Here is a 60,948-nt window from a genome sequence, read left to right on the forward strand (position 1 = left end):
GAGATGCTGCCTGACCAGCTGAGTTACTCCAGCATTTTGTGAATAAATACCCAAGATTGACTTTGTTACACAAGACAGAGGGTAGTGATAGAGGAGTATTTTTCTGACTGAGGTAGACACGCTAGTGGCGTTACGCAAGGATCAGTGTTTAGTTTAGAGATCAGTTAGTTAAGTTTAGTTTAGAGATACAGGGCGGAAACAGGCCTGTCTTCCCACCGAAGATGGACACAAAAAGCTGGAGTAACTCAGCGGGACAGGCAGCATCTCTGGAGAGAAGGAATGGGTGACGTCTCAGTTCGAGACCCAAAACGTCACCCATTCCTTCTCTCCAGATATGCTGCCTGTCCCACTGAGTTACTCCAGCTTTTTATGTCTATCTTTGGTTTAAAGGAATGGGTGACGTTTTAGGTCTCGACCCGAGACGCCACCCATTCCTTCTCCAGAGATGCTGCCTGTCCTGCTGTTACTCCAGCTTTTTGTGTCTGTCTTCGGTTTAAACCAGCATCTGCAGTTCCATCCTACATCCTTCTTCCCACCGAGTCTACGCCAACCAGAAATCCCTATATGCTGGTTCTATTCTACACACCAGGGACGATTTACAGAAGCCAATTAACAATAGACAATAGACAATAGGTGCAGGAGTAGGCCATCCGGCCCTTCGAGCCAGCACCGCCATTCAATGTGATCATGGCTGATCATTCTCAATCAGTTCCCCGTTCCTGCTTTCTCCCCATACCCCCTGACTCCGCTATCCTTAAGAGCTCTATCCAGCTCTCTCTTGAATGTATTCAGAGAATTGGCCTCCACTGCCCTCTGAGGCAGAGAATTCCACAGATTCACAACTCCCTGACTAAAAAAGTTTTTCCTGCACGTCTTTGGAATGTGGGAAGAAACTGGAGCACCCACGTGGTCACAGGGAGAACGTACAAATTCCATGCAGACAGCACCCATAGTTAGGATTGAACCCGGGTCTCTGGCGCCGTAAGGCAGCAACTCTACCACTGCCCCACTGTGCCGCCTGTGCTGGGACCTCTGCTTTTTGTAGTATGTATTAATGACGGATGAAAATGTGGGTGGTCTGATCAATAAGTCTGCAGATTATATAAAATTGGTGGAATTGTGGAGAGCAGGGAAGGTTGTCAAAGGATACAGCAGGATACTGATCAGTTGGAAATTTGGCCAGAGAAATGGCAGATGGAGTTTAATCTAGACAAGTGTGAGATGATGCATTTTGGAAGCTCAATTGCAAGAGAAAAGTTCACAGTAAATGATAGATCCTTAGACCCCTGTCCCACTTAGGCGATTGTTTAGGCGACTAGGCTGTCGCCACACGGTCTCCCGGGTGTCGCCTGTACGGTCGCGAGTCGTCTCCAAAGACTCATAACGTCTTTCTGGTTGCCGCTGGATTTTCAGAATGTTGAAATTTCTTTGGGGACAGTGGGTTTGACGCCAATGAGCGTAGCTTGACGTCTCCTGACGTAGGCGCTGTCGTAGGTTGTCATCAGGTGACGTAGGTTGTCGCCAGTGCTGACTTCGGTGAATTCCATTGGCGACTACCTATGTCAACCGGCGACATGTATCGGCGTCAAAACCGGAGGCCAAAATGACGTGAATTGTCTTAAATTGTCTTCAGTTTGTCGCCGACAGGGTCGTAGCTTATCGTAGTGTGTCGCGGGTGGACGTAGGTTAACTTCGGTTGTCGCCTGTGTGGTTGTAGGTTGTCGTAGGTGCGGTCGTAGGTGGACGTCCTACTCCCGACGATTGGGTCGCCGGTTGTCGTCGATTTGGGGAAAAAACTGCTTGACGTCGACTAGGTGGTAGGTTGTTGTAGCTTTTCGTAGACAATGTCGTAGGGGGTCCAGTCGCCGGTTTTTCGGCGACCTGCTACGACTATGACAGTCGCCGGCAGTCGCCTAAAAAATCACCTAAGTGGGACAGGCCCTTTAGGAACATTGATGTACGTAGGCTTCTTGGGTGCAAGTTCATCGCTCTCTGAAAGTGGGAACGCAAGTGGAAAGGGTGAGAAAGAAGGCACCTTTCAGAGCACTGAGTATCAAAGCTGGCAAATCATGCTGCTGCTATATAAAACTTTTGTGCAGCCACATTTGAAATACTCTGTTGGAAGGATGTGGCGGTGTTGGAAATGGTGCTGTAGAGATTTGCCAGGATGCTCCCTGGATTAGGTGGTATTAACAATAAGGAGAGTTGAACAAACTTGGATTGTTTTCTTTAGAGTCTGAAGGGTGACCAGATAGAAGTACAGTATATAACATTATGAGAGACGTAGACATAAAATGCTGGAGTAACTCAGCGGGACAGGCAGCATCTCTGGAGAGAAGGGATAGGTGATGTTTCAGATCGAGACCCTTCTTCAGACTCCTTCCTATACATTATGAGAGGCATGATAGCAGGAGTGGATTGTCAGCATCTTTTTTATAGTGTGGAAATGTCAGATGCCAGAGGGAAGAAACATTTAAAGGAACTGTGCGTGCGCAATGGTAGGTGCCTGGAGCAAGCAGGGAGGGGAGGTGATAGAAGCAATATCATAACATTCAAGAGGCATTTAGACAGACACATTTTTATTGGAGATATAGCGAGGAAATGGGCCTTTCAATCCAAGTCTACACTGACCATCAATCACCCATTCACACTAGTTCTATGTTATCCCACTAGCATCTGCTACCTACACACCAGGGGCAATTTACAGAGGCCAATTAACCAACAAACCTGCACATCTTTAGGATGTAGGAGGAAATTGGAGCAGCCGGAGGAGACCTGCATTCTCACAGGAAGAACATGCAAACTCCACATCGACAGCACCCAAGGTCAGGGTCGAACCCAGGTCTCTGACGCTGTGAGACAGCCGATCTACATGGTGCATCATGATGCCGCATAAACGGGCAAAGTCTACAGGGAGACGAGCCACGTGCAGGCAGATGGGAGGATTCTAATTTTGTGTTGTTGGCACGGTGAAGTTGAGCCCGATGGCTTGTCTCTGTTCTTTCCTGTGCTCTAACACACGAGACTTAACTGCCGAATGGCTGGTTTTACATGAGCTTTCATAGTGGCCGGTCCTGTGCTGTGCAAAAATAATTGGGATCATTTACGTCTTTTTCAGAAGAGATTTATTTATTTTGCGTCCGTCGCCGTGCCCGTCGGAAACCAGCACCACTGCGTCGCTGATGTCTTCAACGATTTTAATTAATTAATTAAATTGATTTAACAAGCATGAGGGTGTGCATTCGATTTCTATGAAAGGTTTCTCTGTCCCAACCTGTAATTAACTGCATACTTATCTTGTGTATTAGCGGTTCTGAGTCAGAACTTTGCTTTGTCTTGCGGCTTGCGTGGCTAGCATTTAATTTGAATGGAATTCTTACCAACTGCATTTCTCACGGTTTTCAAGAGAGTTAAATTTAGCTCTTCAGGCTAAGGGAATCAAGGGATACGGGGAAAAAGCTGGAACGGGGTACTGATTTTGGATGATCAGTCACGATCATATTGAATGGCCTACTCCTGCACCTATTTTCTATGCAACTTCTCCTTTGACTCCTCCCACTTCCTCCAAACCAGCATGGGCCCCAGCTACGCCTGCCTCTTTGTCGGGTACGTCGAATAATCCCCTGTTCCGGGCGTACACCGGCCCCATCCCCGAACTCTACCTCCGCTACATCGACGACTGCATTGGTGCTACCTCTTGTATTCATGCAGAACTCACTGACTTCATACACTTCACTTCCAATTTCCATCCTGCCCTTAAATATACCTGGACTATCTCCGACATCTCCCTCCCGTTTCTGGACCTCACCATCTCCATCACAGGAGACAGACTAGTGACGGACATTTACTATAAACCCACTGACTCGCACAGCTATCTGGACTACACTTCTTTCCACCCGGTCCCCTGCAAAAAGTCTATCCCCTACTCCCAATTTCTCCGTCTACGCCGCATCTGCGCCCGGGATGAGGTGTTTCACACTAGGGCGTCAGAGATGTCCTCATTCTTCAGGAAACGGGGCTTCCCCTCTTCCATTATAGATGAGGCTCTCACTAGGGTCTCTTCTACATCCCGCAGCTCCGCTCTTGCTCCCCCTCCCCCCACTCGCAACAAGGACAGAATCCCCCTCGTTCTCACCTTCCACCCCACCAGCAAGCGGATCCAACAAATCATCCGCCAACATTTCCGTCACCTACAACGGGACCCCACCACTGGCCACATCTCCCCATCCCTTCCCCTTTCTGCGTTTCACAGAGACCGTTCCCTCCGTAACTCCCTGGTCCACTCGTCCCTTCCTACCCAAACCACCCCATCCCCGGGCACATTCCCCTGCAACCGCAGGAGATGCAACACCTGTCCCTTTACCTCCCCCCTCAACTCCATCCAAGGACCCAAACAGTCTTTCCAGGTGAGACAGAGGTTCACCTGCACCTCCTCCAACCTCATCTATTGTATCCGCTGCTCTAGATGTCAACTTCTTTACATCGGCGAAACCAAACGCAGGCTCGGCAATCGTTTTGCTTAACACCTTCGCTCAATCCGCCTTAACCAACCTGATCTCCCGGTGGCTGAGCACTTCAACTCCCCCTGCCACTCCCAGTCTGACCTTTCTGTCATGGGCCTACTCCAGTGCCATAGTGAGGCCCACCGGAAATTGGAGGAACAGCACCTCATATTTGGCTTGGGCAGCTTGCAGCCCAGCGGTATGAACATTGACTTCTCCAACTTTAGATAGTTCCTCTGTCCCTCTCTTCCCCTCCCCCTTCCCAGTTCTCCCTCTATCTTCCTGTCTCCACCTATATCCTTCCTTTGTCCCGCCCCTGACATCAGTCTGAAGAAGGGTCTCGACCCTAAACATCACCCATTCCTTCTCTCCTGAGATGCTGCCTGACCTGCTGAGTTACTCCAGCATTTTTTGAAATGCAATGTATATACAGATCTTTTCAAATTATGTGTTATTCTTGTGATACTGCCTTGACAAATGTGAAAATACTTGTTCTACAAGTTACAGTGAGGTAGGATGAGTAGTATGTAGGATAGATTGTGAAAGAAATATGATGCCAGTTTAGTTTAGATATACAGCTCGGAAACAGGCCCTTCAGCCTACCGAGTCCGTGCCGACCGGCGATCCCCATACACTAACACTATCCTACACACTGGGGATAATTTACATTTTTTACCGAAGCCAATTAACCTACAAACCTGAAGGTAGACACAGAATGCTGGAGTAACTCAGTGGGTCGGGCAGCATCTTGGGAGAGAAGGAATGAGATGCTGAGATGCTCCCGAGATGCTGATGTCTGTCCCCTTCTCACTCTTTTGGGATGGAGATAATTAAATACTCAATCCCACCTGCACCCTCCGCTCTGCCGCTGCCAATCTCCTATCCCCCCACATCCGGACCAAACTCAGATCCTGGGAGGACAGGGCTTTCTCCATCGCTGCTCCCACCCTATGGAACTCACTCCCCAAACCGTTAGAGACTCCTCCACACTCACCACATTCAAAACATCGCTCAAGTCTCACCTGTTCAGTACTGCCTTCAACCACTGAAGGTCACCTCACCTTCTGTCTCCTTTCTCTGTGAAGGAGACCATCATCAGAGATTTCTTATTTGCTGATGACTGCGCCCTCAATGCCAGCACAGAGCAGAAGATGCAGCATGAAATGGACTGCTTCTCCAGGCCTGTGACAACTTTGGTCTCTCCATTAGCACCAAAAAGTCTGAAGTTATGTACCAGCCCGCGCCTGGAAAGCCCTACCAGGAACCACACATCATGGTGAAGGGGCAGAATCTACAGGCAGTCGACAGCTTTACCTATCTGGGCAGTACACTCTCGCGAGTGGTGAACATTGACGCTGAGGTCAACAACAGGATTGCCAATGCCAGCGCTGCCTTTGGGCGACTCTGTGAGAATGTTTGGGAGCGGAGAGGACTCAGCCTTACCACCAAGCTGAAGGTCTACCATGCAGTGGTACTCACCACTCTTCTCTATGCCAGTGAGACCTGGACTGTCCACAGCAGACATGCCAAATAGATCAACCACTTTCACTTGAGCTGCCTACACAGACTCCTTCACATCAGGTGGCAGGACAAAATTCCCGACACAGAGGTCTTGGAACGGGCCGGAATCCCCAGCGTCCACACCCTCCTACGGAAAGCCCAAGCCAGATGGGCAGGCCATGTCGTCAGTATGCCCGAGAGTCGACTGCCAAAACAGCTTCTGTATGGCGAACTGTGTCAGGGCAAGCGCTCAGTAGGAGGACAGAAGAAACGGTTTAAGGACTGCCTCAAAGTGTCCTTCAAAGACTTGGACATCAACCTCAGCACTTGGGAGTCTCTTGCTCTGGACCGTCCAACCTGGCGTAGCAAGCTCACCACTGGAGCCCGTGCAGCAGAGAACAGACGCACTGCAGAGGCCCAGAGGAAACGCACCGCGCGCAAGGCCCGGGCTACCCCCACTTCCACTGCAGCACCCATCCACTTGTGTCCTACGTGTGGGCGTGCCTTCCGGGCCCGGATTGGCCTCACCAGTCACTTCCGGACCCACAGTCACCAATCCTCCAACTGAAAGTGAAGTCATGGTCATCTTCGAACCTGAAGGACGAACAACAACAACATGTTTGTGTGCCATTGTATGTTCGTTCTTAGTACCTGAACTGATGTGCAGCACTTTGGTTGGGTGGGTTGTTTTTAAATGTGCTATACAAATAAAATTGACTTGACTTGACTTGACCCAGAGTGCTGGAGTAACTCAGAGGGTCAGGCAGCATCTTTGGAGAACATGAATAAGTTTTAGGTCGGAACGGTAGCGCAGCGGTAGAGTTGCTACTTTACAGCGAATGCAGCGCCAGAGACTCAGGTTCGATCCTGACTACGGGTGCTGCACTACGGGTGCTCCCACCCTATGGAACTCACTACCCCAAACCGTTAGAGACTCCTCCACACTCACCACATTCAAAACATCGCTGAAGTCTCACCTGTTCAGTACTGCCTTCAACCACTGAAGGTCACCTCACCTTCTGTCTCCTTTCTCTGTTCATTTATTTATTTACTTATTTATCTATTTATTCATTTCCCTATGTTCTCATAAATCTCTGTAAAGCGTCTTTGAGTATATGAAAAGCGCTATATAAATAAAATGCATTATTATTATAATGTATGATTTAATAGCATTTAATCTTTGCACTGGGATGTTCAGCTTTGTTACAAACTGCAACCTTCTCCAGGCAAATAGGCCGCGGGATTTTTCTCTGCTCGGCGGGGGCTTCAATGTCGGGAGCCACGACCGCCCCAACGTGCAGCAGCAGTGGCAGCGTCTTCACCCGCCCCGGATCGCGGGGCTTGGGTCGGCCCGATGCGGACCTTTCACCGTCCGGCGCGGCCTGGAACGTGGCAACTTCAACAGCCTGACCGCGGGAGAAGACGGCAGGGGAAGAGAAAATACATTCTGGCCTTCCATCACAGTGAGGAGGGGACTGGAGGAGACTCACTGTGATGGATGTTTCTTTTTTTTTGTTTTGTGTTGGTTGGGGTTGTGTAATTGCGTATTTTATTGCTCTTATTGTTGGACTGTGGGTGACGAAATCACGTCCAAAAGACTTGTTTTATGGATGACAAATAAAGGTAATTCTAATTCTAATTTTAATTCTGAGAACACCAGGAATCTCTATAATGCCAAAGAGTTCTGTCATTGTGAGATATCATGTTGCAATCTCCCATGTCAGAAAAGCCTTTGGCCTAACCGAAAAAAGTGCAGAGAGGATTTACAAGGATGTTGCCAGGGCTTAAAGGCCTGAGCTTTAGGGAGAGATTGGCCAAGCTCAGACTTTATTCTTTGGAGCGTGGAAGGCTAAGAGGTGATCTTATAGAGGTGTGTAAAATCATGAGGGGAATAGTGTAGGAAGGAACTGCAGATGGTGGTTTAAACCAAAAACGGGGCATAGGGTGAATGCGGGGAGCCTTTTTTTCCCAGGGTAGGGGAATCAAGAGCCATAGGACATAGGTTTAAGATGAGAGGGGAAAGATTTAATAGGAATTTGAGGGGTAACTTTTTCACACAGATGGTGGTATGTACTGTATATGGAACAAGCTGCTAGAAGAGGTAGTTGAGGCAGGTACAAGAACGCCTAAAAGTCATTTGGACAGGTACACGGACAGGAAAGGTTTGGAATTATATGGGCCAAATGTCAAGTTTAGGACGGCACGGTGGCACAGCAGTAGAGTTTCTGTCTTACAGTGCTTACACTGCCAGACCCAGGTTCGATCCTGGCTCCAGGTGCTTGTCTGTGTGGAGTTTGTTCGTTCTCCCCACGACCTGCGTGTTTTTTTTCAAAGAACTTCCGTTTCGTCTCGCATTCCAAAGATGTCCAGGTTAATTGGCTCAGTAAAGATTGTAAAAAATGTCTCTAGTTAATGTTGGGGGATCGCTGGTCGGTGCGGACTCAGTGGGCCGAAGGGCCTGTTTCCGTGCTGTATCTCTAAACCAAACGAGACTAGCTTATAATAATAATAATAATAATAATGTATTACATTTATATAGCGCTTTTCATACACTCAAAGACGCTTTACAGGGATTTAAAGAACATAGGGAAGTGAATAAATAGATAAATAAGTAAACGAACAGAGAAAGGAGACAGAAGGTGAGGTGACCTTCAGTGGTTGAAGGCAGTACTGAACAGGTGAGACTTCAGTGATGTTTTGAATGTGGTGAGGAGTGAGTGAATAGATAGGCTATCTTGGTTGGCAAGGCCTGGCTGAAGGGCCTGTTTCCATGCTGTATGACTATTTCTCACAAGGGACCTGTGCAGAAAGCACCTTCCAGCACAGAGTTCAAACACGTCCTGTTGCTTTTGTTCCTCTTGAATGATTTTGGCTGATTTAACTCCTTGGCAAATAAACCAATAAAGCAGGTTCTTTTCTTGCAATCACGTATAATTTATTTAGAGACCAAGGCAAATAATATTTTTATCAATCACAAGTTTCTTTTCAGTGAGCAATCATGGTTATGGGGCTTTGATCCTGTTACAGAGTATTTACTGCTTTGATTTGGTTTGACAACTCATCAATCAGGCGAAAGGTTGAATACCTCTTCCAAAGCCAGACTCCGTCTCTACCAGGATGCATCTTTTCAGCTCGTCATACACAAATGCCACTAATTAAACTTAACTTTAAGTGTCATTTTGTACATCTCATATATTCACATTGAGCTATTAACCACTTATGTACAGATATAGATTCTTGATTAGTACGGGTGTCAGGGTTATGGGGAGAAACGCAGGAGATGGGGTTAGGAGGAAGAGATAGATCAGCCGTGATTGAATGGCGGAGTAGACTTGATGGGCCGAATGGCCTAATTCTGCTCCTATCACTTATTAACCCAAATATTGTAAGTGGAGGGCACGAAAAAGCAGAAGGAAATTGACTGCCAGCTGTAAGGTTTCGTGCAGTAATATCACATTCTAAACATCTGAGTCAACTTCAAGAACCATCATTCCGGCATCAGGAAATCAAGATGAAAACAAAATGACCGCTTTTGTAGAAAGATCAGGAAATTAGATTAGATTCAACTAAGCACAGATCTGGACACTGCCTTTTTCCTGTTCAATCTTATCTTCATGGTCGGCAGCAAGTGGATAAACTGACATGTTCATTGCGATGTTCAGATGATTATGTCTGTCCATGGTAGGTAGAGCATGTCCACCTGAATTAGGTGTGCTCAAAGTGCTGAGTTGACTTGGAGCAAGGAGGGTGAGGGAATGGTCTTGGGATCTGGTGGGTTGCAGTGTTGATCAGCCACACTAGAGGGCGTGATCGGACTAGTTGTAGAATCAAAACTGCAGCCAATGCCAAAAATATAATCACCATGCAGATGTGGCAACGATCCACCACTGGATGCCAAGAAAGTGTAAACCATGTATTAGTAGTGACTTGCTCTTCTAAATTTGAGGCTTTGAACAGGCAGGAGTTGCAAAGAGCCACAGGTTCTACCTCAAAAGGATCAACTCGCAATATCACAAGGGGATTCTCCTGGAGGATGAAGAGGAAAACAGTAGAGGCTGTGGTGGAAACCTTCAAGTAGGAATGCAATCGGTCCTCCTCTCTGCCCGCTCTCCAGAATCCACCTAGTGCCAGGCTCAGGACCAAAGGGACCCAAGCATCAGAGGTCCAAGCATGGACCTTGATGATGTGATCTCATCTTTGAGAATGAATTCAGATCCAACAACTGGGGAACAAGGAAATGGCAGAAGAGTTGAACCGGTACTTTGGATCTGTCTTCACTAAGGAAGATACAAACAATCTCCCAGATGTTCTAGTGGCCAGACTTGGACAGGTTGTGTGAGTGGGCGGATGCATGGCAGATGCAGTTTAATGTGGATAAGTGTGAGGTTATCCACTTTGATGGTAAGAATAAGAAGGCAGATTATTATCTGAATGGTGTCAAGTTAGGAAAAGGGGACGGACAAAGAGATCTGGGTGTCCTCGTGCATCAGTCACTGAAAGGAAGCATGCAGGTACAGCAGGCAGTGAAGAAAGCCAATGGAATGCTGGCCTTGATAACAAGAGTTGAGTATGGGAGCAAAGAGGTCCTTCTGCAGTTGTATAGGGCCCTAGTGAGACTGCACCTGGAGTACTGTGTGCAGTTTTGGTCTCCAAATTTGAGGAAGGATATTCTTGCTCTTGAGGGCGTGCAGCATCGGTTCACAAGGTTAATTCCCGGAATGGCAGGACTGTTGTATGTTGAAAGACTGGAGCAACTGGAATTTAGAAGGATGAGAGGGGATCTTATTGAAACATATAAGATTATGAAGGGATTGGACGCGTTAGAGGCAGGAAACATGTTCCCAATGTTGGGGGAATCCAGAACCAGGGGCCACAGTTTAAGTATAAGGGGTAGGCCATTTAGAACGGAGATGAGGAAAAACCTTTTCAGTCAGAGAGTTGTAAATCTGTGGAATTCACTGCCTCAGAAGGCAGTGGAGGCCAAATCTCTGAATGCATTCAAGAGAGAGCTAGATAGAGCTCTTAAGGATAGTGGAGTCAGGGGGTATGGGGAGAAGGCAGGAATGGGGTACTGATTGGGAATGATCAGTACTTTGATCAGTCACATTGAATGGTGGTGCTGGCTCGAAGGGCCGAATGGCCTACTCTTGCACCTATTATCTATTGTCTAATGTCTAACTCCATATCCAGCTCAAAAAGGTGGTATCCCACACTGGGCCTATCACTATGAAACACGACTACTACTACTGGTGGGTGTAGGTCTGCTGTTGTTTAACGTTGAGGCACAATCCCGGAAGTGGCAGGTGGGTTATTGTATAGCACGCTGGGACAGTATTGTAGCACAGGTCTGAGAAGGTGGAAAGGAACCCAAGGACTTTAAGTAGCGGAGCAGCAGCTGGAAGAGTCAGCAGGATGGGAGCAAGGGGAGGCGGGGAGCACTGCGTTAAGAGGAGAGGCAAAAACAATAGCAATCATGTCTTGTAGCATCACCAAAAATCTAAGTGTCTGGTTACTCACAGTCAGACTAAAGCACAAGGAACTGCAGATGCTGGAATCTAGTGTAAAGATATTGCTGGAGTAACACAATGGGTCAGCGAGCATCTCTGGAAGTCATATGTGATAGGAGTAGAATTGGGCCATTCGGCCCATCAAGTCTACTCCGCCATTCAATCATGGGTGGTCTATCACTCCCTCCAAACCCCACATATGGGACATATGAGGACATGGATAGGCGATGTTCTGGGTAGGGACCCTTCCTCAGACTGATTTTCATGAAGTGGCCATCAGAAATGGTTTGGATTGCAATCACGGCCAGCCCTACAAAAGTGATGTGCATCATTGATTTACACCAACTTTGTTGAGGGCAGAAGGATCAGCGATTGAACATGGGACTGGTTTTCATCTTGTTATTACAGTCTGCCCTATCACCATGATTTCAAATCGACATTTACTGAAAATCCCTGGGATTAAAAGTAAAGCAGGTGACAGTTTTAACTTGGTACCATGATGATCCTAATGAGAATTGAAGACATTAAAACATTGTGAAAAATGACCAAGCAAATGAATCGGCAAACCGATGGAAAATATCCCAGGGTGATTGATGGAGGAGGGCCAGAGGACTGACTGGCACTAACAACACGACTTTTCTCAAGACCCATAATGAACGTGACAAACAGAAAGGTTTAGGAAGGAACTGCAGATGTTGGTTTAAACCGAAGATAGACACAAAAAGCTGGAGTAACTCTGCGGGACAAGCAGCATCTCTGGAGGGAAGGAATGGGTGACTTTTCCAGGTCGAGAAGATGTTCTTCAGAAGAAGGCTTTCGACCCGAAACGTCACCCATTCCTTCTCTCCAGAGATGCTGCCTGTCCCGATGAGTTACTCCAGCTTCGAACAGAAAGGTTTTCTTTGTTCTACAATTCTATGTTCACCTGGAATAGTACGAGGTAATTTTCATCCTTGTGTCTTCTCCACAATATTTGAACAGGTTTCCGTTGAATAGTTCTAAATTGGAAGACTTTTGAACATTCTTCTCCTCAATGGAATCTCTCATACTTCACGTAGAAACAAGGAAATGCAAATGCTGGTTTATACAAAAGGACCCTTGGCGTAATATTTGACTCTGCATTAAAGTTTGACAAGCAAGTCAACGCTGTGGTAAAAGCCAACTTCTTCCAGCTTCGTACCATAGCTAAAATCAAACCATTCCTCCAATTTGACGACACAGAAAAAAATCATCCACGCATTCATTTCCTCCCGCCTAGACTACTGCAACACCCTATTCTCTGGGATCAGCCAATCATCCCTGTTCCGCCTGCAATTGGTCCAAAACGCCGCAGCGAGACTCCTGATGGGTACCCGTAAAAGGGACCACATCACCCCGATTCTGGCCTCTCTCCACTGGCTCCCAGTACGGTACAGAATCAACTACAAGCTCCTCCTGTTCACATACAAAGCGCTATATCAAAAATCTTCTAACCCACCACTCTATCTCCAGGTCCCTCAGGTCGGCCGACTTGGGGCTACTCACTATCCCGCGGTCTAGGCTTAAGCTCAGGGGTGACCGCGCTTTTGCGGTTGCAGCTCCTAGACTGTGGAACAGCATCCCTCTCCCCATCAGAACTGCCCCCTCCATCGACTCCTTTAAGTCCAGGCTCAAAACCTATTTCTACTCCCTAGCGTTTGAGGCCCTCTGAGGGGACGCTGTGAACTGTTTATGTATGTGCTGTTATGTTTGTGTCTTGCGACAATCATCGAGGCATCTCCCTCCTGTCCATAGCTGGGAAGATCTTGGCTCGCATCCTGCTCAACCGTCTCATTCAACACCTTGAGCAGGGTCTCCTTCCAGAAAGCCAGTGTGGTTTCCGTGCTGGGCGTGGAACTGTCGACATATTTGCTGCACGCCAACTCCAGGAAAAATGCCAAGAGCAGCACAACGACCTGTTCGTGACCTTCGTCGATCTGACAAAGGCCTTCGACACTGTCAGCAGAGATGGCTTGTGGAAGATAATGCAGAAGTTTGGCTGTCCCAGCAAGTTCATCACGATTGTCCGGCAGTTCCATGACGGCATGATGGTGAAAGCGCTAGATGATGGAGACGAGTCGGAAGCCTTTCCAGTGACAAACGGCGTGAAGCAAGGTTGTGTTCTTGCCCCTACACTCTTCAGCATGGTCTTCTCTGCCATGCTGACTGATGCCTTCCGTGACTGCTAGGATGGAATACACATCAGGTACAGGACTGACAGCAGGCTGTTCAACCTCAGGCACCTGCAAGCTGTTACAAAGGTGAAGGAGACCATCATCAGAGATTTCTTATTTGCTGATGACTGCGCCCTCAATGCCAGCACAGAGCAGAAGATGCAGCATGAAATGGACTGCTTCTCCAGGCCTGTGACAACTTTGGTCTCTCCATTAGCACCAAAAAGTCTGAAGTTATGTACCAGGCCGCGCCTGGAAAGCCCTACCAGGAACCACACATCACAGTGAAGGGGCAGAATCTACAGGCAGTCGACAGCTTTACCTATCTGGGCAGTACACTCTCGCGAGTGGTGAACATTGACGCTGAGGTCAACAACAGGATTGCCAAGGCCAGCGCTGCCTTTGGGCGACTCTGTGAGAATGTTTAGGAGCGGAGAGGACTCAGCCTTACCACCAAGCTGAAGGTCTACCATGCAGTGGTACTCACCACTCTTCTCTATGCCAGTGAGACTTGGACTGTCCACAGCAGACATGCCAAACAGCTCAACCACTTTCACTTGAGCTGCCTACACAGACTCCTTCACATCAGGTGGCAGGACAAAATTCCCGACACAGAGGTCTTGGAACGGGCCGGAATCCCCAGCGTCCACACCCTCCTACGGAAAGCCCAAGCCAGATGGGCAGGCCATGTCGTCAGTATGCCCGAGAGTCGACTGCCAAAACAGCTTCTGTATGGAGACCTGTGTCATGGCAAGCGCTCAGTAGGAGGACAGAAGAAACGGTTTAAGGACTGCCTCAAAGTGTCCTTCAAAGACTTGGACATCAACCTCAGCACTTGGGAGTCTCTTGCTCTGGACCGTCCAACCTGGCGTAGCAAGCTCACCACAGGAGCTCATGCAGCAGAGAACAGACGCACTGCAGAGGCCCAGAGGAAACGCACCGCGCGCAAGGCCCGGGCTACCTCCACTTCCACTGCAGCACCCATCCACTTGTGTCCTACGTGTGGGCGTGCCTTCCGGGCCCGGATTGGCCTCACCAGTCACTTCCGGACCCACAGTCACCAATCCTCCAACTGAAAGTGAAGTCATGGTCATCTTCGAACCCGAAGGACGAACAACAACAACATGTTTGTGTGCCATTGTATGTTCGTTCTTAGTACCTGAACTGATGTGCAGCACTTTGGTTGGGTGGGTTGTTTTTAAATGTGCTATACAAATAAAATTGACTTGACTTGACTTGACCCAGAGGGCTGGAGTAACTCAGAGGGTCAGGCAGCATCTTTGGAAAACATGAATAAGTTTTAGGTCGGAACGGTAGCGCAGCGGTAGAGTTGCTGCTTTACAGCGAATGCAGCGCCAGAGACTCAGGTTCGATCCTGACTACGGGTGCTGCACTACGGGTGCTCCCACCCTATGGAACTCACTACCCCAAACCGTTAGAGACTCCTCCACACTCACCACATTCAAAACATCGCTGAAGTCTCACCTGTTCAGTACTGCCTTCAACCACTGAAGGTCACCTCACCTTCTGTCTCCTTTCTCTGTTCATTTATTTATTTACTTATTTATCTATTTATTCATTTCCCTATGTTCTCATAAATCTCTGTAAAGCGTCTTTGAGTATATGAAAAGCGCTATATAAATAAAATGCATTATTATTATAATGTATGATTTAATAGCATTTAATCTTTGCACTGGGATGTTCAGCTTTGTTACAAACTGCAACCTTCTCCAGGCAAATAGGCCGCGGGATTTTTCTCTGCTCGGCGGGGGCTTCAATGTCGGGAGCCACGACCGCCCCAACGTGCAGCAGCAGTGGCAGCGTCTTCACCCGCCCCGGATCGCGGGGCTTGGGTCGGCCCGATGCGGACCTTTCACCGTCCGGCGCGGCCTGGAACGTGGCAACTTCAACAGCCTGACCGCGGGAGAAGACGGCAGGGGAAGAGAAAATACATTCTGGCCTTCCATCACAGTGAGGAGGGGACTGGAGGAGACTCACTGTGATGGATGTTTCTTTTTTTTTGTTTTGTGTTGGTTGGGGTTGTGTAATTGCGTATTTTATTGCTCTTATTGTTGGACTGTGGGTGACGAAATCACGTCCAAAAGACTTGTTTTATGGATGACAAATAAAGGTAATTCTAATTCTAATTTTAATTCTGAGAACACCAGGAATCTCTATAATGCCAAAGAGTTCTGTCATTGTGAGATATCATGTTGCAATCTCCCATGTCAGAAAAGCCTTTGGCCTAACCGAAAAAAGTGCAGAGAGGATTTACAAGGATGTTGCCAGGGCTTAAAGGCCTGAGCTTTAGGGAGAGATTGGCCAAGCTCAGACTTTATTCTTTGGAGCGTGGAAGGCTAAGAGGTGATCTTATAGAGGTGTGTAAAATCATGAGGGGAATAGTGTAGGAAGGAACTGCAGATGGTGGTTTAAACCAAAAACGGGGCATAGGGTGAATGCGGGGAGCCTTTTTTTCCCAGGGTAGGGGAATCAAGAGCCATAGGACATAGGTTTAAGATGAGAGGGGAAAGATTTAATAGGAATTTGAGGGGTAACTTTTTCACACAGATGGTGGTATGTACTGTATATGGAACAAGCTGCTAGAAGAGGTAGTTGAGGCAGGTACAAGAACGCCTAAAAGTCATTTGGACAGGTACACGGACAGGAAAGGTTTGGAATTATATGGGCCAAATGTCAAGTTTAGGACGGCACGGTGGCACAGCAGTAGAGTTTCTGTCTTACAGTGCTTACACTGCCAGACCCAGGTTCGATCCTGGCTCCAGGTGCTTGTCTGTGTGGAGTTTGTTCGTTCTCCCCACGACCTGCGTGTTTTTTTTCAAAGAACTTCCGTTTCGTCTCGCATTCCAAAGATGTCCAGGTTAATTGGCTCAGTAAAGATTGTAAAAAATGTCTCTAGTTAATGTTGGGGGATCGCTGGTCGGTGCGGACTCAGTGGGCCGAAGGGCCTGTTTCCGTGCTGTATCTCTAAACCAAACGAGACTAGCTTATAATAATAATAATAATAATAATGTATTACATTTATATAGCGCTTTTCATACACTCAAAGACGCTTTACAGGGATTTAAAGAACATAGGGAAGTGAATAAATAGATAAATAAGTAAACGAACAGAGAAAGGAGACAGAAGGTGAGGTGACCTTCAGTGGTTGAAGGCAGTACTGAACAGGTGAGACTTCAGTGATGTTTTGAATGTGGTGAGGAGTGAGTGAATAGATAGGCTATCTTGGTTGGCAAGGCCTGGCTGAAGGGCCTGTTTCCATGCTGTATGACTATTTCTCACAAGGGACCTGTGCAGAAAGCACCTTCCAGCACAGAGTTCAAACACGTCCTGTTGCTTTTGTTCCTCTTGAATGATTTTGGCTGATTTAACTCCTTGGCAAATAAACCAATAAAGCAGGTTCTTTTCTTGCAATCACGTATAATTTATTTAGAGACCAAGGCAAATAATATTTTTATCAATCACAAGTTTCTTTTCAGTGAGCAATCATGGTTATGGGGCTTTGATCCTGTTACAGAGTATTTACTGCTTTGATTTGGTTTGACAACTCATCAATCAGGCGAAAGGTTGAATACCTCTTCCAAAGCCAGACTCCGTCTCTACCAGGATGCATCTTTTCAGCTCGTCATACACAAATGCCACTAATTAAACTTAACTTTAAGTGTCATTTTGTACATCTCATATATTCACATTGAGCTATTAACCACTTATGTACAGATATAGATTCTTGATTAGTACGGGTGTCAGGGGTTATGGGGAGAAACGCAGGAGATGGGGTTAGGAGGAAGAGATAGATCAGCCGTGATTGAATGGCGGAGTAGACTTGATGGGCCGAATGGCCTAATTCTGCTCCTATCACTTATTAACCCAAATATTGTAAGTGGAGGGCACGAAAAAGCAGAAGGAAATTGACTGCCAGCTGTAAGGTTTCGTGCAGTAATATCACATTCTAAACATCTGAGTCAACTTCAAGAACCATCATTCCGGCATCAGGAAATCAAGATGAAAACAAAATGACTGCTTTTGTAGAAAGATCAGGAAATTAGATTAGATTCAACTAAGCACAGATCTGGACACTGCCTTTTTCCTGTTCAATCTTATCTTCATGGTCGGCAGCAAGTGGATAAACTGACATGTTCACTGCGATGTTCAGATGATTATGTCTGTCCATGGTAGGTAGAGCATGTCCACCTGGATTAGGTGTGCTCAAAGTGCTGAGTTGACTTGGAGCAAGGAGGGTGAGGGAATGGTCTTGGGATCTGGTGGGTTGCAGTGTTGATCAGCCACACTAGAGGGCGTGATCGGACTAGTTGTAGAATCAAAACTGCAGCCAATGCCAAAAATATAATCACCATGCAGATGTGGCAACGATCCACCACTGGATGCCAAGAAAGTGTAAACCATGTATTAGTAGTGACTTGCTCTTCTAAATTTGAGGCTTTGAACAGGCAGGAGTTGCAAAGAGCCACAGGCTCTACCTCAAAAGGATCAACTCGCAATATCACAAGGGGATTCTCCTGGAGGATGAAGAGGAAAACAGTAGAGGCTGTGGTGGAAACCCTCAAGTAGGAATGCAATCAGTCCTCCTCTCTGCCCGCTCTCCAGAATCCATCTAGTGCCAGGCTCAGGACCAAAGGGACCCAAGCATCAGAGGTCCAAGCATGGACCTTGATGATGTGATCTCATCTTTGAGAATGAATTCAGATCCAACAACTGGGGAACAAGGAAATGGCAGAAGAGTTGAACCGGTACTTTGGATCTGTCTTCACTAAGGAAGATACAAACAATCTCCCAGATGTTCTAGTGGCCAGACTTGGACAGGTTGTGTGAGTGGGCGGATGCATGGCAGATGCAGTTTAATGTGGATAAGTGTGAGGTTATCCACTTTGATGGTAAGAATAAGAAGGCAGATTATTATCTGAATGGTGTCAAGTTAGGAAAAGGGGACGGACAAAGAGATCTGGGTGTCCTCGTGCATCAGTCACTGAAAGGAAGCATGCAGGTACAGCAGGCAGTGAAGAAAGCCAATGGAATGCTGGCCTTGATAACAAGAGGAGTTGAGTATAGGAGCAAAGAGGTCCTTCTGCAGTTGTATAGGGCCCTAGTGAGACCGCACCTGGAGTACTGTGTGCAGTTTTGGTCTCCAAATTTGAGGAAGGATATTCTTGCTATTGAGGGCGTGCAGCGTAGGTTCACTAGGTTAATTCCCGGAATGGCAGGACTGTTGTATGTTGAAAGACCGGAGCGACTGGGCTTGTATACACTGGAATTTAGAAGGATGAGAGGGGATCTTATTGAAACATATAAGATTATGAAGGGATTGGACGCGTTAGAGGCAGGAAACATGTTCCCAATGTTGGGGGAATCCAGAACCAAGGGTCACAGTTTAAGAATAAGGGGTAGGCCATTTAGAACGGAGATGAGGAAAAACCTTTTCAGTCATAGAGTTGTAAATCTGTGGAATTCACTGCTTCAGAAGGCAGTGGAGGCCAATTCTCTGAATGCATTCAAGAGAGAGCTAGATAGAGCTCTTAAGGATAGTGGAGTCAGGGGGTATGGGGAGAAGGCAGGAATGGGGTACTGATTGGGAATGATCAGCCATGATCACATTGAATGGTGGTGCTGGCTCGAAGGGCCGAATGGCCTACTCCTGCACCTTTTGTCTATTGTCTAATGTCTAACTCCATATCCAGCTCAAAAAGGTGGTATCCCACACTGGGCCTATCACTATGAAACACAACTACTACTACTGGTGGGTGTAGGTCTGCTGTTGTCTAACGTTGAGGCACAATCCCGGAAGTGGCAGGTGGGTTATTGTATAGCACGCTGGGACAGTATTGTAGCACAGGTCTGAGAAGGGGGAAAGGAACCCAAGGACTTTAAGTAGCGGAGCAGCAGCTGGAAGAGTCAGCAGGATGGGAGCAAGGGGAGGCGGGGAGCACTGCGTTAAGAGGAGAGGCAAAAACAATAGCAATCATGTCTTGTAGCATCACCAAAAATCTAAGTGTCTGGTTACTCACAGTCAGACTAAAGCACAAGGAACTGCAGATGCTGGAATCTAGTGTAAAGATATTGCTGGAGTAACACAATGGGTCAGCGAGCATCTCTGGAAGTCATATGTGATAGGAGTAGAATTGGGCCATTCGGCCCATCAAGTCTACTCCGCCATTCAATCATGGGTGGTCTATCACTCCCTCCAAACCCCACATATGGGACATATGAGGACATGGATAGGCGATGTTCTGGGTAGGGACCCTTCCTCAGACTGATTTTCATGAGAGTGGCCATCAGAAATGGTTTGGATTGCAATCACGGCCAGCCCTACAAAAGTGATGTGCATCATTGATTTACACCAACTTTGTTGAGGGCAGAAGGATCAACGATTGAACATGGGACTGGTTTTCATCTTGTTATTACAGTCTGCCCTATCACCATGATTTCAAATCGACATTTACTGAAAATCCCTGGGATTAAAAGTAAAGCAGGTGACAGTTTTAACTTGGTACCATGATGATCCTAATGAGAATTGAAGACATTAAAACATTGTGAAAAATGACCAAGCAAATGAATCGGCAAACCGATGGAAAATATCCCAGGGTGATTGATGGAGGAGGGCCAGAGGACTGACTGGCACTAACAACACGACTTTTCTCAAGACCCATAATGAACGTGACAAACAGAAAGGTTTAGGAAGGAACTGCAGATGTTGGTTTAAACCGAAGATAGACACAAAAAGCTGGAGTAACTCTGCGGGGCAAGCAGCATCTCTGGAGGGAAGGAATGGGTGACTTTTCCAGGTCGAGAAGATGTTCTTCAGAAGAAGGCTTTCGACCCGAAACGTCACCCATTCCTTCTCTCCAGAGATGCTGCCTGTCCCGATGAGTTACTCCAGCTTTGTACAGAAAGGTCTTCTTTGTTCTACAATTCTATGTTCACCTGGAATAGTACGAGGTAATTTTCATCCTTGTGTCTTCTCCACAATATTTGAACAGGTTTCAGTTGAATAGTTCTAAATTGGAAGACTTTTGAACATTCTTCTCCTCAATGGAATCTCTCATACTTCACGTAGAAACAAGGAAATGCAAATGCTGGTTTATACAAAAGGACCCTTGGTGTGATATTTGACTCTGCATTAAAGTTTGACAAGCAAGTCAATGCTGTGGTAAAAGCCAGCTTCTTCCAGCTTCGTACCATAGCTAAAATCAAACCATTCCTCCAATTTGAAGACATTGAAAAAATTCATCCACGCATTCATTTCCTCCCGCCTAGACTACTACAACTCCCTATACGCTGGGATCAGCCAATCATCCCTGTCCCGCCTGCAATTGGTCCAAAACGCCGCAGCGAGACTCCTGATGGGTACCCGTAAAAGGGACCACATCACCCCGATTCTGGCCTCTCTCCACTGGCTCCCAGTACAGTACAGAATCAACTTCAAGCTCCTCCTATTCACATACAAAGCCCTATATCAAAAATCTTCTAACCCACCACTCTATCTCCAGGTCCCTCAGGTCAGCCGGCTTGGGGCTACTGACTATCCCGCGGTCTAGGCTTAAGCTCAGGGGTGACCGCGCTTTTGCAGTTGCAGCTCCTAGACTGTGGAACAGCATCCCTCTCCCCATCAGAATTGCCCCCTCCATCGACTCCTTTAAGTCCAGGCTCAAAACCTATTTCTACTCCCTAGCGTTTGAGGCCCATTGAGGAGGCGCTGTGAACTGTTTATGTATGTGCTGTTATGTTTGTGTGCCGAACATTGTATGTTCGTTCTTGGTACCTGAACTGATGTACAGCACTTTGGTCAACGTGGGTTGTTTTTAAATGTGCTATACAAATAAAATTGACTTGACTTGACTTGACCCAGAGTGCTGGAGTAACTCAGAGGGTCAGGCAGCATCTTTGGAGAACATGAATAAGTTTTAGGTCGGAACCCTTCTTCAGTCACTCTGGAGAACATGGATAGGTGACCCAAAACAATACCTGTCCCTGTTCTCCAGAGATGCTGCCTGACCCACTGAGTTACTCCAGCACTTGGTGTCCTTTTCTCTCAAACATCATCTTCATTAATGGATGTATGCAGTATGTAATAGTCTATGAAATGGATAGCTGTCCGTAATGGCAGTTTCTATACCTTCTCAAAGTCCAACTTTGATAGCCATTACACCTCGGGGATGGAATGGAGGAATAGCTTACGCACACACCGCACTCTGAGATAACAAAAACAAATCTTCCAAACACTGTTTCTTCATTAAATGGTCTTTATTAAAGTAGCACAAATTAAAAGAGTCAGTCATAACTTTTCGTTCTTATCAGCCGTTTCTTCTTCAAACAATACAGCAAAAATCGTGTAGTCGTTATCGTGTGGTCCTTGTGAGTATGGCTGGTGTGAGTGTGGTAAAAAACTGTGTTCTCTCCATCCCCCGAGACTAAACTGACCCACAATCTCTGTCCCTACACTAACCTCCTCCCATGTGGACACTCCCCATTACGTATCAAATCAAACCCACAAGCATGCAAGACAGAAATGGCTAGAAATATTAAACATAGCCATAATACAACGACAGTCATTAAATTAAGCGTAAATGGCTCCTACACTGACAATGGAGACACATGGAACTGCAGAAGCTGGAATCTTGAACAAAGTGCTGGAATAGCTCAGCAGCTCAGGCAGCAGCTGTGGAGGGAAGGGATCCATTTTGCCTGACGAGCTGTTACTTACTCCAGCAATAATGGTTTTGCCCACCTTTAATGTGTCATGATTCATTAATCTGGCAGGTTGGTTTGGTCTAGTTTAGTTTATTGTCACATGTTCTGAGGTACAGAGAAAAGCTTTTTGTTGCTTGCTATCCAGTCAATGGAAAGACTATGCATGATTACAATCGAGACGTTCACAGTGTACATATACAGGATAAATGGAATAACGTTGAGTGTCAGATAAAGTCCAGTAAAAAAAGTCCAAGGGTCTCTGATGAGGTTGCCCAGAATGGTACATGTTGTGGTCCAACTTTACAATGAGTGTTCCCTAATGGCAATTATCAAAGGTAGAATAAAACTATGGGATGGCTGACTTCTTCCCCAAGCTTAAGGGACATTAGCAGCTTAAAATTGTGAACCTGAGTAGTGATCAGTTATGCACCATGCACAACTTCATAACATTTGGCTGCTGCATTCTCTCGTACTAATATAGAACTGTCCTATATAGTGTGTGTATAAGACACTATAAGCTGCAGTTGGACCTGCAAACTAATCTGGTACACTAGGACCAGCCAAAGCCCACTTGCTGGGATTCAATAGCATTGGTACATGTACTTATGCAAATGTGGTTGACCTTCACTGCACTCAACAAAATGGCCTCTTTTGGATGATGTGAAATGGATGTTCAACAGATTGTACACCAATAAAAGTAGAGTGTTAAAAATAAGAATTTGGGAACATTATGCTGCTTTTGAGTTCTGGTTAAAGAAGATTATTTACTTTAGATCATTAGTACTGCACAAGAGAAAGGCTGACGTCACCAGTGACCTCCAGTTCATCAATCTGGTTCAGGGGCTGCAGCCTGTGGTTGTAGTTGAAGAGGTGCCTTCCATTAACCAAGATTTTGTAGCAGCTTGGTTGAACTATGATCTGCATCTGCCAAGAAAGAATTACAGATAAACCATGAAGGCACTTTACCAACACATCAAAACCTCTTTAAAATCCAATCAGACCAGACTTTGAGTCTGAAGACAGGCCCCAACCCGAAATGTTGCCTTAGCCATTCCCTCCCCAGATGCTGCCCGACCCGCTGAGTTCCTCCCGCACTCTGGGTTTTGCTCAAGGAACACTTTCTACAAGTTTCCAATGGGTCGCAACGTTGTAAATGATCACCTCTTGTTAGGGTTGATGGTTAGACATCTTATTCATTGTCATGTTCTTGGCATTGCCGCCTTCCCTATGTGTCATTTGGAAGGTGGGAAGGTAATCCACCTTTCTGATGCTGGTTCCTTCTGGAGAAGATGCTCCCTCGGTGCTGGGAGCACCCTCACCAGAGTTCCAGGATTTAGACTCAGCACCGATGAAGGATTGGCCATATATTTGCAAGTCAGTATGGTGTGCAGTTTTATGGGAAACTGCAAGGACGGCATGGTGGCGCAGCGGTAGAGTTGCTGCCTTACAGCGCCGGAGACTCGGGTTCGATCCCGACTACAGGTGCTGTCTGTATGGAGTTTGTACGTTCTCCCCGTGACCATGTTGTTTTTTCTCTCAGATCTTCGGTTTACTCCCACGCTCCAAAGACATGCAGGTTTATATGTTAATTGGCTTTTATATAAGTATAAATTGTCCCAAGTGCGTGTAGGATATGGTTACCCAGCCTCCTCATTGTTCTTGCTCAGTAATGGCAATGCCATTGAAAACCAAGATTAGATGGTTAGTCTCACTATCTTTTGTGGTGTGAATGGGTCTTATCACCCAGCAGCTCTTGTCTGAATGTTGTTTGGGTCTTGTTGCACACAGACATCGGCTACTTCATTTGCTGAGGAGCTGTGAGTGGAATTGAAGACAGTGCAATCATAAGAAACCAGCCGCATTTCTGACTTTACGATGGAAGAAAAGTCATTGATGAAGCAGATGTCGATGGACGGGCTGAGAACACTGCCCCAAGAAACCCCTACAGTGATGCCCTGAGGATGGAACAATTACAACCACTTTTCTCTTATTAGGTATGAATCTAACCACTAAAACATTTTCCTTTTGATGCCGTTTGACTTCAGCGTGGCCAACAGATGGATGCTGGCTGAATGGTGGTTTGGGCGAGAGAGGAATGTTGGCCAGGTTACAGGGCAAAGGAAATGTGAAGGACACTGGACAACAGATGCAGCACAGGTGAGGCAAGCAAGTTGGCCTGAATGCCGAAGAACTCGTGTTCTTCTTGGGAACCCATACCTTGGGATCTTTCAGCAGATTTACTAAAGTCTTTGCTCATTGAGCAACCATTGTCTCACATCACCAGAGAACCGCCTTTAATCTTGACCTCAGGTGGCGTCTGAGGGGAATGTGCTCCCTGTGACATATCGATTTCCCGCACGAACTCCGGTTTCCTCCCATGTCCCAAAGACTTGTGGTTTAGCAAGTTAATGAGCAACTGAAAATTGCCTCTCGGTTGTAGGTGAAACCGCAATCTAGGGGCAATCCATGAACACTTACACAGTTGCATCTTGTAACTTCAAGATTGATCAGGGTTTGTAGACAATAGACAATAGACAAATGGCCTACCCCTTATTCTTAAAACTGTGGCCTCTTGTTCTGGACTCCCCCAACATTGGGAACATGTTTCCTGCCTCTAACATGTCCAACCCCTTAATAATCTTATACGTTTCGATAAGATCCCCTCTCATCCTTCTAAATTCCAGTGTATATAAGCCTAGTCGCTCCAGTCTTTCAACATACGACAGTCCCGCCTTTCTGGGAATTAACCTAGTAAACCTACGCTGCACGCCCTCAATAGCAAAAATATCCTTCCTCAAATTTGGAGACCAAAACTGCACACAGTACTCCAGGTGCGGTCTCACTAGGGCCCTGTACAACCGCAGAAGGACCTCTTTGCTCCTATACTCAACTCCTCTTGTTATGAAGGCCAACATTCCATTGGCGTTCCATTGTAAGCATCACGACATTCAGATATTTGGAGGGTATATTGGATACATCAGATTAGGCCATTTGCGGCATTCCTTACTATCCCTTACGGATAACAAGGACTGAATGATATTCGATTTCTGCTGCTAATAACTAAAATGCCACAGTGATATTTAAACAATGACCTCTTAGTTTAGTTTTGTTTAGTGATACAGCATGGAAACAGGCCCACCGAGTCCATGCCGACCAACCATCACCTGTTCACACTAGTTATGTGTTGTACCACGCCTTCATCCACTTCCCAGGGACTCACGTTGTCGACCTCCCCGTGGTGAGCCCTGTCAACTGACCTCAGTCAGGTGAACGACAACAAACAGAGACAGCAGCAGCAGAAGCAGCTTCATAACTTCTGCTGCCTCAAACGCAAGAGGTAGAAGATCCACTTCCCAAACACACAGGATCATTTACAGAGGCCAATGAACCTACAAACCCACAGGTCTTTGGGATGTGGGAGGAAAGCGGAGCACCTGGAAGAAATCTATCTGGTTACAGGGAGAATGTGCAAACTCCACACAGAAAGCACCCGAGGTCAGTGTTGAACCCAGGTCTTTGGTATTGTGGGACAGGAGCTCTACCAGCTCACCATTGTGACGCCCTTTTGTTTTGTCACTCTGTTGCAGAAGGGCTACTTTTCCACTGTAAATACCGTGAGGGCACAGTCACCGTACACTGGATATCTTTCCTGAGCTGGAAATAGTTGACAACAGTGTTATCAAGGTAAAAGCTGCTGCCTCAAGGGCAGTCACCTAATCTACAGCATGTCCGAGATCCCAGAACCTGGGCCCTGCCCCCAGGAGGATGACGTACCTCAAACGTCTGGCCAGGCACAAATGGGAGGAAGGGCAAAGTTCGCTCCTCTGTACCCCAGTTCTGGTGGATCCTGCTGTTCCGCACCACGGCATTTTCAGCATATCTTTGATCGATGTGCAGGGCAATGTTATCAGCATACTTCGCTTTGAGGTTAATGGTAAACCTGGGGGGAAAAAAAACATAACCAAGCCCGGTGGATGATTGGGTTCAAGGATCGTTGGTAATCCTTAGGATTATTATGGCTACGTAGGGCATTTTGTGCCCTCAGTTCCCCAATCTTTCAAAAATGTATCTACCTCCGTTTTAAATACCTCCAAGATTCCAATCTTCACAACCTACTGGTTAAAAACTTCCAGAGATTCATCACATTTCTGCGAGAGGAAATTCCTACGCACCTTTGGTTTAATAAAACTCTCGAACTGGTTGCCACACTTTGGAAAGGATGTGCTCACGCTGGAGAGAGTGTAGAGGAGGTTCACCAGGATGATGGACTCAAAATGCTGGAGTAACTCAGCGGGTCAGGCAGCATCTCTGGAGAGAAGGAATGGGTGACGTTTCGGGTCGAGACCCTTCTTCAGACTGATATCAGGGGAGGGGGCCTGAGCCTTCGAGTGGGATGGTGGAGAATCGGGTGGAATTATACAGGAGTTTAGAAGAGACCCAGGATTTTTGAAACCGAGACTTTATATAAAGGATTAAACTATTAATGTTCGTAAAACACATTTACAGATCTAAAGCTACATCACAGAAATGTTTTGAACAAAACTTGACACAGACATAAAGAGATATCAACATGGGTGGGACCGAAGTGCCAAAACAAGAGGTTTTCTTCTTTAGGATGAGCCAGTTGCCTCATACACACACACACACACACAAAAACGCGCGAGCATGCACACACGCAAAAGCATGTACAAACACTTCAACTCCCCCTCCCACTCCCAGTCTGACCTTTCTGTCATGGGCCTCCTCCAGTGCCATAGTGAGGCCCACCGGAAATTGGAGGAACAGCACCTCATATTCCGCCTGGGCAGCTTGCAGCCCAGCGGTATGAACATTGACTTCTCCAACTTTAGATAGTTCCTCTGTCCCTCTCTTCCCCTCCCCCTTCCCAGTTCTCCCTCTATCTTCCTGTCTCCACCTATATCCTTGCTTTATCCCGCCTCCCTGACATCAGTCTGAAGAAGGGTCTCGACCCGAAAAGTCACACATTTCTTCTCTCCTGAGATGCTGCCTGACCTGCTGAGTTACTCCAGCATTTTGTGAATAAATACCTTCGATTTGTACCAGCATCTGCAGTTATTTTCTTACACAAAGCACACACATATATATACACGTGCGCATGCACATATGAACGCACACACAAACACGCGCGCATACACACCATAAAGAAAACAGAAAATGCTAGAACCACTCAGGCAGCATCTGTCGAAAGAGAGAGAGAGAGAGAGAGAGAGAGAAAGAGACGGGGTTAATGTTTCAGGTTGAGGAAACTCATCAGAACTTACTTGCGAGGTTTGCTGTTCACAGTCCCAACGATCTTTATCAGCTGCTGTGGACGGATGGGTCCCATATAAGCCTGGTACGGAACAACCTGAGGAATGACCCGAGGCATCCATCAGCATGAGCTCAACAGTGCGGACAGCTGAAGTCTGCAGGGCTGGGGCAGTATGGAGAGACGGAGCCAGGGAGAGAGTGAATCACAGGTTGAGGCAGTGCCAGAACAAGGCCAGAGTTGGCCAGTCACACCTCAGTACTGTGGGTGTGATGGACCATTGCTCCAAATCCAGTGCCTCTATCATCGGCCAGTGACACTGCTCATCACATGGAGGGACACAACATCTCTCAGTTTGGATGCGTGAATGGGCTTGTGTTTGAAAAGAATCCAGCGGCTCAGTGGGGCGGCAGGTAGCACTGATGCCTCCCGACACCAGAGACCCAGTATCAGCCCACATGGGTGGACAAAGGCCAGAGATGAAAGATGATAAGGAGATCAGCTTAGAAGAAGTCTGAAATGTGAAGCCAGAGGAAGGAATAAAGGTGGGCGGGGACGGAGAGAAGGGGAAAGGACAAGATGGGTGCATGCCATCAGGGAGGGCACAGGAATAAGAGAGAGGGGAAAGCAAGGATGGGTGTTTGTAGGTTACATGTTGACAGACAGATAAATGGGAGGGAGGAGATGGAGAGGAAAGTGCTGGGCAGTGGAGAGGGGGTCGATCTCGGGGAAAGGGACGGGTGGAGAGGAAACAAATAACTTTGGTAGAAAAGAACAACACTCTTAGGACATCTGAAAAGAAACTTACCGGATTAGACACAGTCACTTGGGCAGGTGTGCTCTGTAAAACAGCAACATGAAATGTTAGTACTTACTCCATGGGTTATAGTTGGAACACCAGTGCATCCCTGAAAGAAAGCCACAATATCTGGAGTCCATCACCGGGAAATATTATGAAGCAGCAAGGTATTGGATTTTCTGTGAGGAATTGCCCAAGAGGATATTATGAACACATGCCAACCAAGCCACGTGTGAATGTAATGTTCCTTAGAACCCATGCAGTTAACACCACTTTCGCCAGACATCCCAGGTTTCCGAACCTACTTTGCACCGCAGCCTGGACTCGAACCATATTTCCCGACGCTTTCCCACAAGCAGACAGTTATGTTGAAGATAAAATGCCCACTGAGATCACAGAACGTGTTGCGGCCAGCAAGGCACGTGTTAGCACCTGCTCGCGATCTCATTGTGCCACTGAGGCCCACACTCAGTCCTGACCTCGGGAGCTGTCTGTGTAGGAGTTTGCACCGCGCAAGTTTCCAACGTTTGTTCCAGTTTCCTCCCACGTCCCACACACACACACACACGTGGGTAGATAGGTTACACGGTCACTGCCCCTTGTATATAGGCGAGTGGTAAAATCTGGAGGGAGTTGATGAAAACGTGGGGGAGAACAAAATGGGATTCATACAGGGTTAGTGCAACTGGATGGTTGATGTCTGAGTGTGGACTCCCTGGGCCTTAAGGCCTGTTTACACGCTGTGTGACTCCACGGTACCTGTACCCCCAGGACAGTGAGTGATCAACCAATTCCCCAGCTCTCCTTGGTAAAAGAACCGGAAGGCATTGCCAAACCAATTCAGAAATCCGACCAAGGTTATGAACAAGAGAGGGATTTTCCCAATTGTTCCCACTTTTCTCACTTTGTTCCCTTCTATTGAGTCAGGGCATGGAAACAGGCCCTTCAGCCCACCAAGTCCACACCAAGCATCAAGCATCCATTTTTGCCACAACCCCTTTCCTTTGATATGCGTCAGATAATCAACCAATACTTTGATCGTACAAACCGTACATTTTGCATCAAACACCATGTACTTTGTATTATGATTTGTGCACCAGTATTATTTTATAATCTTGCTGCAAGGCAGACCATTTGGATCTCTGTCTTTCCTTTTTATCCATGTTGATATCATGCTTCAACCTTCTCAGTGGATAAAATGGTCTTCACGAACAGTACCAATTCTGCGGAGGATCTGATGACCAGCCTGCTACAGATGGAGAAACCAACTTGATTCGCTACATCAGATTTCTGCTTGTTGATATTTAATTTTGCAGAGATTTGGCTGCAATCAAAGCCACGCAGTGAGGCGCCATCACATTTAACATAGCAGTAATCAAATCACATGGTTGGATGTGATGCACCTTCCCCTCTCGACACTCAAGCGATCTGTAGCCCTGTTAACAGAGGCACTGCCACAGCCATGGGGAGTCATTATTTAAGAAGCACATCCACCGATCGAAAGAGTTGAATCTACCATCGCAGCCACCACTTGTTCAGCCCAATATCAGAAGTGCTAATCTGTTGGACCCAGACCCCCCTCCCTGTTCTGGAGAAGTAATTCATGGCAGACGGAAACGGGAGCAAAAAGGCAATCAAGACCCACCACCAGTTCATGCAAGCAGCAGGCAAATGCCATGAGTGTGGAATTCCGTGTGGACTGTCTCCTGGGAAGCCTGTTGGTCTCGGCTAACGAAGGGCAGGGGAGCAGGGAAGAGCACTGGACAATTTCCTGAGTTCTGTACCCCCCCCCCCCCCCCCCCCCCCGGCAGCAGTGACTCTGCTGGAGTGAGCAGCGGAGGAAAGAATTACACAACGCTACAAAAGGGACATTCATGCTGGTCAAGTTTGCACCATGTCTCCCCGTTAATGGAGGCACAGCAAAGAGTGGATCTAATTGATACTGCATAACAATAGACAATAGGTGCAGGAGTAGGCCATTCAGCCCTTCGAGCCAGCACCACCATTCAATGCGATCATGGCTGATCACTCTCAATCAGTACCCCGTTCCTGCCTTCTCCCCATACCCCCTCACTCCGCTATCCTTAAGAGCTCTATCCAGCTCTCTCTTGAAAGCATCCAACGAACTGGCCTCCACTGCCTTGAGGCAGAGAATTCCATACCTTCACCACTCTCTGACGGAAAAAGTTCTTCCTCATCTCCGTTCTAAATGGCCTACCCCTTATTCTTAAACTGTGGCCCCTTGTTCTGGACTCCCCTAACATTGGGAACATGTTTCCTGCCTCTAATGTGTCCAATCCCCTAATTATCTTATATGTTTCAATAAGATCCCCCCTCATCCTTCTAAATTCCAGTGTATACAAGCCTAATTGCTCCAGCCTTTCAACATACGACAGTCCCGCCATTCCGGGAATTAACCTAGTTAACAGTAGGTTGTCAGCCCCTCTACACTGAAGAAGGGTCCCGAGCCAAAACATTGCCTATCCATGTCCTCCAGAGATTCTGCCTAACCCGCAGAGTTACTCCAGCACTTTATGCTCTACGCACGATTCGAGCAACTGCAGTTCCTTGTGTCTACAGCCCCCGCAGTTTATGATTGAGTTGGCAGCTCAGCAAGGTGATTGCTATGGGTCACACAATCTTGCCGTAGATCCTCGAGTGGTTGTTTGGTCGTTGCCTCTCTTTCAACGGATATGAATAGGAAAGGTTTTGAGGGATATGAGCCAAACGTGGGCAAAGGGACTAGCTTAGATGGGGCACCTTGGTCGGCATGGACGAGTTGGGCAGAAGGGCCTGTTTCCGTGCTACAACACCTGACGCTTGCAGGAATCTTGCACATGGATAAGAATAGGTTCAGCACTTGTGATGCCTTCTGTGGTTACAGTAAATAGCTCGCCAACACTCCCTGTTTAGGTTGAGATCGGACGAATAAACAAGGTGGTGAGGTATTGGAGGGACCATGACATGTCAGGACTTAGCACCTTCAGGATTGGAAGTGAAATACAAACCAACTCCTGGTAGGAAAAGCCATGTCACCTCTGCATGAAGCCACAATGGTGAACCATTGAGTTGGAAACAAGCTCCAAATAATTCCCATCCCCACACTAACCTTTCTGTCCTGGGCCTCCTCCATTGTCAGAGTGAGTGAGTGAGGCCACACCCAAATTGGAGGAACAGCTCCTCATATTTTGGGTCGCTCACAACCCAACGGTATGAATGTTGAATTCTCAAACTTTAGGGAACTAATACAAACACTCCCATTCCCAACATTAATGGAGGGGAACGGAAGTCTACTTTATTTCTACGCTAGTTTACTATTACTACGCCAGTTTACTCTATTACTACGCTGGTTTAATCTATTACTATGCTGGTTTACTCTATTACTACACCAGTTTACTCTATTACTACACTGGTTTACTCTATTACTACGCCGGTTTACTCTATTACTACGCTGGTTTACTCTATTACTATGCTGGTTTTATTACTACGCCAGTTTACTCTATTACTATGCCAGTTTATTCTATTACTATGCTGGTTTACTCTATTACTATGCCGGTTTACTCTATTACTACACTGGTTTACTCTAGTACTACGCTGATTTATTCTATTACTACGCTGGTTTACTCTATTACTATGCCAGTTTATTCTATTACTATGCCAGTTTACTCTATTACTACGCTGGTTTACTCTATTGCTATGCTGGCTTACTCTATTACTATGCTGGTTTACTCTATTACTACGCTGGTTTACTCTATTACTACACTGGTTTACTCTATTACTACGCTGGTTTACTCTATTACTACGCTGGTTTACTCTATTACTACGCTGGTTTACTCTATTACTACGCTGGTTTACTATATTACTACGCTGGTTTTATTACTACGCTGGTTTACTCTATTACTATGCTGGTTTACTCTATTACTACGCTGGTTTACTCTGTTACTATGCCAGTTTACTCTATTACTACGCTGGTTTACTATTACTATGCCAGTTTAATCTATTACTATGCTGGTTTACTCTATTACTACACTGGTTTACTCTATTACTATGCTGGTTTACTCTATTACTATGCCAGTTTACTCTATTACTACACTGGTTTACTCTATTACTATGCCAGTTTAATCTATTACTATGCCAGTTTACTCTATTACCACGCCAGTTTAATCTATTACTATGCCAGTTTACTCTATTACTATGCTGGTTTACTCTATTACTACGCTGGTTTACTCTATTACTACGCTGGTTTACTCTCGTACTACACTGGTTTCATCTATTACTACGCTGGTTTACTCTATTACTACGCTGGTTTACTCTATTACTATGCTGGTTTAATCTATTACTCTTTAACAGGTTAGATTCCCATTCCCCTCCATTAAAGTTGGTTAACCAGCTCCACATTTCGCAACGTTGTATTCCTCTTGAGATCACACCGTATCTGGCCAACTGGACTATCGGAACCACCCTGCCTAAAGTCATCTGCTGCCGCCCCTGATTTGACCGATCTTTTCTTGCTTCCAATTCCTGCCCCCCTACAATCAGTCCTAACCTGAAACGTCACTAGAGATGCTGCCTGTCCTGCTGAGTTATTCCAGCATTCTGCGTCTTATCTCCAAATAATCGTGCTCCACCGTAATAATAGGCAGTATAAAGCGTTGGTTGTGCAAAACCATCAGTGCTGACCAGCGTTTTCCATTGTCATGGACATAAAACACACAAGGTGCAAGAAGTTAATTAAGGTCAGGGGATTAAGAATTCAGATGTAGTCCAATTAAATTTTTCATTCATCCCTCAACACCCAAGGGAAGAAATTGCTCGTTGAACTGTCTTTCAAAATTCTTGTTCTTTTTTTTTTTGCAATAGATCCAAATTCTAGAAGTGGAGTCTGACATCAAGCACAAGTTTCCAAACATAAACTTCTCCTGCTCTCTCTCCCTCCCACATACCCATCCTTTCCTCCCCACATCAACCATTGCCTTGGCATTCTTCCAGTTAGACATTGAGTGTTGGTTTTCGATTCAAGCACAGAAGTCATCAGAGCTAGTGCTAATTCCACATTCACTCCATACCGTGGCCTCAGAGGCCATGGGCTTATTAGCAAAGGGAATATCAGACCCACGTGAACGAGATGGGCAGAAGGGCCTGTTTCTACGCTAGTTTGCTCTATTGTATTACTCTTTAACAGGTCAGATTCCTATTCGCCCTATCCAAGATTTGTAGTTCATGTGGGGTTTAAAATCAGGCAGTAATTAGAAGGCATCTCTCCTCCTCTTAACAGCTCTTCGGTTTTAGCAGTGAGGAGTTGCTGGTGACCTCCCTCAGTGAGAAGGAATGGATTTAAAGAAAGTGATCTTCACAGCACCCAGAACTCGTGAATCTCCGCTGCAGTTGATTGCAATTGATTACAAAGCGAGTTGTTTTCCACATCTACCCTGGCTTCAGGAAGACCCAAAGAGACTTACAGCCAAGGAAGTACTTTTAAAGAGGAGGTGCTCGCATCTGAGGTCGAAAATACAGTGGGGCTTTGTGCCAGGCACCTGTACTGTGACGGTCAGTAAACCCGCTGTAGTGATGCTGATGCTAAATGTTCGTCAGAACACCTGTTCTTAGAAATTGTGCCGTGGGATCCTTTATATCCATCTGAGGGAGTACGTAGACAATAGACAATAGGTGCAGGAGTAGGCCATTCGGCCCTTCGAGCCAGCACCACCATTCAATGTGATCATGGCTGATCATTCTCAATCAGTACCCCTTTCCTGCCTTCTCCCCATAACCCCTGACTCCTCTATCCTTAAGAGCTCTATCTAGCTCTCTCTTGAAAGCATTCGGAGAATTGGCCTCCACTGCCTTCTGAGGCAGAGAATTCCACAGATTTACAACTCTCTGACTGAAAAAGTTTTTCCTCATCTCCATTCTAAATGGCCTACTTGGCCCCTGGTTCTGGACTCCCCCAACATTGGGAACATGTAGGTTTAACATCTCATCCTAGACAGATGCTGTTGGCAGCAGCCCGTCCAAACCTTCCACAACTAAAGAGTGAGCAACACACTGGTGCATCTGGTAGTGCTGCTGCCTCATAGCTACCACAACCCAGGTTTGACCCTGACCTCGGGTGCTGTCTGCATGGACTTTGCACGTTCTCCCTTGCTGGCAGAGTGTGCACGGGGGCGCGACTAGTAGAGTCGCTGACTCGCAGCGCCAGAGTCCCAATTTCGATCCTGACCTCGGGTGCTGTCTGTGTGGTGTTTGCACGTTCTGCCTGTGAACATGTGGGTTTCCCCCCACCCCCCCATCTGCTCCAGTTCATATCGCTGGGCTGCAAGTCAAAGAACATTGACTTCTCCAACTTTAGATAGTTCCTCTGTCCCTCTCTTCCCCTCCCCCTTCCCAGATCTCCCTCTATCTTCCTGTCTCCACATATATAGTTCCTTTGTCCCGCCCACCTGACATCTGTCTGTAGAAGGGTGCCGACCCAAAATGTCACCCATTCCTTCTCCCCTGAGATGCTGCCTGACCTACTGAGTTACTCCAGCATTTTGTGAAATAAATACCTTCGATTTGTACCAGCATCTGCAGATATTTTTTTACAATCACACACGATTGAATGGCGGAGTAGACTTGATGGGCCGAATGGCCTCATTCTTCCCCTATCACTTATGACCTTATGATATCGTCGAGATCGAACCAAGACCCTGTCTGCTCTTTCAGCTGAACACAAAAGATCCCGTGCAGAAAAGAACAGGTGAAGGCAAAAGCATTATTCCCGTGAAAAGCATTAAAAATAATTTAACTGGCTGGTGACCAAATTAGCTTCCACATTCCAGCTGTGACCTAACTTTAAAGATACTTCAATGGCTGTGAAGTGGTTTGGAACATGCGAAGGTTTGTGATCACTTTAAAGAGCTTGTGCGCACTTCACCTTCCCTGCATCCCATGCAGAACAACTCACCTTTTGGCGCCTGTTAGGTTTACCCCTTACATTGTTGGCCTGTGGTGAGGAGGGAGAAAAATCAGTATAATTACAAAGCTTCCCACTGGCATTGGGGCCGCCTGGAAATCACTGCTCGCTCGTACATGGTTACCATTGGGCAACATGGTGGCGTAGCGTAGAGCTGCTGCTTTGCAGCGCTGGAGACTTAGGTTCAATTCTGACTGTCTGTACGGAGTTTGCACGCTCTCCCCGTGACCTGCGTGGGTTTTCTCCGAGATCTTCCGTTTCCTCCCACACCCACAGGTCAATTGGCTTGGTGTAAATGTAAAATTGTCCCTAGCGTGTGTAGGGTGGTGTAAATGTGCGAGGATCGCTGGTCAGTGCAGACTCAGTGGGCCAAGAAGGGCCTGTTTCCCTAAACTAAACTAAACTAGTTGCTTGCAAGACCTTTGGTGAGTGGAGTCATCCTATTGCTCCCATTTCGCCTCCCTCTGCATCAAGGCGGCAACATCTCTTTTTTTTTTTTTTTTTTTTTTTAATTCAAAAATATTTATTCAAAATATTAAAATAATATATACAATACAATAAAACCAAAACAGAACTCACCACCAGAATATTATACAAACAAATATACCTATTGAAACTATTATACAATGATATTACAATCCCCATCCAGGATACATCCAATCCCCCGCGGTGCCCAGCGGTCCCGGAAATCCTCCAGGGTGCCCGTGGACAGCGCGCGGTCCCTCTCCAACACCACCCTGGCACGGACGTAACCCCGGAAAAGGGGCAGGCAGCCGGCTCGGGCAGAGCCCTCTTCCGCCTGGCGCCATGAGTCGCGGATGGCCAGCTTGGCCTGGCCCAGGAGCAACCCAACAAGGACATCTTCGGCCCTACCCTCTCCCCTACGCACAGGGTGTCCAAAGATGAGGATGGTGGGTGAAAAATGCAGCCAAAAAGCAAGGAGCAGCCCCTTTAGATATTGGAACAGGGGCTGCAACCTCACACACTCCATGTACACAGACTCTTCCAACCCGCAAAAGTAGCAGGCAGCTGGCGAGTCTGTGAACCGCGCGAGGAAGCGGCAACATCTCTTGGCATCTTCCACAACTTGTCATGGCTTCGTTCACAGTGGGAGAACACACACTGGATGGGCTGAATGGCCTGGTGTAATTTCCACCCAGTGCCGCATGTATCAATCTCCTTTGCTTGATGTAAGAGGTTCCAACTGAAAGCGTCACATTTAACAGATTACAGTAGATCATTCAATGTTGGCCACAATTTGAAGTCAAACAACTCACTCAAGCCACAGTATTACCAGCACATTTCCCAACAACAAAGTTAAAACTGTGGTACTTACGGTCATGTTCACAGGTTTGGCAGGCATGGAGAACACAGGAGGGGCACAGTAATTGACTGCAAACTGGCTCTGCAAGAAAATAAGACGCAGTATTTGAGACAGAATACAAAATTCTTAGAAATAACTACGCTCCCTGCATATCCATGAGATACCAAAGAGATACAGCGTGGAAACAGGCTTCGTCCCACCAAGTCAACTCCGACCATCAATCTCCCGTTCGCACTAGTTCTATATTATCCCACTATCGCATTCACTAAGCACACACTGGGGCCAATTTGCAGAGAGCAATTAACCTATCAACCTTGGAATGTGGGAGGTGACCCATGCAGTCACGGGAAGAATGTGCAAACTCCACCCAGGCAGCACCCAAGGTCCCTCTACGCAGGGATTCTGCCCCTCTCCATCGGGGACCTGGGATGGAGGGTATTGCACCGAGGAGTCCCCTGCAACCTGTTCCTCGCGCGGTTCACAGACTCGCCAGCTGCCTGCTACTTTTGCGGGTTGGAAGAGTCTGTGTACATGGAGTGTGTGAGGTTGCAGCCCCTGTTCCAATATCTAAAGGGGCTGCTCCTTGCTTTTTGGCTGCATTTTTCACCCACCATCCTTTGGACACCCTGTGCGTAGGGGAGAGGGTAGGGGGGGCCGAAGATGTCCTTGTTGGGTTGCTCCTGGGCCTGGTCATGCTGGCCATCCGCGACTCATGGCGCCAGGCGGAAGAGGGCTCTGCCCGAGCCGGCTGCCTACCCCTTTTCCGGGGTTACATCCGCGCCCGGGTGGTGTTGGAGAGGGACCGCGCGCTGTCCACGGGCACCCTGGAGGGTTTCCGGGACCGCTGGGCACCGTGGGGGATTGGAAGCATCCTGGATGGGGATTGTAATATAATTGTATAATAGTTTCAATTGGTATACTTGTTTGTATAGTATTCTGGTGGTGGGTTCTGTTTTGGTTTTATTGTATTGTATATATTATTTTAATATTTGAATAAATATTTTTGATTTTAAAAAACAGACAGTACCCAAGGTGAGAACCAAAGCCGGGTCTCTGGTGCTGTGAGTCAGTTGTTGCACCACTCACTAGGGATGGGCCATTAAATACGGGCTCATTTTGCAAACCCCACATGAATACTAATATAAAAGATCATAAAATATAAAATACTAATATAAAATATTCCTTCTCTCCAGAGATGCTGCCTGACCCGCTGAGTTACCCCAGCATTTTGTGTCCACCTTCGATTTAAACCAGCATCTGCAGTTTTTTTTCCTACTAATATAAAAGAAGTCAACAGAGGGAGAGAGATCTCACTGGGGCGAGTCAACAATCCTAGTCTGACGTCAATAGTGGCAAATGCGCGACAGGTTCCTGGCAAAGGGCGGCACGGTAGCGCAGCGGTAGAGTTGCTGCTTTACAGCGAATGCAGCGCCGGAGACACAGGTTCGATCCTGACTACGGGTGCTGCACTGTAAGGAGTTTGTACGTTCTCCCCGTGACCTGCGTGGGTTTTCTCCGAGATCTTCGGTTTCCTCCCACACTCCAAAGACGTACAGGTATGTAGGTTAATTGGCTGGGTAAATGTAAAAAAAAATTGTCCCTAGTGGGTGTAGGATAGTGTTAATGTACGGGGATCACTGGGCGGCACGGACTTGGAGGGCCGAAAAGGCCTGTTTCCGGCTGTAGATATATGATATGATATGATGATATGAAACTTGGCAGATGATAAATGTAGAAAAAAGGCAAAACCACAGGACTTACAGCAAAGGCCTGAGCTGGATCATAAGCAGGAGGAGCATATGCTGGAGGAACCTACAACACAAAAAAGTATAATATAATAATAATAATAATAATATATTCCTTTATTCGTCCCACACCGGGGAAATTTACAGTGGTATAACAGCAAAGTGGATAGCAAGAGGTCATTCATTATAAATAAAAGATACATAAATTGTCATCAGTTTCCATGTGTTCTTAGCTGTTATTGTTGACTCGTCTGATGGGAGCAGTGCTGGTTGTGCAGTCTCACAGCAGCGGGAAGGAAGGACCTCCTATATCTCTCCTTCACGCACTTGGGGTGAAGGAGTCTGTCACTGAAGGACCTACTCAGTGCAGTGACAGTGTCCTGCATGGGGTGGGAGTCGTTGTCCGGCAGCGATGTTAGCTTTGCCATCATCCTCCTCTCTCCTACCGCCTGCACTGAGTCGAGGGAGCAACCCAGGACAGAGCTGGCCTTCCTGACCAGCTTGTCGAGTCTCTTCCCTTCCCTGAGATGCTGCTGCTCCAGCAGACCACTCCATAGAAAATGGCCGATGCAACCACCGTGTTGTAGAAGGTCCTTAGGAGTCACAGAGAGAACTTGCAGGGCCAGCTTGCTTTTATTCTATGTTCCTCACATCGCAATTACCAGCCAACCAACATCAAACAGCATGTATCTCAAGAAGGCTCCCAAACTGAAACATCACCTATCCATGTTCTCCGGAGATGCTGCCCAACCCGCTGAGTTACTCCAGCACTTTGTGACTATTCTTGTAAACCAGCATCTGCAGTCCATTGTGTCTACATCGAAGGACACATTGGGGCAGGTCAAAGAGGTCATTTTTGAGGAGGCTGTTTGAAGGGAGGAGTGAAAGGTGGTGGGATTCGGAAAGGGAATGCCGGCTGATGGGTTTGGCAGATATGGCAGTGGCATTTAAGAGACTTTTGGATTGGCACATGTATATGCAGGGAGTGGGGGGATACGAATTGCGAGATGAAAATCATGAGAGGAACAGATTGGGTAGACGCACAGAGTCTCTTGCCCAGAGTAGGTGAATCAAGGATCGGAGGACATTGGCTCAAGGTGAAGGGGAAAAGATTTAATAGGAATAACTATATAACTAATCCGAATAACGAGGGGAAACTTTTTCACACAAAGGGTGGTGGGTGCATGGAACAAGCTGCCAGGGAAGGTAGTTGAGGCAGGGACAATCCCAACGTTTAAGAAACGGTTTAGGACAGGTTAGGAGGGATATGGGCCAAACGCGGGCAGGTGGGTCTAGTGTGGGTGGGACTGGTTGGCTTGTGTGGGCAGGTTAGGCCGAAGGACATGTTTCTACGTCATCACTTTATGTACAGGCAGTGATTAGTTTACTGTGGCACCATGTCCAGCCCAGACATTGTGGGCACAAGGGCCTATACCTGTGATGTGGTATTCTATGTCTTATGTTGCTAGTCTGTGAATCATTGCAAGGAGAGGACCTGATGGGTTGATGTGTGCAGACTGGTGGAAGTCATAATACAGATGAGGGATCATGGGAAACCTGGGGCAGGGTAGTGGATGGACAAAAGAGAACACCTGACGGGGTGCAAAGGCCTATGAAGGTTGCGTGGCTGGGAAGGGGTTACACTACGGGAGTGAGAAGTCCCTGGAAATGTTTGAATTGGGGCAAAAAATTATCAAAGTTAACATCTTCAGGGTATAGGTTCACCAAGCATACAAATGAATTGGACTCGTCATCACTTATATAATGGATTCCAAAGAAAAGGTCCCATGTTCTTGAAACACGTGGCAGTAATCTACATACTAAAACTCTCGTTTGTTATCTTGTTTGTGACTGAACTTCAGCCAAAACGGTACACGATAGCGCGACAATTTTAGGCCCACCTTACTCACCGTCGTCCGTTTAGTGATAATGCAAGTAGTTTTATTGAAATCGGTGTTATATTTTGAAAGTTATTCACATTTTAAAGTTTAAAAGGAGTGGAGGAGGAAGGAGGGAGTGGGGGAGAAGGGAGAGGGGAGGGTTGAGGAGGCAGGGGAGAGGACAGGTTGCTGCACCAATGCAGGAGAGGTTTGGGCCCAATGGGTCCACTTTGTCTAGTATCAGTACAAAATCAGAAGTCAAATTAACACTATCGAATCATTCAGCACAGAAACAGGCCCTTCGGCCCACCACATCTTTCCCAACCTTTTTTGCCCATCTACGTGCTTCCCATTTACCTACATTGGGACCGTATCCTATGTTGGTAAGGTTCTTGAACAGAGTTAGGAACCAAAGCCCAATGCATTAAAAAAGTAAAGCCAGGAATGAGGTTTCATTTTCTCCCCGAGGGTCTTTCGAACTCTTCCTCAAAGGGCAGTGGACGCAGAGTCTTTGAATACGTTTTGAGGCCGAGATGGAGAGATTCTTGACGGATGAGGAGGTGTGGAAGGTTACCGTGAGTGTGGGGTTGATGTTACGAGCAGGTTAACCACGATGTATTCAAGAGAGAGTTGGATATAGCTCTGAGGGCTAACGAAATCAAGGGATATGGGGAGAAAGAAGGACCGGGGTACTGATTCTGAATGATCAGCCATGATCCCTCCCCCCTCCCCCTCCCCTCCTTTTAAACTTAAAAATGTGAATGACTTAAAAAATATATAACACCGATTTCAATAAAACTACTTGCATTATCACTAAAGTGACGACGGTGAGTAAGTTGGGCCTAAAATTGTCGCGCTATCGTGCACCGTTTTGGCTGAAGTTCAGTCACAAACAAGGTAACAAACGAGAGTTTTAGTATATAGATTACTGCCACGTGTTTCAAGAGTATGGGACCTTTTCTTTGGAATCCATAAGGTAAGTGATGACAAGTCCAATTCATTTGTATGCTTGGTGAACCTAGGATCAGAGAGAAAATAAATAAATAAATAAAAATAAAATCTGAAAAGATCATATTGGACATATCATATATCATAAAGGTGCTGGCTCGAAGGGCCGAAATGCCTACTCCTGTACCTATTTTCTATGTTTCTATGATCTAATTGAGAGGTCGGGTAGGTTCGAGGAAACAAGCCTCCTAATTTGGATCTAAATTGAGCCCCAGAAAGTCTGGGCCTCCTTTGTCCCATTTTTACCCTCGTGTGAGGAGGCTGACAGAGGGGCTTTACAAACAAACTCCCATTGTCAGTAGGGACAGTGCTGGACACCGGTGATGGTGGCAGTTGTCCCCATCTCTGCCCTTCCACAATGAGCTTGTGTTCGGCAAGTAAACCGTGTGGTACCCACGTCTGGATCTTTGAAGGTGATGGCATTCACGTGAACATCTCCGGAAATCTTCAGGGTGTCGACTCGATTCAAGGCCAACCTGTGTCTGTACTCCAGGAAATGCTGCCCATTCACAGAGACCTGTGGGAGAAGAGAACATCCTTGTTACTTTGGGGGGAAAAAAGCCAGATCGTGGAGTCAAACACGCACGGAAACAGGCCCATCGAGTGCAAGCTGACCATCAACTACCCGTTAGCTCTCCCCAAGCTTTCGTGATGGGTAGAGTGTGGTAAGTGATAGTGCTGGTTTACAAAAATAGACACAAAGTGCTGGAGAAACTCAGCGGGCTGGGCAGCATCTAGCCGTAGCTCTCTCCCCAGGATTCTACCGCTTAACTACACAGTTTACACTGGCTACTGTATCTCCCGACCCGCTAGTCTTTGGGATGCGGGAGGAAAACGGAGTACCGGGGGGGGGGGGGGGGGAATCTCACAGAGTTAGAGGAAGAACGTGCAAACTCCATACAGACGCGGTCTGAGGTCAGGATCGAACCCTGGTCGCTGGAGCCGAGAAGCAGCGGTTCAGTTAGCAGCACCACATTGTCCCAGGGCTCATTGCATTCGGTTCGAATTTTTCACACACAAATAGGCCAATCAGCCCAACTGGTCCATGCCAGCATTAAAACTCCAACAATCTTCTCCTAGCCTACCAGCCTATTGTTCTATCTTTTCTCCTTTGAGCTTTGCCATCGAGCTACATTGTTCTAAATCTAAAAATTGTCCCTAGTGGGTGTAGGATAGTGTTAGTGTGCGGGGATCGCTGGGCCGAAAAGGCCTGTTTCCGGCTGTATATATATGATATATGATATAAATCACGTGATAGCAAATTGCACATTCCAAACCAGGACTTTCCTCTGAATCCATGAGCTTGCTCCTTGCTCCACATGCAAGACTTACATTCAATGCACAAGACTCAGGATTGAAGCAAAACACAGCTGTATTTGGATAACTCAGTGGAGCAGTGCTAACATTTCCATCCTCTGTGTTACATCCCCATCCACCCACAATCTCCCTCCGATTTCCCCCGGCATCCCAAAGACGTGTCAGTGGTTATTAAGTTGGAAGGAAAAAAAACCTGCAGATGCTGGTTTAAATCGAAGGTAGACACAAAATGCTGGAGCGACTCAGCGGGTCAGGCAGCATCTCGGGAGAGAAGGAATGGGTGACATTTCGGGGCGAAACCCTTCTTCAGACTGCTGTCAGGGGAGGGACAAAAATAGGATGTAGTCGGAGACAGGAAGATGAGTGGGAGAACGGGAAAGGGGGAGTTGATAGAGAGGGAAAGCAGGGACTATCTGAAGTTAGTGGTCAATGTTCATACCACTGGGGTGTAAACTACCCAAGAGACATATGAGGTGCTGTTCCTCCAATTTGCGCTGGGCCTCACTCTGACAATGGAGGAGGCCCAGGATAGAAAGGTCAGATTGGGAATGAGAGGGGGAGTTGAAGTGCTGAGCCACCAGGAGATCAAGTAGATTAAGACGGACTGAGCGGTTAGTAAGTTCGTTGGCCCCTATAGATTGTCCCGAGTGTGCAGGTGAAGAGTAGCATTTTTTTTTAATTTACATTTTTGAAAAGCATATGTACAAATAGAAATAAAAGACACATTTGTTACAAAGTTCTTACATAGCTTCAATTTTTAAAGAGAGAAAATAAAAAATAAAGAAGAAAGGAAAAAAAAAAACACAAAAAAAAAAACTATAAACTATTGGGAAGAGAGAATAAGACGATTAAAATAAAATATATAACTATAAAAATTAAAGGTAGTAGATCCGGGAGACAATAACCACAGTTGTACATCCAACCCTTAACTCAAGTTTCAACTTTTAATTTAAAATTTTAATTTTAGTCCTGTGCCAAACCCATTTACTTTTCTAAAAATTCAATAAATGGAGACCATATTTTAAAAAATAACTCAGGTTTGTCAATTAAGGCAAATCTTATTTTTTCCAAATGCAGGGTCTCTGTCATTTCCGTAGTCCACATTTTAATTGTGGGGGTTATTGGTTATTGGTGAAGAGTAGCATTTTACTATATGATACAACTTTATTTATTCCAGGAGGGAAATTGATCTGCCAACAGTCATAAAACACAAAATATATGAAACATGAAGTAAAAGTGATGAGTGGAAAGGATTGGAGATGTGCAAAGATTTGGGGGGGGGTGGAGTCAGTCTCAGTCTACCCCACGACAGAAGGGGGAGGAGTTGTACAGTTTGATAGCCCCAGGGAAGAAGGATCTCCTGTGGCGTTCTGTGCTGCATCTTGGTGGAACCAGTGTGTTGCTGAAGGTGCTCCTCATGTTGACCAGTGTGTCATGGAGGAGGTGAGCTGTATTGTCCAGGATGCTCCGCAGTTTGAGGAGCGTCCTCCCCTCCAAGACCCCCTCCCCATGAATCCAACTCCACCCCCAGGACGGAGCCGGCCTTCCTGATGAGCTTGTTGATCCTATTTGCGTCCGCGGCCTTCGCCCTGCTGCCCCAGCACACGACAGCGAAGAAGATGGAACTGGCTACCACCGATCGGCAGAACGTCTGAAGCATCTTACTGCAGACGTTGAAGGAGCCGGAAATGTGAGAGGGACTGTCATATGTTGAAAGACTGGAGCGACTAGGCTTGTATACACTGGAATTTAGAAGGATGAGAGGAGATCTTATCGAAACGTATAAGATTATTAAGGGGTTGGACACGTTAGAGGCAGGAAACATGTTCCCAATGTTGGGGGAGTCCAGAACAAGGGGCCACAGTTTAAGAATAAGGGGTAGGGCCATTTAGAACTGAGATGAGGAAAAACTTTTTCAGTCAGAGAGTTGTGAATCTGTGGAATTCTCTGCCTCAGAAGGCAGTGGAGGCCAATTCTCTGAATGCATTCAAGAGAGAGCTAGATAGAGCTCTTAAGGATGGCGGAGTCAGGGGGTATGGGGAGAAGGGAGGAACGGGGTACTGATTGAGAATGATCGGCCATGATCACATTGAATGGCGGTGCTGGCTCGAAGGGCCGAATGGCCTCCTCCTGCACCTATTGTCTATTGAATAGATACATGGAAATAAATGGAGGAATTGTATTCATGGAGGTTTGCTTTGAGAGCTGCCGTGGACTCAATGGGCTGAATGGCCTCTCTCCATACTGTCAATATGGCCTCTATTTATAAAGTCATACAGCAAGGAAACAGGCGCATTGGCCCAACTTGCCGATGCTGACCAAAATGCCCATCGATGTTAGCTCCGTGTTGATGGTGGTAATCTACATTTTCAACCTCAACTCAGAAGTATTGAGGTTGCCCTGGTTCTCCAAGAGGTTCGGTTGCCAATTCTGATTGGATAAATTCTTCTCATGATCTCTAGAAGGGCTCACTGTGTAACCTAATCATTGGTCAGCCGGCATGCCCCTCCTCACTGGCCTACCTTCCCAAGCCAACGAAAACGGACTCTTCCTGAAAAGAATGGTTAAATCTTGACCACCAGTCAACTTTGGCCCACTTCCTATTTTCATTTCAAACCACAAAATGTTCACCAAAAATTATTTCCGTAGACCCCTTTTCTCCCACCGCCCGTGCCAAGCCGTGTTGGACTTTGGTACATTCCTTGAGTGATCCCACGTGACCTCAGTGTCAATGTCCACTCTCGGGAATTCTGGGATTGAAAAGCAAAGACATGGCCAGAATATAGTAAATATGCAGATGATACTAAGATAGGTGGTGTAGTTAGTAATGAAGTAGAGTTTCAAAGTCTACAGAGAGACTTGGGCCTTTTGGAAGGGTGGGCTGAAAGATGGCAGATGGAGTTTAATGCTGATAAGTGTGAGGTGCTGCATTTTGGTAGGACAAATCAAAATAGGACGTACAGGGTAAATGGTAGGGAATTGAGGAATGCAGTGGAACAGAGGGATCTGGGAATAACTGTGCATTGTTCCCTGAAGGTGGAATCTCATGTGGATAGGGTGGTGAAGAAGGCGTTTGGTATGCTTGCCTTTATAAATCAGAGCATCGAGTATAGAAGTTGGGATGTAATGTTAAAATTGTACAGGGCATTGGTGAGGCCGAATCTGGAGTATGGTGTGCAGTTCTGGTCGCCAAATTATAGGAAAGATGTCGACAAAATGGAGAGGGTACAGAGGAGATTTACTAGAATGTTGCCTGGGTTTCAGCACTTAAGCTACAGAGAGAGGTTGAACAGGTTGGGTCTTTATTCTTTGGAGCGTAGAAGGTTGAGGGGGGACTTGATAGAGGTTTTAAAAATTTTGAGAGGGACGGACAGAGTTGACGTGGGTAGGCTTTTCCCTTTGAGAGTGGGGAAGATTCCAACAAGGGGACATAGCTTCAGAATTGAGGGACAAAAGTTTAGGGGTAACATGAGGGGTAACTTCTTTACTCAGAGGGTGGTGGCTGTATGGAATGGGCTTCCGGTGGAAGTGGTGGAGGCAGGCTCGGTTTTATTATTTAAGTGTAAATTGGATAGGTATATGGATAAGAGGGGTTTAGAGGGTTATGGTCTGAGTGCAGGTAGATGAGACTAGGTCAGGGAGAATGGTCGGCGTGGACTGGTAGGGCCGGACAGGCCTGTTTCCGTGCTGTAGTTGTTATATGGTTATATGGTTATATGGTTATAGATGTAGCCTTGTGACCCAGCCTTGTGGTTTTGTGGTCAAAACGGCAGCTTCTCTCTCTCTCTCAATTTCAGTAAGACAAAGGAGCTAGTTATCAACTCGAGGAAATATGGTGGAGTAGGTGCAACTACCAGCATCGAAGGTGACTGAAATGGAAACAGTCACGAGCTAAAAAAAACACACTAATGTCTCTACTTCCTCAAGAGATTAAGGAAATCCAGTAGTGTAAGAAAACATAGACATAGAAACATAGAAAATAGGTGCAGGAGTAGGCCATTCGGCCCTTCGAGCCTGCACCGCCATTCAATATGATCATGGCTGATCATCCAGCTCAGTAGCCTGTACCTGCCTTCTCTCCATACCCCCTGATCCCTTTAGCAAAAAGGGCCACATCTAACTCCCTCTTAAATATAGCCAATGAACTGGCCTCAACTACCTTCTGTGGCAGAGAATTCCACAGACTCACCACTCTCTGTGTGAAGAAATGTTTTCTCATCTCGGTCCTAAAAGACTTCCCCCTTATCCTTAAGCTGTGACCCCTGGTTCTGGACTCCCCCAACATCGGGAACAATCTTCCCGCATCTAGCCTCTCCAACTCCTTAAGAATTTTATATGTTTCTATAAGATCCCCCCTCAGTCTTCTAAATTCCAGCGAGTACAAGCCTAGTCTATCCAGTCTTTCCTTATATGAAAGTCCCGCCATCCCAGGGATCAATCTGGTGAACCTTCTCTGTACTCCCTCTAAGGCAAGAACGTCTTTCCTCAGGTTAGGAGACCAAACCTGCACACAATACTCCAGGTGTGGTCTCACCAAGGCCCTGTACAACCGCAGCAGAACCTCCCTGCTCCTAATAACTGCAGATGCTGGTACAAATCGAAGGTATTTATTCACAAATGTGACTCAGCAGGTCAGGCAGCATTTCAGGAGAGAAGGAATGGGTGACGTCCAGTATGTCTCCAACGACTCAAACACATTTCAAGAGATGGACCACAGAAACCATGCTTCAGATTGCATCAGGTGCAAGTGCTCCTCAATTTACGACGGGGTTACAATCCGAGAAACCCATCGTAAACCCAAGATATCCCAAGTCGAAAATGCATTGAGTACACGTGATCAGGTGACCGGAAGCGAGCTGGGGCTCTCTGCCATTTGCACCATCGCAAAGTCGAAATAGAGTAAGTCGAAGCACCGTAAGTCGGGGAGCATCTGTACTTGGTTTGTGAACAAGGCTGCAAGAAATTGCTGAGAATTATACATGTAGCTGAGTCCATCACAAAGACCGGACCCCCCGGCCATTGACTCTATCTCTGCCTCTGGAGACCAACCAACATGATCCAGGACCTTTCCCACCCTTTCCCATCCCTTCTCTCTGCTCATGGACAGAAAATACAGAAGCGTGAAAACGCGCACCACCAGACTCGGGAAACAGCCTCTTCCCTTCTGTAATCGTACTTCTGTAAACTAGGACACAGTCCCGATTCTCCAGCCTGCTTCATTGTGGACAGGGGATTTTTTTTCTCCCTCTGGAGCTGTTAGGCTACAGTGCTGAGAAATTACATTCTGCACTCTGGCATCTTTTTGATTTTGATTGATTTTAGTTTTTTTTTAGTTTTAGTTATTGTTTTAGTTTTGGAGATGCAGCATGGAAACAGACCCTTGGGCCCACCAAGTCCGTGCCGACCAACAACCGCCCGTGCATTAGTTCCATCCTACACACCGGGGACAATTTACGGAATCCAATTAACCTACAAACATGCACGTCTTTGGAATGTGGGAGGAAACCAGAGAACTCTGCACAGACAGCGCCCGGAGTCATTTTTTTAGATTTAGAGATACAGCGCAGAAACAGGCCCTTCGGCCCACCGGGACCGCGCCGCCCAGCGATCCCCGCACACTAACACGATCCTACACCCACTAGGGACAATTTTTACATTTGCCCAGCCAATTAACCTACAAACCTGCACGTCTTTGGAGTGTGGGAGGAAACCGAAGATCTCGGAGAAAACCCACGCAGGTCACGGGGAGAACGTACAAACTCCGCACAGAGAGCGCCCGTAGTCAGGATCGAACCTGAGTCTCCGGCGCTGCATTCGCTGTAAGGCAGCAACTCTACCGCTGCGCCACCGTGCCGCCCAACCGGGTCATGTTCAAACCCGGGTCTCTGGCACTCTCGGCAACAACTCTACCACTCCACTACCGTGCCGCCCAACACAACAGCATTTCACTGTACCTCGGTGCACGTGACAATAATAATACAGCTAAATCTATTCCTTTGGCCCACTCTAGATTTCGGTTTTGCAGGCCAAAGTTAGTCCACAACTGTAACTTGAGTGAGTCCATACCTGGAAACAAGTGCCGCACGTTTTAATGATCAGCTCGAAGTAGGTCCCGGCATTGAAGGGAATGTGGGATGTCCTCTCTTCACTTCCCCATTTTTGATTCTCCAGCGAGTTGCAGACCACGACGGATTCATCGTAGCGTATGTTAAAGTGAAAGGCAACATTCGACCGTGGCATCTCACAGCTGCCGCACTGGAGGTCCACCCCGAATCTGCAAAGCAGAGTTCAGTCGATCAGCTCTGCCGTGACGCTCATATCCCCCCGCCCCGCCCAGCTTTGCTCTCCGGCACCAGCTCTGACAGAGATCTGGAGACATGTTGCTGAAAGGCAGGTTACTATTTGAAGGGAGCATCTGCGGACTAAAAATGCAGGAAGGAGCTGCAGATGCTGGTTTAAACCGAAGATAGACACAAAATGCTGGAGTAACTCAGCGGGACAGGCAGCATCTCCGGATAGAAGATGGGGACCGCTAGTTAGCGTGGACTGAAGGGTCTGTTTCAGCGATGTATCTCTAAACTAAACTGCGGCAGTCTGTTTGTCTTTTTTTGTCTATGTGTTAGTGTTAGATGTGTGTAGTAGTCTATTTTTAGCTGTGTATATGTGGGGGGTGGTGGTGGGGGGTGGGGGGGGGGATGGGGGAAACCTTTCTTTTTAAAATCTCTTCCTCGACGGAGATGCGACCCTTTTCCGAGTCGTATCTCCGTGGCGCTGCGGCCGAACACCGTGGAGTGGGCGGCCTCCAGCTGGGATAGATCCTGAGGGCTCCAGTCGCAGGGCCAGGACTTTCAGAGGCTGCAGCTTTACCTCCGGAGGCTCGGCCACGGGCCCTGTGGACTGCAACACCGGGAGCTCGCAGGTCCCTGGCTGGCGACCGGCTCCAGCCGTGGCGGCTTCGACCACCCCATCGGAGGGCTTGATCGACCCGCTTGCAGGACCGTGGCCCGGCGCGGCCGAGGGGCCTTCCATCGCGCGGCTCGGCCGCGGGACCTTCCATCTCCTTGCGGGGGCTGCGCGAGTCGGGAGCCTCGGCAGAAGTCGAACTATCTGTCCGTGGGAGAAGCATGGGGGGAGAGGGAAGTATTTTTTTGCCTTCCATCACAGTGAGGGGGTGCCTGGAGGAGTCACTGTGATGGATGTTTGTGTTCAAATTGTGTGTCTTGTGTCTTTTACTCTGTACTGTTGTGGCTGCGTGGCAAATGATTTTCGTTCAATTCATTTTGAATGACAATAAAGGCATATTATTATTATTATTATTTTTCATTAAACTGGTGGAGTGAAAAATCTCATAACCTTATTTGCCTGGACTGCCAAAGTTCTAGTTGTGTTACCTCTTGGCGTGACCCGGTACTTGGCCTTGAATTATCACCATCTTCCCAATTTGAAGTCCTCCCAATATACCTCCAGTGAAGGGAATTATCTGAAAAAAGGAATAAATATAGTTAGAATAGTATCAGCCCCATTTTATCCCAATGAGTCTGTGTCTACAGTGTGCAAATCATCTCATTCTCAACTTTATATCTATTCCAAACTTCCTCGCAACTCTCTCATATGAAACATTTGCTTATCAATTGAGAGTGACCTCTTATATTTTTCTGGCAAAACACCATTGATTAAAACACAAGAGAGAAGGAAGTGGGTTGCTTATAACTCCATCTCTTAGGGGGGGACATTTATGAGGAAAATTACTGGCCTGTAAGCTAGCAGAGAGTCAATGGGTTTAAATTGACTTCTTCTAAGTTGTAAGACAATATGGAATACATGAATATTTGAACAAAACTCAATACAGGATGGAGAGGATGCACAACACATTTCAATATATCAGCAATAAGAAGTAATGTCCATGCATTACATATGAATGGGGTAGATTCCCCCCGATGCAGGAGCTTGATCGCCCTGACACGAGGCACGATCGCCAGCTAAGGGAGCAAAGGTTGCCGTGCCAACGGAAGGTTCGAGGCCCCCGACCGCGGGAGAACAAAGAAGGGAAGAGATTGAACTTTTTTTCGCCTTCCATCACAGTGAGGCAGGAATGTGGAATCCGCTGTGGTGGGTGTCTATGTTCAATTTTATTTTATGTGGCAATGTGTCTTGTTGCTTTTTACTTAGTACTAGACCAAGTGGAACGTTGGGCCCAAACCTCTCCTGCATTGGTGCAGCACCCTCTCCTCCCCGGCTCGCCCCACCCCTCCCCCATCCCTTCCCTCCATCCCTCTCCCTACCTCCATCCCTCCACCCTTCTCCTCTCCCTCCCCCCTTCTCCTCTCCCTCCCCCCCCCCCACTCCATTCCCCTCAACGCCCCTTATCCTCCCTCTTCCCCCCTCCCTCCCTAGGAGATAGATTTACAGCACTTTGGTCAACGTGGGTTGTTTTTAAATGTGCTATACAAATAAAATTGACTTGACTTGACTTTTAAAATGTGAATAACTTTAAAAATATAACACCAATTTCAATGAAACTTCTTCCGTTAGCACCAAAGGGACGATGGTGAGTAAGGTGGGCCTAAAATTGTCGCGCTATCATGTACCGTTTTGGCTGTAGTTCAGGAACAAACAAACAAACAAACGAGAGTTTTAGTATATAGATGGCTGTATGGTAACTCAAATTTCACTGTACATGTGACAATAAATTGAATCTTGAATATAAAATGGATGCACATGTAGGGCATTCAGCCATTGGAGCCCTTCCACCATTCATTAAGATCTTGGCTGATCTTTTAGCTCTGTGCTATGTTCTTTCACTAAATCTATATTTCTTCATTCCTTTAATATCTCAAAGTTACTCATCTCTCTCTTGGATATACACACAATTCTAAAGAGTCACCAGCTTCTGGGTGGAGACATTTCTTCTCAGCTCTGTGCCCCTTATCATAAGACTGTAATCCCATGGTTTGGGTGCAATGGGATTCCCCGAGTACTGCAGTGTCCTCCCCCATCCTGAAGATGTGCAACATAATAGATTAAATGGCCACTGTAAATTGCCCCTTGTGTGTAGGTAAGTGGAACAACCTGGGGACAGTTTATAGAACCTGGGCACAGGGGCGGTCAAGTGGCACAGCGGTAGAGTTGCTGCCTTACAGCGCCGGAGACCCGGGTTCCATCCCGACTATGGGCGCTGTCTGTACGGAGTTTGTACGTTCTCCCCGTGATCTGCGTGGGTTTTCTCCAAGATCTTCGGTTTCCTCCCACACTCCAAAGACGGACAGTTTTGCAGGTTAATTGGTTTGGTAAACGTAAAAATTGGCCCTAGTGTGTGTAGGGTGGTGTTAGTGTGCAGGGATCGCTGGCCGGCGCGGACCCAGTGGGCCGAAGGGTCTGTTTCCGCGCTGTATCTCTAAACTAAACTAAAGTTGATGGGATCACGGGGAGAATATTTTGGGGGGAGAATTGGTGCGTAATGGGACAGGTCTGTAAGCGACATGGAGTCACTGAGTTTAAATTGACTCCTAAATTGTAAGACAATAGCTGTAAATCATCCACCCCATGTGTGAGTGAGGGGTAGGATCTTGGCGGGTAGGACTTTGAGGGATCCTACCCCTCACCCAAGGGGCGATTTACACAGGCCAATTAATTGTGCACCTGGTGGACTGTAGGTAGCCAAGTCCATTGCCCCTCACTCTGCCACTGCCCCCAAATCCTACTATGCAGGGGTGAAAGAAGGGTCAGTGAGCAGATTTATCTGGACAGATATGGAACCAAGTGCTGGTCATTGGGATTGATGTAGATAAATATGTGATGGTCAGCAGACTTAGAGGGCCGAAGACCCTGTTTCTACGATGAATAACTCTCTGATTCTAATCCTCTATGACACTATAATTGCATGAGCATGTAGCTCCATGAGTCTCTGACCCGCATTACCCCTTCTTTAGTTCAGTTTAATTTAGTTTAGAGATACAGCGCGGAAACAGGCCCTTTTGGCCCACCGGGTCCACGCCGACCAGCGATCCCCGCACACTAACACTATCCTAGGTTTTACAATTTTTTACATTTACCAAGCCAAACAACCTACAAAGCTCTATGTCTTTAGAGTGTGGGAGGAAACCGAAGATCTCGGAGAAAACCCACGCAGGTCACGGGGAGAATGTACAAACTCCATACAGACAGCACCCGTAGATGGGATTGAACCCGGGTCTCCGGCGCTGCATTCGCTGTAAGGCAGCAACTCTACCGCTGCGCCACCGTGCCCACCCCAAGACCCTGGTTCAATCCCGACTACGGGTGCTGTCTGTACGGAGTTTGTACGTTCTCCCCGTGACCTGCGTGGGTTTTCTTAAACCTTCTCTTAATGAAGATACTGACAGCCTTCAGATCTATCAATAATGTAGCATGAAGTGGTTCACTTGGTTAAAATAACGCTGAGAGAAAGAGGAATCAGACAATGGATTACAACTGCCTCAAAAGATTTTTTGGAAAAAGGATTCATATTCCATAGAGAAGCCACAATGTTAAAAAAAAGTCAGGATAGGTATTGTACATGAAAGTGAGGTGGAAATTGATGAGGGTTGAAAGATTGATTGAAAGACAATAGCACAGTTACAAGCCCTTCAGCCCACATTGTCTATCGATCATCCTTCACATTAGTTTGATATTATCCCACCGTCCTCCACTAGGGGGCAATTTACGGCGGCCATTTTACCTGTAAACCTGCACATCTTTGGGACGTGGGAGGAAACCAGAGCACCTGGAGGAAACCCACGTGGTCACAGCGACTGCTCCAGAGGTCAGGATCAAACCTGGGTCTCTGCCGCTGTGAGGCAGCAGCTCCACCCACTGCGCACAATTAACAATACGCCCTATAAGTGAAAGATTCTAATCTTGTCTTTCCTGTTAAGTCAGGCGGTGATCATTTATACAATCTTCAAGTGGAAATTTATGTTTTTCGCGATGATATTTTTCCCAGGGTTGTGAACTCATTTCAATCTTATTTCCCCATCCATTGTTACCCAGATCCTGTTCTTTGAGAACTTCTTCAATTTTCCACAGCGTGCTCAAACAGTAATACCCTTACAAAATTCGGCGAAAGAGGGCACTTTCGAGTTGCATCACAGCTTGAGTTGGCAAAAGCTTTGTCCAAAAACTGCTGAAATTGCAGAGTTGCAGACGTGGCCCAAGCCCAGACCTGACCTCCTCCCATTGACTCTATCTGCACTTCAGGCTATCTCAGAAAAGCAACCAACACACTCAAAGACTTGTCCCACCCGTCATTCCTTCTTCTCCCGGCTCCCATCTGCCAGAAGGTATGGAAGCTTATCATATATATACAGCCGGAAACAGGCCTTTTCGGCCCACCAAGTCCGTGCCGCCCAGCGATCCCCGTACATTAACACTATCCTACACCCACTAGGGCCAATTTTTTTTTTTACATTTACCCAGCCAATTAACCTACATACCTGTACGTCTTTGGAGTGTGGGAGGAAACCGAAGATCTCGGAGAAAACCCACGCAGGTCACGGGGAGAACGTACAAACTCCTTACAGTGCAGCACCCGTAGTCAGGATCGAACCTGAGTCTCCGGCGCTGCATTCGCTGTAAAGCAGCAACTCTACCGCTGCGCCACCGTGCCACCCTTGAAGCTTGAAAGCATCCGATTCAGGAACAGCTTCTTCCTCTGTTATCAGGCTTCTGAACTGTCCTTCCATAAGCTAGGATACTGTTTGATTCACCTCTACCCCATTGAGGACATTGGGCCTTGTCTAAGGAACTGATGCGCTACAATGCTGAGGACCATATTCTGCCCACTGTATCTCCTCTCATATTCTGCCCTTTGCTCTGGGGTGGGCACAAACTGCTGGAGTAACTCAGAGGGACAGGCAGCATCTCAGGAGAGAAGGAATGGGTGACGTTTCGGGTCGAGACCCTTCTTCAGACTGAAGTCTTCATCCAAAACGTCATCCATTCCTTCTCTCCAGAGATGCTGCCAGTCCCGCTGAGTTACTCTAGTAGTTTGTGTCTACCTTCGATTTAAACCAGCATCTGCAGTTCTTTCCTACACATTTTGTCTTCCCCTTTGCTCTAACATACATACTGATTGTATGTATGTATGTCTGGTATATCTGATTTGATTTGGATAGCATACAAAACAAAGCTTTCACTGTCATAATAGTAAACCTAATCCTAGCCCTCAGATCAAGGTCTCCTCCCCTTATTCTTCTCTTTCTTTCATTGAGTTATGCAAAGCAGAAACACATTCTTCCTCCCACCATTTGCAGGCAGCCATCAAGCACCTCTCAGCACTAGTTCCATTTACCATTCTTGGTCCATAGCCTGTAGGAAAATAACTGCAGATGCTGGTACAAACCGAAGGTATCACAAAATGCCGGAGTAACTCAGCGGGTCAGGCAGCATCTCAGGACACAAAATGTTGGAGTAACTGAGACGCTGCCTGACCCGCTGAGTTACTCCAGCATTTTGTGACACCTTTGGCCCATATACTTCTGTGCTTTGTTGATTCAAGTGATGTTCCAATCTTCTTAAATGAAACGAGTCACCATCTCATGGGCAGATTCTAACCACCCTCTGGGTAATAAAATTCTTATTCAGATCCAGGGGCAACACGGTGGCGCTGGGGTAGAGTTGCTGCCTCACAGCACCAGAGACCCGAGTTCGATCCTGACCACGGGTGCTGGCTGTATGGAGTTTGTACGTTCTTCCTGTGACCACGTGGGTTTTCTCCAGGTGCTCTGGTTTCCTCCCACACTCCAAGGGTGTACAGGTTTATAGGTTAATTGGCTTTGGTTAAAAAATTGTAAATTGTCCCTTGTGTACAGGATAGTGTCATTGTATGGGGTGATCGCTGATCAGCGCAGACTCGATGGGCCAAAGGGCCGGTTTCCACGCTGTATCTCTAAAGTCTAAATCTCTTCTTACCCTCATTCATTGCTGCCTGCTGTGGGTTAAAGGTTCCCACTTTCTACTCTATCTCTGTTCATTGTCAAACACTTGCTAAAGTCCATGTAGATAAGGTTTACCAACCTGTCCTTGACAAATATTATTGAACATTGCTTCAGATAACGTAAACAAATTCAGATTTCTCATATGCAGAGTTTCCTCCCACACTCCAAAGACGCACTGAGCTAGGTTAATTGGCTCGGTTATAAATGTAAAATTGTTCCTCATATGTGTAAGATAGTGTTAATGTGCAGGGATCACTGGTCAGTGCGGATTCGGTGGGCCGAAGGGCCTGTTTCCTCGCTGGATCTCTAAACTAAACAGAAACATATTGGCCATGAACTCTCCCTATCTCACTTTTAAAAACCTTTCATTTGCCAGACGGTTTACCTGCAAACATTTTCTCCTAATTAATCACTGCGCGTTCCTGTCTAATGTCATTCAAATTAGTCTTGCTACAATTTAGCCCTTTGACTTCAGTAATGGAGAGCCAAGTTTTCCAATACCAAACAAAGACAACAGGCTTCTGGACACTTTCAAAAGAACATTTTGGCATTGGAGAGAACTGCACAACTTCTCACCAATCATAATCATACTTTATTAGCCAAGTATGTTTTGTAACATACGAGGAATTTGATTTGCCATACAGTCATACCAATAAAAAGCAACAATTGTTAATACATTTTAACATGAACATCCACCACAGTGACTCCTCCACATTCCTCACTGTGATGGAAGGCGAAACAAAAGTTCAAACTCTTCCCTTCTTTGTTCTCCCGCGGTCAGGGGCCTCGAGTCTTCCGTTGACAGGACAATCTTGGCTTCCATAACCCGTGGTTGGGCCCTCCGCATCGGGGGGATCTCAGCTCCCCCGCGCCAGGTGATCTGACCCCCGGTCGGGGCTAATGGAACCTCCTGCGGCTTGGAGCTTCCCGACATCAGTCTCTACCAGAGACTGCGAACTCCTCGATGTTGAAATCCGCAGGTTGCGGTTGGAGCGTCGATCCCAGGCAAGGGATCGCAGGCTCCGATGGCAAGTCCACGGCCCCGCGGTGGGGCTCAAAGTCAGTCTCGAGCAAGGCCGCCAGCTCCATGATGTTAGGCCGCAGAGCGACCGGAGATACGATCCGGAAAACAATCGCATCTCCGGCAAGGTAAGAGATTGAAAAAAAGTTTCCCCGATCCCTCTGCCCACCCCCCACATAAAACAAACCAGAGAACATCAACACATACTTTTTCAACACACTAAAAATAACAAAAAAGACGAAAAAGACAGACAGACTGTTGGCGAGGCTGCCCTCCACTGGATCTAAAACTCCACGATTTAGACAATAGACAATAGGTGCAGGAGTAGGCCATTCGGCCCTTCGAGCCAGCACCGCCATTCAATGTGATCATGGCTGATCATTCTCAATCAGTACCCCGTTCCTGCCCTCTCCCCATACCCCCTGACTCCGCCATCCTTAAGATTTAGATGTGAGAAGTTAAACTGGGTCTGTTTTCCCACAAATAGAAGGAATGAAGGGATGATTTGATTGAGTTGTTTAAAATGTTAAAAGAAATGGAAAAGAGAAATGGTGAGAAAGTCATTTTTATCAATGGAGAAGTCTAGATCAAGGGTGTGCAACCTTAACATCACAGAGCCAGATCACAGAGCTCATCCCAATGAGCCAGAAACTCAGCCTTGTGCATTGGGACCAAAGATTTAAAATAATCGTTTCCGCTGTGCAAACAAAGCAATCTTGCTGAGCTGATTTAAGGCGTTACTCATGTTTAACGGTTGCAGATAAGGAACTATATCAGCCATGTTCTGCAACAGCAGTCCAGGCTCAAAGATTAACGACTGCTCCCTTTGATGCAGCTTGTATTCACCGCGGTCCTACAGTAAGACCTCGTGTCACCCTCACACTTCCCCCAGTCCCTCTCATTCGCCTCAATCCTTCTCATTCTCCCTCCCAATTCCCCTCACTCGCTCGACACCTCCTCCTAATTCCCCTCCCCACCCCATCTCACTCTCCCCACCCTCATCTCCCTCTCCCCACCCTCATCTCCCTCTCCCCACCCCACCTCCCTCTCCCCACCCCACCTCCCTCTCCCCACCCCACCTCCCTCTCCCCACCCCATCTCCCTCTCCCCACCCCATCTCCCCACCCCACCCCATCTCCCCACCCCACCCCATCTCCCCACCCCACCCCCCTCTCCCCACCCCACCTCCCTCTCCCCACCCCCATCTCCCCACCCCATCTCCCTCTCCCCACCCCATCTCCCTCTCCCCACCCCATCTCCCTCTCCCCACCTCCCTCTCCCCACCCCATCTCCCTCTCCCCACCCCATCTCCCTCTCCCCACCCCATCTCCCCACCCCCATCCCCCTCTCCCCACCCCATCTCCCTCTCCCCGTCCCTCACCCTCTCAATTCCTCTCACTCTCCTCAGCCCCCCCCTCTATCTCCTCCCCCTCCTCCCTCCCACTGTCCCTCCCTCCCTCCGTCCCTCCCTCCCACTGTCCCTCTCATGTCACTCTCACTCTCCCCAGTCCCCCCTCTCTCCTCCTCCTCCCTCCCTCCCTCCCTCTGTCCCTCCCTCTCTGTCCCTCTCACTCTCCCCAGTCCTCTCCTCCTCCCTCCCACTGTCCCTCCCTCTCACTGTCTCTCTCCACTCTCACTCTCCCCAGTCCCTCTCAGTCTCCCCCCCTCCCTCCCACTGTCCCTCCCTCTCACTGTCTCTCTCCACTCTCACTCTCCCCAGTCCCTCTCAGTCTCCCCCCCCCCCCCTTCCCTCCCACTGTCCCTCGCTCTCCCACCTCCTCACTCTCTTGCTCTCCCTCTCTCTGACTGAGAACGATCAGCCATGATCACATCGAATGGCGGCGCGTACAGGCTCGAAGGGCCGAACGGCCTCCTCCTGCACCTGCTGTCTATAGTTCCCCATCTCTCTCTCTCTCTCTCTCTCTCTCTCTCTCACGACCCTCCAATCTCCCCCATCACACCTCCAATAAACCCAGAGCCTGATCCAATTCCCCATCAGACCCCCCCCCCCCTCCCTTAACCCTCTCCTCTTTGCCTCCATATCCCTGATAGTGGGAGCAACAAGGGGTCTCTGACACCAAGGGTCGACCAGGGTAGCAACCACTGGGGTGGGATTGCAAGCATCTTACCGGGTTGTAGATGGGCTGGTAAGCCATCATTCTGTGTTCGCTTCTCCGCTTCCTTCTCCCCGCTGCAGAGAAACCGAAACACGGACAGAGGGACGGATGTGTTGCACAAGATCTCTTATATATACCAACAGGAAATAAACGTGGCTTGTGGACAGGCTTCCTCAGCGAGGAAACGAAACTCCACTTTGTTTCGTTTCGTTTCTTTCGAAATCTATTAAAAACAATCTCACTCCCCCTCATTTCCTCAACAAGAGGCCAATCAATGTCTGTTGACTGGAGCTCACCAGTCGTTTTGTGATCAGACTCGTTTTATGTGTTTTTTAGCCCAGGTATAAAGTCACCTCTGACTTTAGACGGCCAGGTCCAGGAGACCACTCAACGAGGCAGTGAACAACATCTGGATCTGCAACATCTGGGGGGTTTTTTCCCAACCATCTTGTCCTTAGTTTGAACTTTTAGTTTGGTGTGTGTTTAACAAATGCGGAAGCGTTTAACCATCTAGGTTCAACCATTTCATTGAAGGCACAAGAGATTGCAGATAGACAATAGGTGCAGGAGGAGGCCATTCAGCCCTTCGAGCCAGCACCGCCATTCAATGCGATCATGGCTGATCACTCTCAGTCAGTACCCCGTTCCTGCCTTCTCCCCATACCCCCTCACTCCGCTATCCTTACGAGCTCTATCCAGCTCTCTCTTGAAAGCATCCAACGAACTGGCCTCCACAGCCTTCTGAGGCAGAGAATTCCACACCTTCACCACTCTCTGACTGAAAAAGTTCTTCCTCATCTCCATTCTAAATGGCCTACCCCTTATTCTTAAACTGTGGCCCCTTGTTCTGGACTCCCCCAACATTGGGAACATGTTTCCTGCCTCTAATGTGTCCAATCCCCTAATTATCTTATATGTTTCAATAAGATCCCCCCTCATCCTTCTAAATTCCAGTGTATACAAGCCTAATTGCTCCAGCCTTTCAACATACGACAGTCCCGCCATTCCGGGAATTAACCTAGTGAACCTACGCTGCACGCCCTGCAATGCTTGAGAAAAAAAAAGACAAAGTGCTGGAGGAACTCAGGGCGGGCTGATGGTCAGATGAGGTTTCGGGTGGGCACCATTCCTCAGTCTTAAAGAAGGGTCCCAACCCAAAACATCATCTGTCCATTTCCCTTCACAGATGCTGCCTGACCTGCAGAGTTCCTCCAGCACTTTGATTTTGCTCAAGGTTCTTTTCATTGGAGGAAGATAGAACAACGCAGAAATAGGCCCTTCGGCCCACAATGTCTGTGCCGTACATGATGCCAAGACCAACTCTTTCCCGCCCCCTCCCCTGAAGAAGGGTCTTGACCCGAAACGTCACCCATTCCTTCTCTCCCGAGATGCTGCCTGACCCGCTGAGTTACTCCAGCATTTTGAGTCCATCATCCTGGTGAACCTCCTCTACACTCTCTCCAGCGTGAGCACATCCTTTCCAAAGTGTGGCAACCAGTTCGAGAGTTTTATTAAACCAAAGGTGCGTAGGAATTTCCTCTCACAGAAATGTGATGAATCTCTGGAAGTTTTTAACCAGTAGGTTGTGAAGATTGGAATCTTGGAGGTATTTAAAACAGAGGTAGATACATTTTTGAAAGATTGGGGAACCTAGGGCACAAAATGCACTACGAAGCCATAAAAATCCTAAGGATTAGTAACGATCCTTGAACCCAATCATCCACCGGGCTTGGTTATGTTTTTTTTCCCCCCAGGTTTACCATTAACCTCAAAGCGAAGTATGCTGACAATGGACAATAGGTGCAGGAGGAGGCCATTCGGCCCTTCGAGCCAGCACCACCATTCAATGTGACCATGGCTGATCATTCTCAATCAGTACCCCATTCCTGCCTTCTCCCCATACCCCCTGACTCCGCTATCCTTAAGAGCTCTATCCAGCTCTCTCTTGAATGCATTCAGAGAATTGGCCTCCACTGCCTTCTGAGGCAATGAATTCCACAGATTCACAACTCTGTGACTGAACAGGTTTTTCCTCAACTCAGTTCTAAATGGCCTACCCCTTATTCTTAAACTGTGGCCCCTTGTTCTGGGCTCCCCCAACATTGGGAACATGTTTCCTGCCTCTAACGTGTCCAACC

At 47.2% G+C, this 60,948-nt stretch overlaps 1 protein-coding gene across 2 annotated transcripts; it reads right to left on the bottom strand.

Annotated features, from left to right (window-relative positions):
• Window positions 1-21,956: 21,956 nt before the first annotated feature.
• LOC144611865 (galectin-8-like) lies at window positions 21,957-58,985 on the bottom strand. 2 transcript variants are annotated; one of them, XM_078431175.1, is made up of 11 exons: window positions 58,823-58,985; window positions 50,111-50,199; window positions 48,786-48,993; window positions 41,800-41,919; window positions 38,531-38,581; window positions 36,782-36,850; window positions 35,437-35,475; window positions 28,500-28,532; window positions 27,705-27,790; window positions 26,197-26,362; window positions 21,957-23,346 (listed from the first exon to the last, which is right to left on the bottom strand). In XM_078431175.1, exons 1-11 carry the CDS (start codon window positions 58,850-58,852, stop codon window positions 23,200-23,202), a joined length of 1,038 nt encoding a protein of 345 aa, XP_078287301.1. In that variant the 5' UTR covers window positions 58,853-58,985; the 3' UTR covers window positions 21,957-23,199. The 2 variants fall into 2 exon arrangements, with proteins under 2 accessions (XP_078287301.1, XP_078287302.1); XM_078431176.1 differs by lacking the exon at window positions 35,437-35,475 and having other exon boundaries at window positions 58,823-58,981.
• Window positions 58,986-60,948: the final 1,963 nt, after the last annotated feature.

The sequence above is a fragment of the Rhinoraja longicauda genome, chromosome 41 (genome assembly GCF_053455715.1).
Source record: "Rhinoraja longicauda isolate Sanriku21f chromosome 41, sRhiLon1.1, whole genome shotgun sequence".
Taxonomy (NCBI): domain Eukaryota; kingdom Metazoa; phylum Chordata; class Chondrichthyes; order Rajiformes; family Arhynchobatidae; genus Rhinoraja; species Rhinoraja longicauda.

Excerpts from the sequence above, each read along its gene's own strand:
- LOC144611865 (XM_078431175.1), bottom strand. The coding sequence starts at position 58,852 with ATGATGGCTTACCAGCCCATCTACAACCCG. Across the intron at positions 50,200-58,822 it reads ACCAGCCCATCTACAACCCG|ATAATTCCCTTCACTGGAGG; the intron begins GTAAGATGCTTG and ends TCCTTTTTTCAG. Across the intron at positions 35,476-36,781 it reads CCAAACCTGTGAACATGACC|GCCAACAATGTAAGGGGTAA; the intron begins GTAAGTACCACA and ends TCCTCACCACAG.